The 72,089-nt window shown below is 38.1% G+C and overlaps 2 protein-coding genes and 1 non-coding gene across 3 annotated transcripts; 2 read left to right on the forward strand and 1 right to left on the reverse strand.

The window, feature by feature from the left end:
• The first annotated feature begins 2,338 nt into the window (after positions 1-2,338).
• On the forward strand, positions 2,339-3,772 carry LOC110911365 (probable galacturonosyltransferase-like 3). The gene has a single exon (XM_022155974.2). The coding sequence runs from the start codon at positions 2,425-2,427 to the stop codon at positions 3,511-3,513; it is 1,089 nt and encodes a 362-aa protein (XP_022011666.1). The 5' UTR covers positions 2,339-2,424; the 3' UTR covers positions 3,514-3,772.
• A 12,198-nt stretch (positions 3,773-15,970) lies between these two features.
• On the forward strand, positions 15,971-19,199 carry LOC110911364 (50S ribosomal protein L15, chloroplastic). The gene is made up of 4 exons (XM_022155973.2): positions 15,971-16,124; positions 16,604-16,952; positions 17,948-18,099; positions 18,844-19,199. Exons 1-4 carry the CDS (start codon positions 16,059-16,061, stop codon positions 19,075-19,077), a joined length of 801 nt encoding a protein of 266 aa, XP_022011665.1. The 5' UTR covers positions 15,971-16,058; the 3' UTR covers positions 19,078-19,199.
• A 32,605-nt stretch (positions 19,200-51,804) lies between these two features.
• On the reverse strand, positions 51,805-51,911 carry LOC118487775. The gene has a single exon (XR_004882718.1). It is a non-coding gene; the product is annotated as a small nucleolar RNA R71 (small nucleolar RNA).
• Between the last annotated feature and the right edge of the window lie 20,178 nt (positions 51,912-72,089).

Genomic DNA, 72,089 nt, shown 5'->3' on the forward strand with positions numbered 1-72,089 from the left:
GACAACACTCAATTCGAAACCCTAATCTCTCACCTTATGTTCACCGGATAACATCCACCACCACATTCCACCCCCTACACCACCGCTGCCCTACCAAACCACCACCGCCGCACCACTACTGAACCACACTTACACCCACAGAACCACCACCATCTCCAACCCCCTGCACCACCGCTGCCCTACCAAACCACCACTGAACCACCCTCACCCCACCGAACAACCACCATCTCCAACCCCCTACACCATTGTTGCCCTACCAAAACACTACTACTGTTGATGTTTCATTCTCTCAAACCCACGCCAACGACCATCAAGCACCACCACACTTTCATTACCGTCGTCACCATCCCTATCCGCTCAACGATCTTCCGGTTGTGTCGACTCAGATATGAGTGGAGCAAAAAGAACTGATGAGCAAATAGTAAATCTTGAAAGAAAAGTCGATTCAGATCTAAGTAAGAAGGGTGGGGATGGTGGTGGTGCAGTGGTGGTGTTAATGGAGGGGGGAGGAGGTGGCAGTGGTGAGAAGGGGGAGAGAGTGGCAGTGGTTTGGGTGAAATGGGGAAGATGATGTGATTAAATAGGGTCAAAGATTTATTTAGGTTTATTATTTTTAATTAATAATGAGTATAATAAAACAAAAATGACTACAATACCCCTGATGATAAAGACAAAATTTAAGGGTTTAATTAGAGGAATCTGGTCTGATTTCATTTTTGGACTAAAATGGCAACAAAAGTGAAACCACAGGGACCCATATTTAAAAAGTTTGAGATTTGGACTAAAATGGTAAAAGTGCCCAAACCACAGGGACCAAAATGACAGTTTACTCTAAATAATATTTAGAAGTAGATATGTGTATTTATAGTTCATACTATTTGAATTTAAAAATTATTGATTCAAACATTAGAAGTAGATATGTGTATTTATAGTTCGTACTATTTGAATTTAAATATTATGGATTCAAACATTTTGAATAAGTTCTCCAACCACTTGCCTTAAATAATTTTGAATTTGGAAAAAGAAAAATCAACTTGCTAATGCTATCTTCCGTTTCAACCGTTAAAGTGAAGACTTTTACCTTTTCAAACTTAGACCGTCAATTATAAATGGAACATTTTATTAAAATTTGTTAATAAGGACTTTTATATGATCTTTTATCTAGTAAAACATGACAAACAAAAGTGGTTTTGTTAAATCTATATTCAATTTTTAACTTGTTTTTTTTTAATCAAGAAACCACTACTGAAAAACTAGGTATAATGACTGATTTGTGAATGATTACTCTTTTAACGTCATCGATAATTATTTTTGTAGTAGTGAGCGTCGACTATATATGATAAAAAATGAGGTATGGTGCCTTAAAATTTGACTTGGTATGGTTGAACGGGTGTTGTGCTAAAAGCGTGGCAAACTTTAGTCGCAAACGCGTAGCTTTTGTATGTTTATGTATATTGTAGTAATTAAAAGATTGTCTTGCATATATAGTTTGCTGGATTATGATCTTGTTTTGTAACATGTCAAAATAAAAGACACTATGTAGAAAGAAATATACACACACCACTCGTGTTTAAAGCTTTAAATACCATGAGATTTTGTTAAATATTTCATGATTCCTTTTTCATAATAAAATATTATTCTCCTCACCAAATAAAGACAGAAGTCATTAAATGTACAAACAAAGATGCCTACCATTTTTAACATATTATATAAAGATGAGAAAATATATATGTGTATATATACACACATGGTTCAGGTATACATAAGCAATAAACAATGTATGTATGTACATACTTTTATATGATTAGTTAAGCGATGTGTGTACTCCTTAATTCTAGCCGGTTCTAACCAGAATTGGCATAGAACCGGCATGACCAAACACATACGGTCTAGCCTCAAACTATAGGCTCCTAATATTCAAAGATGAGTTCTCATCTGGTCCAAAACCCGAAATAAGAGATGGAGCATTACTACATTAATAGCATCTCAATACAGACCAACATATAACAACACCCTAGACAAATTTCACATCAACTGTGGACACAAGCGACGTTGGGTTCATAACTAATAACGGGCCTCAAATATCACCAACACATTTTAGACGCATTAGTTGTGGATCTCATTAGAACTCCTCAGTTAAACATGTTTTTATGTCGTTTTTGGTCTTTGGCTCGGTGGTTAACACCCTTTTATATAACTATTTACACGAGTTTGTTTGTGGCACAATAAGTTTAGGATGATTGTCACCGTCGATGTTTGTCTTTACCTTTATGATTGCTAAGCCCCATTAAAAGTTTCCATGGACGTAATAACACAAGATCCATGCTCTTCACCACCCAACATTAATCACGGGACACAAAACACCAAAACCAAATTCCAGTCTGGCTCTTTATTTATTCTATTCCACTACCATATATTTCACATATGACCCCACATCTTTCCTTAACTTTTCATTTATACCCTCAACCTTCTTATCCTCCCATACACCTCCAAATTCACACCACCATGCCACCAAAACTCCACCTCCTAACCACCACCACCACTCTCCTCATCCTCATCCTCCTCCACACAGTCACCGCACTCCGCCTACCCGAGTTCCAAGAAGCACCCGCGTTTCGCAATGGAAACGAATGCAACGACACGTTGATCCACATCGCGATGACCCTGGACGCGACATACCTCCGCGGATCAATCGCGGCGGTATTCTCCATTATCCAACACTCCACATGCCCTGAAAACACGGTTTTCCACTTCCTTACCACTAACAGTCTCTCGACCGCCCTCCGACGCACCATCACTACCACTTTCCCATACCTCAACTTCCACCTCCACCACTTCAATACAGCCCGTGTCAAAAACAAAATCTCCACCTCCATCCGCCGCGCACTCGACCAACCGCTAAACTACGCGCGAATCTACCTCGCCGACCTCCTCCCCGCCACCGTCCACCGCGTGATCTACTTCGACTCCGACGTAATCATCGTGGACGACGTCATAAAGCTTTGGGAGATCGAACTCAACTCGCACGTGCTCGGCGCACCCGAATACTGCCACGCAAACTTCACAAACTACTTCACAAAAAACTTCTGGTCAAACCCGAGTTTCGCGCGTGTGTTCAAGCACGCCCGTGCAAAGCCATGCTACTTCAATACGGGCGTAATGGTGATTGATATGGTAAAATGGAGAGCTGTAAAGGTAACCGAAAAACTCGAACGATGGATGGAGATACAAAAAATATACCGAATATACGAGCTCGGTTCGCTACCGCCGTTTCTGCTTGTGTTCGCAGGGGATGTGGAGGCCGTAGAGCACCGGTGGAACCAGCACGGGCTGGGTGGGGATAATGTAAAAGGGTTGTGTAGAGATTTACATCCGGGTCGGGTCAGTTTGCTCCATTGGAGTGGGAAAGGGAAGCCGTGGTTGAGATTGGATTCAAAACGGGCGTGTCCGTTGGATGGGTTGTGGGCCCCATATGATTTGTTAAAACATGGGCCTTTGATTTCTGATCGGTGAGTGTTTGATGTGGACGAGGATCCGGATTTTACGAGGGTTTTGAGGTTGTTGCCGATGGAAGTTGTCGGTGGTGGAATGTGGTAGTGGATGGTGTTTGATTATGTGGAGTATAGAATAATAGAAATTGTGAGTAGTTTTAGTTGATGAGGAATGATTAAATAATATTTGTATTATAATTAGGGTATTTGTGTTAGGGTTTGTAATTAAATAAAAACCAAAGAGATTTTTTTTAAATTAATGAATTTAGTACTTTTTAGAATTTTAGTATGACTAGAGTATCTTCGACCTGGTCGAGGGAAGCCCGTCTATAGACCATGTGGTAACGCTCTTCCAAGGGCGGTGATGGAGTGGTGTCTACAGGTGAAATGCACGTCTCAAAGGGTGGTGAAGGGTTGGATTGGTGAGAGGGTCAGAGAGAGAGAGAGTGATGTCGTAGAAAGTAGAAGAGTAGAAAAATTGGTGTGGGTAGGATGAGGTGGAAACGAGCAAGGCGCTCTTAAAGTGTTAGGTGATGGAGACAGTCTTACGAAGAAAGAAAACGTATCTCTTAAAAATGTGAAATAGTATAATGGATGTATAGTAATTAAGTAATTACTTTATTTGGCATCAATTAGTTCATACTTCTTGATCTTCGCCATGGTTAGTCATTGTTTACAAAGGTTTTAATAGTTTCAAAAGCTCGGTTTATCAAGGGTCGATTGTTCAGTGGTGTAATATCATAATTACAAAGTTCTAAGAAATTGTCCACACCACAATTACGGCAACTAATAGTGTGTCGATTGAAGGTTAAGGTTCTGTATTCGTTTAGAATCACATGTTTTCATTGTTAAGTATTAATCGAAGGCAATTTTCCTCCTTTTGAGTTTTGAAGCCTGTATATAACAAAAAAAATGTTTGTAATATATTGGATCAATCAAGAGGTATATCAATCAAATTGAATACATTTGTCTACTTACTTTCTCTTTTCTGTAAGTGGGTCTTCTTTTATTCAATTCAATTTGAATACATTTGTCTACTTACTTTTTCTTTTCTACAAATGAGGCTTCTTTTATAAAGTAAAAATGATTGAAAACCACCATATTTGTTTTGTTTGGGAAAGGCAGTTTTTTAAAACACAAGCATTTATTTTCTTTTATTTTAGAGTTAATTACTGTTTTCGTCCCTGTGGTTTGTCAAAAATCACTATTTCAGTCCATTAGTTTAAAAATTGCGATTTCAGTCCCTGTGGTTTCACTTTCGTAACCATTTCAGTCCACCTCGTAACCATTTCAGTCCCTGTACTTACAGAATAAATGGATTGAAATGGTTATGAAAGTGAAACGACAGGGACTGAAATGGTTACGAAAGTGAAACCACAGGGACTGAAATCGCAATTTTTAAACTAATGGACTGAAATAGTGATTTTTGACAAACCACAGGGACGAAAACAGTAATTAACTCTTTATTTTATATGTACTATGGCTCGACTAGTGTAACGTACCTTTCACCTGCAACTCTTCTGTTTTCCTTAGTTAAAAAAATGGAGTTGGTTGAAATGAAAATTTAAATAAAATATATTAATATTTAATTATTATATTATCCTTTATTATTATTATTATTATTATTATTATTATTATTATTATTATTATTTTATTTTATTTTATTTTATTTTATTTTATTTTATTATTTTATCTTAAATTCCAAAGCCTTTGAACAGTAATTTATATTTTAATATTTTCGATATATATTTAGTTTTTTAATACTTTTATTATTTTGATATTATAATAATAATTACTTCCTTACTTTTTAAGTTGAATAAGTTTTGTGTCAACCGGTACTTGTCTCGGAAAATTGATGAATAATGTAAGTGATTTTATGAAATGAGTTGGTAGCTTATAATTGGTCGCTTGTTTAGTTACGGTGTTATTGGTGTCTCAGGGTTGTTCATGAATCATGAGTCGAGTCAGGTCAAGCTGGGGCTCGATTTGGATTTGAAACCGAACTGAAAATTTAAGCTTGGACTCGACTTGGTTTTAAACTGAGCTGGCTCGGCTCAGCTCGATTTTAATAAGAAAAATTAGTACATGGCCCTCAAAATTCGATAGTTTAAAATATTATTCAATAGCCCAAAAGAACATATCCAAAATAAGTTAACCTAATATATTATAAGCCAAAATCAAGTCAACACCACAAAATAAGTTTTAAATTTCAACAAAATATATTATTAGTTCATTAGCATGATATCAACCTTCAAATATGTCATAAATATCAAATTACACTTCTAAATATATGTGAATAATAATCATTTTTTGTAATATATTATAACGTTTATAAAAATAAAATATATTACAAGTAAAATAATCCGACTAAGCGAGCTAAACCAAGCCGGACCGGCTTGTTACGAGCCGAACAAGGTTCATTTTCTATCCGAGTCAGTTTCAAACATAACCATATTAAATGAGCTCTTTCCGAGCAAGCTCCGAAGCCTCCCCTACTAAACTATTTGGTAAAGGAAACACTCACAGATAAACGGTTAAAAAAACGACGTTACATTATCTGTCAACGGAAAAAATAACGAGTTAAATGTCATTTTAGTCCTTGTGGGTAGTTTAGGCCAAATGTTTCATTTTTCGCCCGTGTGTCTAAAAATATTTCACCGTTGCCATTTTAGTCCACTGGGTTAACTTTATCCATTTTTTCTGTTAACGAGAAGGGCAATTCAGTCATTTTATATGGCCGAATTTCCTTTCTAATTAACAGAATTACATATAAAATGACCGAATTGCCATTCTTATTAACTGAGAAAATGGGTGAAGTTAACCCAATAGATTAAAATGACAACGGTAAAACCTTTTTAGACCCACATACAAAAAATGAATCCTTTAACTAAATTTATAAAATGGCTCAAACCACGGGTACTAAAATTACATTATATATATATATATATATATTAATGGAAAGTGATCATGAATAGTATTTTAAAATTATTTTAATATTTTTGTTTTTAACAATTAATTATTTTATTAATATATTTTTAATTGATTTTGCATGTTCTTTTATAACTATTAAGATACAATATTTGCGACGTGTCTAAATTTTTCTACGTATTGATACATTTTTTTTTCTGAAATTGAGCTGTGAGTGGTAAAGTTGAAGTAATCGAAGTACAAACGTACATGTTATTAAACCTAACTCACATTTAGTTTTTTATATATAAATTGACATTACTTTTTTCATTATTCTAATAATACAATGTAATACTTTATAAAATTCAGAACATATGCGACATGTTTATTTTTGTCTTCGTTCCGCTAAAAGTTTTGTTCAAAATCAAACGGATCAATATAATTGATTTTTATTTGTTCTTTACCGTGATCAACCGAACAAATACCATGCGAAACTTAGATAGTGGTATATAGTATCTTTTTATATTATAAACTATAGCGAGTATGAATACCATACTGATACCTTGACGAACCGAACTTATACCATTTGTTTTTTACCATGACAAATTGAATTGATACCGTGTGAACAACTCCGATGGTAGTATAGAGTATTTTTAATCATCATAAGCTATAGCGAGTATTGTTACCACGTCAATTCCAATCGAGCATCAGTACCGGTATCTGTACCATCGGAATGAATACTGATATTCATTTCGGAAGACATTGCTCATATTCGTTTTTATGATTTTTGATTTATGTAAAATATGCGTCGATATTCTTTTGGGCATATAATGACTTTATTTTTGGGTTTTGTCTTTCGATTGTTACAACGAGAGTGAGTATCGTACCGATATGTTGTTCAAACGGTTTCAATTCAACTTAGTACGATAGCGGTACCCGCCGCAAAGCGCGGGAGAATCTCCTTAGTTTGGTTGATATGTAAAATAAAATAATTTGATTGTTATATTTGGTTGATATGTAAAATAAAATAAAATATCTAGAATAAAATATGCATAGTTAAATAAAATATTTAATTATTATGTTTGGTTGATATGTGAAATAAAATAAGCATATTTAATGTAAAAGTTTTAAATATGTTATCTAAAATTTGAAATAAATTATTTGTGGTATGGGGATACCAAAAAATTTCAAATGTAATCTTACACTTGATCATTTGCTACGTATTGGGTTATTGATTCAGGTAAACCGTGTTAAGCCGACAAAATATTGCAAGTTAAATTTTTATCGGTCTCTAAGTTTTCAAATCTGAAAATCAATCCTTTCTTAGCATCTTTCCACTTGTTAACATAATCACGTCTAATGGTAAAGTGGCTTACATGAAAATAATGGCTATGAAAATGGTGCAACGGTTATAACTAGTTCGGGGTCGAGTTCGAAAGCCAATATACTATATGCCCTACAGAAAACCGAGGGGTAGGTCACGTATAGAAGTGGATATACTAGTGGTGCACATAACCAGGGACGGATCTACACATAATAGTGGGTGGGCGACCACACCCCTTAAAAAAAAGATATTAGTCTTAATTTTCATCGAAATCCTAACCACACCCCTTAGATATCTTCAATCGCACCCCTTGAAAATTTTCAGTCGCCCTCCTTAGAAATTTTTTTTTATGAATTTATAAAAAAAAATAAATGAACAATGATTATTATTATTATGAATATATAAGTACATAACACAATATGTATAATTATTATTATTTAACCACTTATTCACTTTACTTAACCCAATCAACAATCTAATTTTATTAACCCGACAACCTAAGCCCAAACCCAACCCAAAAAAATATCTTTTTTTATTGATTGTTTTTTTTTATTGTTTTATGTGGTGATTAGGAGAAAATATTGATGTATAAGGGTTTGATCTTTTTATGTTATTTTAGTTGTTCTAGACTTGCAGTTAATGATTTTTTTGTTTTATTTTAAACTTTGTTTGTTTATATGATTACTAATCAACATTTAAAACTAGGCTTGAATGTTTGAAAATTAAAATTGAAAATTATGGACTATAGTATTGGTTGAACATGATTGTTTATTTTGTTTAAGTGTTTAGTGTTGTTTTATGAACTTATGAAGCAATTTATATGTGATAATAACCATGGGTAGAGAAGTTATGGCAGGATTTCTCAAGAGGAAGAGGGATGGACCACACTTTTTGTTGGATTCTTCTAATTAAAGAGCTAGCTATGTCTTAGATAAGTTTTTTTGTTGTTTTATTTAATGATTAGGAGAAATAGAAGTAGGTAGGATTTGAACTTTGATGGTTTTTGTTGTTACTTTACTTAGGGGTTGTTTGTTTACCTCTTAATGAGGCTCTTAATGGTTCAGACCTCTTATTGGTTCAGCACTTAATAGTTCAGACTGTTTGTTTCACAAGCTGATGTCTGAATGGTTTAGACATTTGCCTCTGAATGATTAAGATTTATACAAAGTCTGAATGGTTAAGACCTCTAATTTGAATTGGTCAAACATTTGCCTATGAACGGTTAAGCATTATACATGCTCTAAATGGTTCAGACCTCTTATTGATTCAACACTTAATGGTTCTGACATCTTACTAGTTCAGTACTTAACTATTCAGATGTTGCCAAACAGCCCCTTACTTATGATGGTTTTTTATGTTGTTTACTGTTTTACTTGAAACTTTGTTTGTTAATGTGATAGGAAGTTAGGAAATAGGTTTTGATTGTTTGAAAATTGAAATTGACCCGATCTGATCCGACCCGCGAAACTTTGTTTGCTTATGTTTACTTGTTTTACACGACCCAACCTGATCCGACCCGCTATGAACCGAATTTTTTTATATAGCTAGGGGCCTAAAATCTTTAAAGTTTTCCACACCCCCAGGAACAAATTTATGGGTCCGCCACTGCACATAACTGGGGTTTTTTGAATACCCGGGTACGGGTATGACCAGTTATTGGTTTTCTGGGTATTGGGAATACTCGGGTTGGGTTCAGTTCCGGGTATTGCCCAGGAAAACCATACCTGGTGTACCGGGTTAGGGTTTTCAATACCCGGGTTATAAAATACCCTATTTGCGGGTATAAAAAAACCTTGTTTCGGGTATAGGTGAGGTTTTTAACTTTAGTTTTTTTTTTTTTGCATTAAACACAGTGTAACGCCCTGCGTCCCTAAACTTTTAACTTTTGGCAAGTCTAGTCCTTATACTATTTGAAACTTAACTATGTTAGACTATTCGTGAAACTTTATGATACTTGAATCTTGAAACTTTGAATCTAGACTCTTCGATGCTTTGAAACTTGACTCTTGATGCTTAATATTTATTAAACGCTACGAATCTTGAAACTTAATACTTGAAACTCGACACTTGATTCTTGACTCTTGATGCTTATTGAACGAGACTCTTGATACTTCTGGAACGAGAAACTTTGAGGCTTTGTTAAACGAGAAACTTGAAACTTGACACCTACTAGCTAGCTTATGTAGACTTGAAACATGGAAACTTTTGTGTTAGTTATACAATCTCATCATGTTATGATATTACACAATATACTGTCACACCCCAACCGATGGCGGAATCATCGGGGCATGGCACTGAGCGAAACAGATTGTCCAGAAGTTTCCACAACAATCGTCAGTACTATTTAGTTTAATTAATACGTCCCATACCGTATCCCAAATAATAAAACAAATTATTACAGATAACAGCTAGTCAAATATTCTGTTCCGACAACTCAGATTTAATATAAATATAAAAATTGTTCAATTGCTTCTAGAGACTCTATCTGCAAGATCTACAGACAACTATGCTCTAGACGCTTATTCTAAGCTCGCCTTCCTAGCAGATAAGCATCCTAATTGCCTGTCACATACGTTAAAATAAAGTCAATACATAAAATGTAAAGGTGAGCATACAAGTTTGATAATAGCATATAGAGTTCGAATAGTTTACGCATAACCAGCACGTAAGCAGAGGAAAACAAAGCATGTTAATTATCGACATGGATCTATCGATACCAATGACCGCGGGTTGACTGTCCGAGACAGTTCGCAATACATGATTACCACCGTAATCCATGCAAGTAATTGTCCTTAACAACCCCCGTGTGAACGGGTGCTGAGTCCAAACTATAGTACTACGTCGTTAAGGCAGGTAGACAACATTCCACGTGTAAACATAACAACAAGCATTCATTTAGTCACGTAATACATGCAGAACGATTAGCGTTTAAATAATTGAGTAGTGTGTTCGATTGTGATTTTTGATAAGTAACGTATGTAACACCCAAAAGTGCTAAAGCAAAAAGGGTTCGAGTATACTCACAGCGATTGATTGATGGATTGAAGGGAGCGCTTGAGAGTAGGGTTAGCCTGAATAGTTCGATAGTATAACGATGAGTAACGCGTTAAATGGAAACAAGTGACGATGGGTCGAACAGCCTGGTCGATCGAACTGCAGGTTCGATCGAACGGGTTGTTCGTTCGGTTAGACAGTCCGTTCGGACAGCCTGTTCGATCGGCCGGTAGGCTCGATCGGTTGGACTGTTCGAGTGGATTGTTTCTTCCTTTGAGTAGGATGTGTTTGTGTATGATGGCTTGTCGTTTTGAGGTTTTCGTTGTAGTATTTGAGAACATTGAAGTGTTCTTACCTTTCAGGTCGATCGATCGAATGGTCTGTTCGATCGGCCGGCCTAACCGATCGGTTAGACACTTCAGTGGTGAGTCCTCAGCAGAATATCACCTGATCGAACAACATGTTCGATCGGGTGGCACTCCAATACATCGAACGAGTTGAAAATCGATTGAGTGTTGAAGCATAGTATCTCATGATCCGAAGAGTAATTCAACCCAAACCGTAGTTCGATCGAAGAGCACTTCGATCAATACTAGTCTTCATGAAATTGTTAAAGTGTGGGGCCATGTGTTAGCCGATCGGCTGGCCTGGTCGATCGGCTGACATGTCCGATCGGTTGGGCTGTTCGTTCGAACACCATGTTCGATTGGTCAGCATTCTGACCTGGTCGGCCTGTTCGTCTAACACTTGGCTGTTCTGATTGTTTGACGTTATATCGAGGTATTTTGACAATGAGCTGAACCATGGCACCTTCGTTCTTACTTGTTTCTCCTGCTCGGACAGGAATCACCCAAGTCCGGCCGGTGAACGGTTCAGAACGGTAGTTTAACGTTTAACCCAAAATCGGTGAACCTCGTAGATAGAATCCGAATCTTGAACCACACAACCATGAGAATGATTAGTGAGTTGGCTCAAGCTCCGTTTCTACCGGTTTGAAGGCATTGAGTGTAAAAGAGTTGAAAGAAAGTTGGAAATCCTTCTTTCAATCCTTCACACCATGTAAATGTTCAGATCTGTGATAGATCTTAGTTTGTTTATGTGGAAATCGGCTAGATCCGAGTGATTCTTGGTGGATTGAGGCCAAAACATGAAGTTCTTGAAGAACACCATGATGACATCATCCTAGAATACTTAGATCTTGATGATTTCACGGTTAGAAATCAAGATTTGAAAGATAGAAAGGTATAGGAGTGTGCATAGATCAAAATCGTACAAGATTTAGGATGAAATCTTACCGGGATTGAGAGAAATCTGAGAAATAGTGAACAACACGAGTTGGTCGGTCAGAAGGTTTCCAAAAGTGGAAAGAATGACAATGACAGGCCTATTTATAGGCTTCCAAAATGGGAAAGAGCTGGCCGATCGGCCAGGCACCCCGATCGGACAGCCTGCTCGATCGGACAGTCCGTCCGATCGGCTGGGCTGTTCGATCGGCTGGGAGCCTGATCGATCCACAGCCTGCTTTGAGTGTTCGGTGCGACGATTTCTAATATTTCGATTTCAATTGAAGACGATACGAGTACGATAGAGTTTCCTATTCAAATTACTTTTAGTCCCAACCACTATATCTACATACAAGCATCTATATTTCACACTATCTTTTCGCTACCATTCATCATAATTCGATTTCGATTAAGTTCGATTGAGTTTCGAGTTTCGATTCGATTGATCACCACACATAACATAAAGTAAGCATGCACAGGTAACACGTAAGGCACACACACACGTAATATAATACCAAATTTGCATAATACGAGTTTCGAGTACGATTGATGATTCGATTTACTTGATTATTGATTGATTAACTTTATCGCATTGTTACTTCCTATTGTTCACAGTCGTAAAGCGTTTCGCGTCGATTAACATTCGATTACTTCGATTCTTTGATTAATAACACTTAGTCCACATAATACAAATAACAAAACATAGAATAGACTAATTACAGTCAAAGAAGTCAAACTTGACTTGGACTTTGACTTTGACTTTGACATTCGGTAACACGGGGTGTTACAGCCTCCCCTTGTTTAGGGAATTTCGTCCCGAAATCACAACACCGTGAATGTTTTACCAATTTCTCGCTTCAGATCTTCATTTAAACAACTGCGGGTACTTAGCCTTCATGTCGCTCTCGAGTTCCCAAGTGAACTCCGCGCCTCGTTTGCCTTCCCATCGGACTTTCACGATAGGGATGCACGAGCGTCTGAGTTGCTTGGTTTGGCGATCCATGATTTCGACAGGCTTTTCCACGAAATGCAGCGTTTCGTTGACTTGAAGGTCGTCGAGAGGTACAACACTTACTCCACATAATACAAATAACAAAACATAGAATAGACTAATTACAGTCAAAGAAGTCAAACTTGACTTGGACTTTGACTTTGACATTCGGTAACACGGGGTGTTACAAATACGCAACGCAACACTTAATCTAGCTCGTGAATCGAACCGAAATCAGAAATCTAACAAATGAGACTCGGCTGTCCGAATGGACATCCGATCGGAAGTCCATTCGACTGAACAACCATCCGACCCAGCACATTTGCACCGCCTTATCCTCTCTGCACTATAAATACCCCTGTCACATCACCTGATGTGGCAGCCTCCTCTGACCAAATGCACTCACTCTCGTTCTAAGGCATTTTTCTTCCAATTTCAGGCGATTCTTGTAAGTTTTCTCCGTAATTCTTGTACAACTTTCATCTTTACACACTTTCTCACTAGATTCTTCATCAAAATCTTACTTTTTACCATGAAATCACCCGATTTGGGTACCATGAAGATGACATCATCATGGCTATTTGTACAATCAGCTGTGTGATGTCATTCCGTCAAGATTTAGTCCAGATCTGAGGGATTTCTACACGTTTTTACTACGAATCTTTACATAATCTAAACATTTTCGGATAATTTCATTCTTTCTTAACTGATCTACTCAAACACGGTGAAACCTGTAGCCAAAACAGGCTTAGGACTTGTTCCTTAGTCTAAATTCGGCTCGATAACAGATTTCTACCGAAGAGATGACCAAATTACGTATCAGACATGAAACTTCATCAAGAACAGTCGTCCGATCGAACGGGGTGATTCCCATCCGATCAGACGAGCTGAACCTTGGTGGGTTTTCCGTTGTCTTGGTACGTTACCACATCGTCTCCGTTAAACTCAAACTTAGAAATCTTACAAAGGTTTCAAAGGAACAAGATCATAACAGCCGGATGACCAACCGATCGGACAATCCTCTGATCAAACGGCCATCCGACCGAACGACCTGTTCCCCGTAGCCTTCAGCACTTAAACTATTTGAACCAGGATTTTGAACTATGAAACTTTACTCGAACAGTCATCCGATCGAACGGTCATCCGTCCGGATGACCTTTCGATCGAACGACTTGAACTTATATTACAACGAAAACTTCAAAAGTTTGGAACATTTTGCAAGTACACTAGATCAAACGACCGTCCGGTCGGATGGGTCCCACCTAGGCCGAATGGTCATCCGACCGGATGACCATCCGTCCGGATGACCATCAGATCAGGAGGCTGGTCAGACACTTTTATTCGATGTTCGCACGATTCCACATTTTGTTCGACGCTTACACTGTTATACTATAATCAGGCTAACTCCAGCGCTCCCTTCGATCCAAATAGTTGGTGTTGATACTTAGCACCCACTGTGAGTATACTCGATCCCTTTTTGTTTTAAACACTTTTGGGATGTAACATGTATTCTATAAACTTGACACTTGACACTTGTTAGAAACATACTCTGTCCGCTGTAAATATGAAACTTGATACTTGGAAACTTGAGACTTTTTATGCTATGTGAACGTTTAATCCTTGTGTGTAGTTCCGCCTTAACAATGGTAGCGCTATAGGGGTAATGCACCTCCCCGTTAGTCTTGGGGGTATCGCTAGGAGGAGACATTTCAGCTTCCCTTGAGTCTTGGGGAAGCAGTTAACACATTGGAAACTTGGGCTATCACTTGGACTGCGTTTAATAGCATGGTGAAACTTGATATATGTGTTTATGCAGGATATGAGTTTTTGGAACATTTTAAACTATTATACTATACGTACTCAAACTTGTATACTCGCCAACATTATTGTTGATAGTATTTTAATACATGTTGCAAGTTGATAGTAGCCGAGGAAATCAAGAAACTTGCTAGGATGCTGCTTAGAAACACATCTTAGTTAATTTAGAAACTTTTGAACAATATGTGGGATGTTATGTACGTGATATTTTGTGGTTGTGAAACTTTGATTGATGCTCAGACAATGCTATGGAACTTGATTAACTACTAATGAAACTATAGTGTTATGGAAACTCACGAGCAATCTGAACGCTTAGTGCCGCACCCCGATGTTTCCGCCATCGGTTGGGGTGTGACACACAGATCTAGAAACATTTTAAGAGCTTTTTTGTGATTTTTCGATGTATTTCAAGTGGTGTAACTTAACTAAAGTATGAAACTACTATGGGGCTGTTTGGCTGAGCTTTTCAAAACAGCTTATTTGCTTATTTGCTTTTCTGAAAAGCAAATAAGTCAATAAGCTCTTTTGAAAAGCTTTAAAATGGAGCTTTTCAAAACAACTTATTGATTTATTTGCTTTTCAGAAAGCAAATAAGCAAATAAGCTCTTTTGAAAAGCTCAGCCAAACAGCCCCTATGTATAGCAATTGCAGGAGACTTGGGTGGCTCAAATCAGCCCGAAATCGATGTCAAACGGCTGCATAACTGCATTATAGTCGTTAAAAAAGGCGTTGGACATCAGCTTTGTGGTGCAACAATATCAGGTATCCAAAAACCCGTTGCGGATATTATAAAAAACCCGGTCTGCGTATGATAAATATTAAAAAAAAAAACCCGGGTATCAAATGGGTTTCGGGTTCTCACATCACATCACATACCATACCTGGACCCTACCCTACCATGGGTCAGGTTCGGGTTCAGGTTTACAACACTCTGATATAAAAAAAAAAAAAAAGCCAGGCCCGGGTTTCTTTTTCCAGGTTCGAGTTTTTTATGCACCCATAGGATAAACCATATCCAATGTTTTTAATATCCGGTTTCGGATATTTATTTCATATCCGGTTTTTTTCATCATAATTTCAATAGCTTTTTAAGTCAGAAAATCTTTTTTAGCCCAAAACATGTACTAAGTAATGGGCCAAACCGTTAGCCCAAACCCGTTCTCAATACCAGCAGCCCAAAAAGAACATTATCCTCTTTAACATTATCTCTTCAACACAAAACCCACTCGCAGGAGCTCGAGCTTTCTCCAATGGCGTCTATTCTCTCTCTACCCTCATCCTCCTCATTTCTCACCCAACATTCTTCCAATTTCAAGGTACTTTCCTCCTTATTCTCTGTATTTTACTCTTAAATTTCAATATGTTAGACATAATTCTGATCAATTTATTTGAAAAGATAAAAGATGAAAACAGAATGTAATAAAGTAAAGATTTAAATAATGTGTTTAGTTTAAATGTTTAGCATGATTGTTTTGGTGAATTTTTAAGGTTTTTGATGGTTAAGAGTATGTATGCACTCCATGTGTTTGTTGAAATGTTTGTTTGAGTCAGAAAACTTGGACTAGTTTAAATCTTTAGCTTTATCGGTTAGATTTATTTAATTATTTAAATTGCATATGACTTGGGTTAGGATTAGTTTGTCTGTTATGTATTCAGTTTTAGTTGTCGAGCTGTTTTGAGTTTACAATAACAAAAGAGTTGAAACCGAGAGTTCGCATAAAAATCATTTTCCTTGTGTTTATGTTTATTGATTCTCGAGATTGATTTCCAACACAATTTCATGTGTTACAACCAGGGTAATGTGAGAAATCTCAAATCCAGCATTTGTCAATTCCCTACAATCCCGAATTACAAGAACAAAAATGGAGTTCAACCGCGGAAACTGTTGGTTGTTGCTGCTCAGATTCAGTCAGCTGTAGTGAGTTCCAATGTTCGGTTTCGCCTTGACAATTTGGGCCCTCAACCGGGCTCCAGAAAAAATGCCAAGAGAAAGGGTAGGGGGCACGCTGCGGGTCAAGGTGGGAGTTGTGGGTTTGGGATGAGGGGGCAGAAGTCGAGGTCTGGGCCTGGTGTTCGTAAGGGGTTTGAGGGTGGTCAGATGCCGCTTTACCGGCGGCTTCCTAAGTTGAGGGGTATTGCTGGAGGTAATTAATAATATCTTGTTGTTTAGTGTTTTAAAGTGATTCTTTTAATGGATTTTTGAGGTTTGATGGTTAGAGTTATGCACACCTAAGTGTTTGATGAAATGTTTGGGTGGGACTTGGGAGTTGGTTATTGTGGTCTGGATTTAGTTGAATTTGGGGCTAGAGGTGCACAAACCAGGTTTTTTTTTTTCTCAAACCAGATCAGGTTGGGTCAACTTAGTCAAATCCGGTTTTTGAAAAGGGGGGGGGGGGGGGTATGGATCGGCTCAGTTCAGGTTTGACTGGTTCCAAACTGGTTTTAAAATATAGGTTCCCAACCCGATTACAACCGCGGTTAGGGTCAGTTCCAGTCAAACCGGTTTCAATATCGGTTCCGGCTTGGTTTAAAAAAGCACGCCTAGGCGCAAGGCGACCTAAGGCGCAAACCAAATCGATTTGTGTGATATAAGGCGCAGGGTGTACAAAAGGCGCAGGTGAGGCGCGCTTTTTAGGCTAAAATTTGACCTGAGGCGCAGGTGAGGCGCGCACCTTTTGTACATGGAGTGTTTCTGTGCAGCCGAGTGTTGTACGATAGGCTTTTTATGCTGCACATTTCTGTTTTTTTCATTTTAAAACATATTTACAGCTTAATTTTAGCTAAATCAAAGGTAGGGGATGCTAAAAACCTTTGGGATGTATAAAATAATTTATATAATCACTTTGCGCCTTGTGTACGAAAAGCTCACCGCTTTTGCGCTTTGCGCCTCGGTTTTAGACCTCGTCGCTTTTGTGCGCTTCCCGCTTTTTTAAACCAAGGGTTCCAGTTCTGAGCTATCAACCGGTTGCGGTTCCCTAACCATTTTTTTTTGTTCCATTAAGGTTAATCACTTAATCATAAGTATCTGTTCCATTTTGAGTCGGTTCTAGTTAAGCCAGTTTCAATATCGGGTCCGGTTCCTGAACCAGTTTTTTTATTCCGCTGGGGCTATTCATAAGTTGTGTTCCACTGAATTAAGGTATGCATGCTGGGCTATCGAAATATGTTCCGGTGAATTTGAAAGACATAGAAGCTGCTGGATTTCAAGAGGGTGAAGAGGTTTCACTCGAGTCGCTAAAAGAGAAGGGGTTGATCAATCCGTCAGGAAGAGAAAGGAGACTTCCTCTCAAGGTACAAAATCATGTAACGCAATAACAAGTATTTACACGCGCATGGCTAAAATTTTATTACATGGCCATACACGGTCACATACAGGCTCAAATGCTTAGGTGGTCTAACTTTAGGTTGAAAGAACAAATTTGCTAACCCTCCTTGGTTACTAAACAATGCCAAAAGACCATATTTGCCACCAATGATTTAAAGAGGCTTTGGGTGCCATTATTTTTTAGTTTTTTTTTCTTGATAAAATAAATTTATACTTGATTTTTGACCGATATTTAAGATGCTTCTTTTTTTTTTCTTTCTTTGATTTTTTAAATAAAAATGCATCTTTGTATATTTATAGTCCTTAATTCTCTGTCATACATAACTTTTACATTTTTTATATTTGTATACGCATATATTTGTCTATCAGCAGTTGTTACTAAAAATGTAGTTATTCTGCTTTAAATGATAGAAAGTTTCATGATACCAAAAGGGTTATGAGAACTAAACTGACTAAAACAAGTATCTTTATAATTACTTTTAGTCATTAATAATTGTTCTTTAAAAAACTGAGATTTTTCTGTAAACTAATTTATCACAAATTCAAAATTCATACTAAAAAACTGAATACTAACATCGGTTTGGTCTCTAAAGCGAGTTCAAGTTCAGAACTTCAATCTCGTTCGATTTATATTTCGGTTTAAAATATAATCCATACTATCTCATTGTTTAAAATGCAACAAATTCAGACAACTTTTTGTTTATTTTCAGATTCTCGGTGACGGTGAAGTGAGTGTAAAGTTGAATTTCAAGGCCCGCGCCTTTTCTGCACAAGCTAAGGAGAAGCTTGAAGCTGCAGGTTGTTCATTGACCGTGTTGCCAGGCCGAAAGAAATGGGTCAAACCATCAGTCGCCAAGAATCTGGCCCGTGCTGATGAATATTTTGCCAAGAAACGAGCGGCTGCAGCTGCTAATGAGTCACCTGAACCTTCTTCTACTGCTTAGAAAGCCACACAAGTGAATCAATTCTGTATTGTTTTTGTAAACTTGAAAATAGATGTAAAGCAACACTAAGTTGTATTATGTTTGTCTGGAATCTATTCATTTTTTGTTAATGTTGTTCATAATATAAGGAAGAAACAAAGGACCTCCAAGGTGGATGATCGGTTATGTACCCGGGCCAAGGTTGGTGAAGGGTTGACCCCTATTCGTCAAGTCCAGAGCTCGCAGCTCTGGACTGGATCGTTGACTTAGGTTTCCGATCGTAATTGCATTGCAGCACTGCAGTACCCAGCCATGAAAAAGTCTTCCGGCTCAGATACTGACATCTAACGCCTCGCTTATCGCAAAGAGAGACATATTAACCGGTGGTTAGTACCTTAGACCAATGGATACTGCCTTGCGCCCAACGCCTCCACAGATCAAATGGGAGTGAAATACTGCCATACCCAGGCATGAAAGGGGGTTAAGGGCACTGGCATGGGGCGACGAGAGTGGGGCGGAGGGTAAAAGGTGAAACCATTTTGTCTTTTTTTTTTTTTTTTTTTTTTTGACAAATCACATTCAAACACTTACCGCTCATTTTTTTTATTTAATTTTTATGATAAACCATTACGTACATTTAGACCATGCATAGTGGAGGCGCCCAGGTCTCCACGTCACCCTTCACCATCGCCAAACCATTATGGGGCAAAGCTGGGGGCGGCGCCAAGGGGCTTTCCGCCATTGCAATGGCGGGCGTGAAGAGATGGGGTGCACCCCCAATCAACCAATCACATATTTTTTGAACTTTTTTTTTTATTTTTTATTTTTAGTTAAACCACTACACCCTTGTGAAATGGTGGATTAGTTTAAGTCCCACAGGATTAATCAAACCACAACTCAAGGAACGGCCAAAATATAACTTGGAAATGGATGGTTGCTTGACTTTGCCTGTTATAGGAGGTCATGTTGTCTCAACAACCAGACAGGTGGGTTTGACGAAAGATGACAGCAACATGTTCTCGGTTTCCTCAATGAAAAAAGTGCTCATACAGTCGGGCATACAAGCGCCTCACATCGGTTTCCCTGTTTGTTATGGAATGGAACACTTGGGTTCCAAAGAAAGTCAGTATTTTAGTATGGAAAGCAGAGATGGATCGTATCCCGACATTAACAGCCTTAAGTAGAAGAAATATGAAGGTTGGCTATGTGGCTTGCAGATTATGCGGCGAGTATGATGAAAGAACCGTTCACTTGTTCACCTCGTGCTACTTGGCCTCAGTTGTTTGGCACCATGTTAACGCATGGTGTGGTATTTCGCCATTTTTGCATTTACGGTTTGGGACCATAGTCACAGGAAACGCTAAAAGCCCCGTAAACCGCGTACCAGATCGTTTGTACCGAATCGCGATACAAAAACGTCCCAATCACCTCTGGTATGCGTACTATATATAAATAACAAAGATACTTGAGGTATTTACATGATCATGTACTATATATAAATAACAAAAATACAAAAAGAAATATTCATTGTGATATAATCAGTTCAAACTTAATTTTCAAAAGATATTAAAAATATTGAAAAGTTTTGAGGGGACCTCACTTATTGTGCTCATCAATTTCAGTTATGAATGTTGCTTGCATTTCAAAACACCTAATCACATGGGAATAATTTACCATAGACGTCGGTATTTATTTCGGAAAATATATAAAAAAATTTACTTAAACTAAAATTTAATTCTTTCAATAAATCATAATTTCTTAAGTTTGGATCGCCGTGAGTAATATTATAAAAAATTGAGACTAATTCGTGAATAATTTTCCAAAGTCGAGTTCGGCTCAAACTCATTTATTATACATTGAATATTTATTTATTTATATATATACATATATAATTCGCTTTTAAGTATTTACAATAATAATTTAATTTAAAATATAATATGTATTATTTGCTTATTTGTATCGTAATTATATGTGTTACGTAACGTAACATATGTATATTAGAGATAGTGTTAGAGGTGTACAAATCGGTTTTTTTCAAGAACCGGTTTCAGTTATTAACCGAACCTGTTTTTTCTACCTAAAACGAAAACCCGTTTTTTTTATAACCGATTTCGGTTACTAACCGGTTTTTCAAGTCCAAAATAATAACCGGTGTAACCGGTTATGACCGGTTTTTAACCGGTTTTTCCCAAAAAACCGGTTTTTTCTGGTTTTAACCAGTTTTTTTAAAACCAGTTTCGGTTATTAACCGGTTTTTCAGATCAAGAGTAGTAACCGGTCATAAACCGGCGGTTCGGTTATAAAACCGGTCCGGTTATAAAAAAAAAAACGGTTTCGGTTTTTTTCCCGGTTTCGGTTCTAAAACCGGTTTTTTTTTACACCTCTAGATAGTGTGATAAATAAAGCTTGTGGAGCCTTGTTTGTGGCTCTAATTCCCAAATGTTGAGACCCGTGCTCTATTGGGGATTATCGGCCAATATCTTTGGTAGGTATAGTTGCATAAAATTGTGGCCAAGGCTCTTTTGCATCGGTTAAAGTCGGTAATGGGGGAAGTGATTGATCCGATCCAGTTGACATTTATTGTAGGTAGACATATCCTTGATGGACCGCCTCTAATTGTGAATGAAGTGGCGAATTAGGCAATAAAGATTAAAAGAAACAACATGATTTTTAAAGTGGATTTTGAAAAGACATATGACTCGTTGAACTGGAAAAGTCTTCTCTTGGTCATGACACACATGGAATTTCCACTCGTATGGAAAAATTGGATTCTTGGTATCCTTTTCTCTTGTAAGGTGTCGGTTCTTGTAAACGGCTCCCCCACAAGTGAGTTCGAGCTTAATCGGAGCCTTAGATAAGGCGACCTAATATTCCCGTTTTTTTTTCTTGCTAGCAATAGAAATCCTTAACAAATTGGTGACCAAAGCTGTCGAAATTGACCTATTTAATAGGGTACAACTCCCCAATAATGGGTTTGCATTAACCCATTTATTTTATGCAGATGACGCAATCTTCTTGGGCAAGTGGAATAGACTTAATTTTCTAAACCTGTGCAAAATCCTTATAATATTTTCTCTACACACAGGCCTCAAATTGAACCTAAGGAAGAGTTGTGTTTATGGGGTTAGGTTAGCGGAACAGGAGGTGGCGAATATGGCATCATTATTCCATTGTAAAGTAGGTTCAGTGACATTTATTTATCTCGGGGTACCGATTGGGGAAAATATGAAAAACATTGGATTTTGGAAGCCTATGATTGATAAGTTTTAAGAGAAACTAACATCCTAGAAAGCACGTACATTATCATTCGTCGGGAGGTTAGTATTGGTGAAAGTGGTTTTGGGAAGTCTTCCCAATTACTAACTTTCGATCTTTGGAGCACCCAACAAGGTATTAAAAAATTGGAAGGAATTAAAAGAAGGTTGTTGTGAGGTAGAGGTGGACTCAATAATAAGATAAAGTGGATAGCGTGTGAGCGGGTTCTTGCAAAAAAAAAGGATAATGGCAGGCTGGGGGTTGGAAGTGTAACGCCCAGCTTTTTCGTACTTTCCATATTTAGAAACCGTCGCTTGTATTTCTATTTTTGGAAGGCTTGTATTCTTGTATTCGTCTTTTCGTTGTAATCGTTGTAAAATCCGAGACTTGGATCATAATAAAATTCGTATTTTTCTTCATATTCATGTTATACACATCCCATACATGTTCATACGTTCGAATTTGTTAATCATGTGACACTTTATTCACAACTTATGCGAAATACGATAAACATGCAAACATGTGACATATGTGCTTAATTTATGCGATTTCGATGTCAAATCTCGACAAACATACGTCCTTATACTTGTTTATACTTGCCTTTATGTTCTAATTTCATTACATACCTTAGCATGTGACAATTTATGCTTAAACCACCTAAAATACACTTAAAACATGCTTACATAAAAGAACAAGGACTAAACATAACAAAAATCAAACAAACACACGACCTGGCTGGGCTCGTGGCCCGCGAAGACTCCATCTGGGCGAGTCGCACCCCGCGACGGACTCAGATCCGCAGAAAACACAGCTGGTTACGGGATTGGCCAAAATGTGTGGTTTTATTGGTTTGTTTTTGTGTTTCTTGCATTAATTAAGCACCAACCAACTAACCTAATGACTGCCTATAAAAGCCAACTCATTTCCACACTTCATCCACTTTACAAACTCACAAATTCACTCTCAAATCACTCCTAAATCAGCTGAAATCAATAGCAAAAGACAGAAGATAATCAGATTCGTATCTAGTCACTAAAGTGAGCATAACTTCTTCATTTTCAACATTTTTCATTGATTCTTCTTCCTAATCACTTTGAACAACCTTAGGTATATTTCCACAGGTTTTCCATGGAAAACCAAGGCCTAGAACATCACCAAAACAGGCTTCAAAGTGAAGAAAACTTTCTGTTTTGATTTAAACACTTGTTAAACTATTTAAACTTGAGGTTTCTCATACACATTCCTATATCCTTATGCTCATAATCAAATATATGGTTAATTGGGCTTAAAAACAAGGTTGTGACATGTAAAATTAGAGGTTTAAACCTCATACACATTCTGTTTTGTTAGGGTTTTAACCCACAAGTGATGAACAAGCTTGAAGCTTGAAGTTTGTGTGATTATAAGGTTAGCTTGGGCTATCATACTTGAAAATCCACACATCACTTGATGATTTCTTAGATTAGTTGTAGTTATTTCATTCTTATTTGTATGTTCATGACCCTCCTTGTTGTCTATGACAACATGTGTAGTGGTGGACACCAAAGAGGTTCCTAAATGGAAGGCTTGTCTTTCCTACCTCATACATGACTTATGTGAAATACAAAAGAGGTTCCTAAATAGAGTATTCATCCTCCTACCTCATGCCTGTGCTTGACTTATATGACAATATGATATCTATATAATACATATATATTACCTAAGTGACCAAACCTTTGATGATAACCTAGTGGTTATTTGTCAAGGTGTTAAGTTACATCATCTAAAACCATGATACTTGTTACGATTCTAATGGGCATTATTGACCCATGAAAACATTCTAACTTTTTTGAGTTTCATAGTGTCAAGAACAAGTATTATGTGTGCTAGGTGATTACTTTCTCATATGTATACTTTCATGTAATTTGAACTCCGAATCTTTAATCTTCCATTAACTCCCCAAACTCACACACCTATGTTTTTTCGTGTAGAAGGACACGGTGTTCCACTCTAATCAACCAACAAACACTCATGGGATATCAAGTGGAAAGCTTGCAAAACCGTGAGTATACTCGATCCCGTTTTACTTTTAACACTTTGGGTGCAACATGTATGCTATACAAATCACACGACACTTAAACTATTTTAATCTCTATCCATGCTTTACATGAAACGATATGATGCTTGTTAGATTTGTATGCTATGTAAACTATTTGTGTTGATATATGCTCATTAACTTTGCTAGCCTACCTTAACAATTATAGCGTTATAGGATTAACGCACCGCCCACGAAACTTGAGGTATTTATAAGTTAAACATGTTAACCTCCCATTATTCTTTGGGATAGGCAAAATTAACGCGTTGTATACTTGGGTTTGAACATATAGTACACCGTTTCAGCATATTAGTAACTTGCATATTATTGTTCATGTTGGATATGAGTTTGTGAAACTTTTTATTCTATATTATGCTATGTAACAAAACTTGTATACTCGCCAACTTTTGTTGATATATTTTAATACATGTTGCAGGTTGATAGACGAGATGATGATATGAGAAGAAACGCAATTTAGGTGGACCTAGATACACACCTAGATTAATTTATCATTTTCATGTTATATTTTGAAACAATGTTGTTTTTATTTGAATCTTTGTATGACAATGTAGTATTGCAATGAAATTTGAATTTAAATTATGTTTTCACATAGTGTTATGAAGTTTTGAGCAATTTGTTCGTCTCATCCCGATGTTTCCGCCATCGGTTGGGGTGTGACAGGAAGCATCAAAGAACTCAACATGGCACTATTGTGTAAAAGGCGGTGGAGGATGAAGCATAGTGAGAATCAGATTTGGGCTAATATAATTCAGGCTCTACATGGTTCAACAAAGTTTTATAAAGTCATCTAGGTCAAAAAAGGGTTGTCAGATGTATGGAGAAAAACCTACAGCATCGAGAAGGACTTCTTAACATGGGGACTGAATATAATGCATCTTTTTAGAGGAAAGTTGGGAAAAGGGAACAAAATGTTATTTTGGGGAGATAATTGGACTGGGTTGGGACCGCTCAGTGATGTGTTGCCAAACTTGTTCAAGATAGAATGCAATAAAAAAAGTGAAAGTAATCGATTATTGTGAAACAATAGGAGCTGAAACTGATTAGAAGTTTAGATGGAAAACACAACTCAATGCTATGGCGGAAGAGAATGAATACGCTCAACCGGTGACTACCACAAACCAGATGAAGATAACGGATCAAATTCTGAATTTTCTATCAAAGACATCAGGGTGACCATAACTCAGGGCGGAAACATCATGTTTGATAACTTATCCTTTGAATGGTTACACACGGCTCCACCAAAGATAAACCATTTCATCTGGAGAGCTAGGGAGAGAAAAACTAGTAAGGATGCATTAGCAAAAGAGAGGCATGCCCGTACCCGACCTAAATTGCTCCGTATGTCATAGTTTCACTGGAAAACGCATCTCACGTTTTAGTATTATACCCATCCGCAAAAGTAATCTGGTTCGAGATTAAGAGGTGGGTTGTCCTAGCCCCAAGTCGACGCATTGAAGGTGTGGACTCCCTATTAAAGTTCATAAATGTTAGGTTCACTATAAAAGAGAAAACGAAAGGTAGTGAGAACAATTATGTCTCCTTGTGGTGCATGTGGTTAAACCGGAATGACAAGACCTTCAATAATAAAAGTGTAACACTCTAACCCATGTTATTAATAATTTAATCATTTGGGTATTTAGGTCCTAGATTTTTTTTACACGTCTGGGTTAACCGACAACCCAGACGAACTGACATGATAGGTTAACGATTTATTACACCTAAATTACAATCGACAATAATAATGTTTTTAATACATAAAACTTTGTTACGCGTGATCATGCTTAAGCTTTCCCGAAAGAATGCTCCTGCGGAATTGGCGGTTTATGAGTGTTTGGTTTTTCGCGTGCTTGGTCATCCTTATGTTCGGTTCCTGCCTTAGAGAAAACCTGATGCGGGCCCAAGTGTGGAAGAGCGGGCTATTTTGTATTTGGAGGCCCAAGATCGTGTAACAAAAGGGGCTTCACTAAAATGGCTCTAACTTGGGCTACGAGGGTCCGTTTTGGGCGTGCGACCAGGCGAAACGAACGTGTGAACGAGCTCCATCTTGCTGCAAATGGCCTACAGTGGTTTGGGTCATCGTTCGGGCCAAAAAACGCTTATTTTTATTAGTTATTTGCATTTTTATGTTTTTTAAACTATTTTGGGCATTTTGTTTTAGGCCGTGTGTTTGGCCCGTTATCTTTTTTAGGCCCATTTCGAATTTCAGTTTCTATTTATATGTCCCTCTAGTAATATGAATGGGCAGACATAAATTTTGACATAATTGATTTTTCACTTCAAATTCCGTGCCTTTTGGGTGGAATCTTGGGGGTTGGGGAAGAACAAACGGGTATTCTTTGAATCAACGTGTTTGATCTTTGTTTCCGTATCACGCGCTACATCAGTTGGTATCAGAGCCGAATTCCTGGCTCAAAATGCCTCCGAGGAGAAACAACAACAGGCCTCTCGATGAAGTGTATGAACGAGAGTTGGAGCAACGACTCATGGCGAGAGTGGATCAACGGTTGGATCAGGTGGTTGATCAGTTGACTGACCGAATGGCCGACTTGATTAATCGTAGGAGGCAGGGACCCAATGACGGGTTTGGTTCTGATTTCAGTAACCCATTTGGTGATGGTTCGACTTCTGAAGACGAACAGGAAGGGCGACCAAGGGGTGAACGTGGAGGGGGTAACAGGCGTTGGGATTCTGGGATAAGGATTGATATTCCAGAATTTGATGGGTCTAGTTTGAATCCGGAGGGGTTCATCGATTGGTTGGCTACCGTGGAGGAAGTGTTTGAGTACAAGGAGATGCCTGAAAATAAGCGGGTGGCTGATCGCTACCAGGTTACATGGTAGGGCCTCTGCGCGGTGGCAACAATTGAAGTTAACACGGAATAGGCTCGGAAAGTAAAGGATCGTGACATGGACCAAGATGAAGAAGTGCTTGCGGTCCAACTTTTTGCCTCATAATTTTCAATGGTTGATGTACCAACGTCTGCAAAATTTAAAACAGGGGGCTAATTCGGTTGATGATTATACCACAGAGTTTTACCAGTTGATTGTTAGGAATAATATTCAAGAACCGGAGGAACAACTTGTTTCTCGGTATATTGGGGGTCTGAGGGTTCAAATCATGGAGTCTGTGAATCTTTTTGACCCGTTAACCATTCCAGAGGCACACCAACGGGCGTTGGCCTTTGAGAAGCAAAACCGTCGGGTATGCGGTTCATTTACCCCTGCTGGAGGAAACGTTGGGCCGGGCAGTGGGGCACCTTGTGGCGGGCCTAGTCATTAAAGGCCGGGGGTTAACAATACCGGGCCTACTTCTAAGGGGGCTAGTAGTAGTGGTCCGAGATGTTTCAATTGTGGTGAAACGGGCCATCGTCAAGCTGGGTGTAAGAGGGCTGGTAAGAGACACTTATTTGCTGAGTCTGAAGATGATCAGTATGAAGAGTATGAGAATAACCCAGTGTACGACGAATAAACTGAATATGAAGAAGAGGTTGTGACCGGTGATGTTGGGGTAAACTTGGTGGTCAGACGCTCTTGCTATACACCAAAGGCGGATGGGGATGACTGGCTGAAGCATAACATTTTCCACTCAACATGTACCATTTTGGTAAAGGTATGCACATTTGTTATTGATTCGGGAAGTTGTGATAATTTGATATCTGAAGAGGCGGTCCAGAAGTTGGCTTTGAAAACAGAAAGTCACCCCAAGCCTTGTAAGCTTCAATGGCTTAAAAAGGGTGGTGAAGTAACGGTATCTAAAAGAGCCCTTGTTTCTATTTCTATTGGGTCTACATACAAAGATGACGTTGTGTGTGATGTGGTTCATATGGACGCGTGTCACTTACTGTTGGGTAGACCTTGGGAGTATGAACGTAATATAGAGCATAACGGGCGGTCCAATACTTATAGCTTTCTGTTTGGTGGTGTGAAGATAACTCTTGTTCCTAGCAAGCCTAAGCAGTTAGCCACAAAACAGTCGGGTACTTTGTTGACCATCAGTCAGTTTCAAGATGAGTTGGAGGACACAGACAATGTTTTTATTTTGATAGGGAAGGCAGTGCCCGAGGAAGTCAAAATTCCTGATGCTATGGTTCCGTTGCTTGAGGAATTTTCTGATGTTTTTCCTGTTGAGTTGCCTGATGGATTACCACCTTTGCGTGACATCCAACATCATATTGATTTGGAGCCTGGGTCACAGTTACCCAATAGACCACATTACAGGATGAGCCCTGCTGAGCATGAAGAGTTGCGAAGACAGGTTGAGGAGTTGATTTCTAAGGGCCACGTTCGTGAAAGTATGAGCCCTTGTGCTGTTCCGGCTTTATTGACTCCAAAAAAAGATGGCACTTGGCATATGTGTGTTGACAGCCGAGCAATCAACAAGATTACTGTGAGGTACAGGTTTCCTATTCCTCGACTTGATGATTTGCTTGATCAAATTAGTGGTGCTACTATTTTTACGAAGTTAGATTTGAAGAGTGGTTATTACCAGATTCGTCTTAGACCGGGTGACGAGTGGAACACTGCCTTCAAGACTCGTGAAGGGTTGTATGAGTGGTTGGTGATGCCATTTGGTTTATCAAACGCACCTAGTACTTTTATGCGTGTGATGAATCAGTTGCTTAGACCTTTTATTGGGAAGTTCATGGTTGTGTATTTTGATGACATTCTCATATAGTGCTTCTTTCAGCGACCATGTTGTGCATGTGAGGCAGGTTTTGGCCTTACTTCGCAGGGACCGTTTTTATGCAGCCACCAAGAAGTGTGTGTTCATGACCCCTAAAGTGTTATTCTTGGGGTATGTTATTTCTGGTGATGGGATACAAGTTGATGAATCCAAGGTGGCGGCTGTTCAAAATTGGCCAACTCCTACTACCATTACTGAAGTTCGTAGTTTCCATGGGCTTGCTTCTTTTTACAGACGGTTTATTCCACACTTCAGTTCTATTATGGCCCCAGTGACAGATTGTATGAGGGGGAAGACGTTTGTATGGACAGATGAGGCAGAGTTGGCTTTTCAAGTTGTGAAAGAGAAGCTCACTACAGCACCAATTCTGGTATTGCCTGATTTTTCTCAAGTTTTTGAACTTCATATTGATGCCTCAAAGGTTGGAATTGGTGGGGTTCTTAGTCAGGGTGGTCGACCTGCTGCTTATTTTAGTGAGAAGTTAACTGGGCCTAAGTTGAGGTACAATACTTATGATCTAGAGTTTTATGCAGTGGTCCAAGCTGTAAAGCATTGGCGTCATTACTTGTTTCAAAAGGAGTTTGTTTTATTCACTGATCATGATTCCCTAAGGCATATTCGTACTCAAGACAAGGTATCTCATAAGCATGGGCGATGGTTGGCCTTTCTTGAGAAGTTTACTTTTGTAGTCAAACACAAGACTGGTGTTTCAAATAGGGTTGCTGATGCCTTAAGCAGGAGGAGTAATCTGCTTGTATCTATGAGGGTTGATGTGCCGGGTCTGGAGGTCATTCGTGAACAGTTAGCCATTGACCCTTATTTCTTAGTTATTTTGCAGGATGTGGAAACTGGGTAGAAGTCAGACTTTCTTTTGCATGATGGTTTTCTGTTCAAGGGGAATCAGCTATGTATTCCCGATTCTAGTCTTCGCTTACAGATTATTAAGGAGTTACATGGTGAAGGGCATGTTGGTCGTGACCGTACTTTACAGCTGGTTCAAGCTTCTTATTATTGGCCTACTATGAGGAAAGAGGTGGATCGTTATGTGAAGAGGTGCCGTATTTGTCAGGTTTCAAAGGGGACGGCTACCAATGCAGGTCTGTATATGCCTTTGCCAATTCCCTCACAGCCCTAGGTTGATATTAGTATGGATTTCGTGTTAGGGTTACCTCGTACTCAGAGAGGTAATGATTCCATCTTTGTTGTGGTCGATCGGTTTTCTAAGATGGTCCATTTTACTCCCTGCAAGAAGATGACTGATGCTGTTAATGTAGCCCAACTCTTTTTTCGTGATGTGTACCGTTTGCATGGGCTACCTTCTTCTATTGTGTCTGATCGGGATACCCGATTTCTAAGTCATTTTTGGCGTAGCTTGTGGAAGATGGTGAATACTCAACTTTAGTAGTGCTTATCACCCACAAACTGATGGGCAAACTGAAGTTGTTAATCAGTCACTTGGGAATTTGCTGAGGTGTTTGGTTGGTGATCATGTGAAGGAATGGGATCAAAAGTTATGCCAAGTTGAGTTTGCTCATAATCATGCTGTTAATCGGAGCACCAGATATAGCCCATTTCAGATAGTGTACTCATCTCAGCCCCGGGGACCACTTGATTTGATGTCTCTCCCTCTTTCTGGATCTGTTCTTAAGAAAGTTCAAGATTTTATGGAGGGCTTACATGAAGTTCATAATGCTGTGTATGATCATTTAACCCGAGCTAATCTGAAGTATAAGCAAGTTGCTGATCAGAAGCGTAGGCATGTTGAGTTCGAGGAAGGTGATTTTGTTTGGGCTGTTTTGATTAAAGATCGTTTTACAGTTGGGGAGTACAACAAGTTATCAGCAAAGAAGATTGGCCCAGTTGAAATCGTGGAGAAGATCAATCCGAATGCATATCGTCTGAAGCTGCCTAGTCACATTCGTTGTTCTGATGTGTTTATCGCGAAGCATCTGTTGCCTTATTATGGAGATTCTTCTGATGATGAACCTGTTGGTAATTCGAGAGCGAATTTTGTCTATCCAGGGGGGGAATGATGCGGGCCCAAGTGTGGAAGAGCGGGCTATTTTGTATTTGGAGGCCCAAGATCGTGTAACAAAAGGGGCTTCACTAAAATGGCTCTAACTTGGGCTACGGGGGTCCGTTTTGGGCGTGCGACCAAGCGAAACGAACGTGTGAACGAGCTCCATCTTGCTGCAAACGGCCTACGGCGGTTTGGGTCATTGTCCAGGCCAAAAAACGTTTATTTTTATTAGTTATTTGCATTTTTATGTTTTTTGAACTATTTTGGGCATTTTGTTTTAGGCCGTGTGTTTGGCCCGTTATCTTTTTTAGGCCTATTTCGAATTTCGGTTTCTATTTATATGTCCCTCTAGTAATATGAATGGGCAGACTTGAATTTTGACATAATTGATTTTTCACTTCAAATTTCGTGCCTTTTGGGTGGAATCTTGGGGGTTGGGGAAGAACACACGGGTATTCTTTGAATCAACGTGTTTGATCTTCGTTTACGTATCACGCGCTACATCAAAACCTATCATAAACACTAAAAACCATTAGTGTTTAAGTTGAATAATCAACGCGATTTAATCTAACGAAGAAAAACAAGTTTGTTGAAACAGGGCTTCTTCGCACCATGTGACGGAGCACAATTGTCCCTTCGCGTGGCGCGAAAAGGCCTTGTTTCCAGTATATTTTCAGAACTGGCAGTTTTTACCCCTGCGCAGGACCTAGCTAAAATTTCGAAGTCTTTGCAGCGAACTTGACCCAACTTCAAGTTTATCATTTTTTGAACCTTCCCCCACATTTGTAGAGTTCAAACCTTTGATCCGAACCCAAATCCTCTAGCATTTAAATCACTTTTCAGTTCGAATTTAATTACCCAACCGACCCGTTAGGAGACATTAAGCCAAAAAGCTTACGTCTCCCACTTTTATGCTACCGGAAGGATCAACCCAATTCTAGTACTCATTTTTTAGTCTACCCTTATGGGTAGTTTGCCCAATTTGTCATCCGGGGGCGTTTTGGTCAATTTTAATCCTTTAACGACCGGAGGACTTTTAAAAGCTTATTTTAACACTAATGGGCACTTTTAACCCGTTACCCTTCTAGAAATATTATGTCCCTAAGAACATAGAAAACATAATCTAGTATTTTAAAACTCATTTAGTCGTATTTTCGCATCATGAACATGTCTTCGACTCTAATGGCCATTTTACCAAAATACTAGACATACCTCACTCGAGGTGGTCTAGTGTCCACCCTTGACTCAACCGGCTCTGTTCAGACCATAAGCCCTCATCAAGAGTTTAACTCATTCACATACATGGCGTTGGTCAAAGCAATGACCCGTTAGCAATACCTTGCGAGGTTATATTCTAATTCATAACAATGCATGCCTAAACCTTATGCTTTCCTGTAAGTATGAAACTCTACAAGCAAAGCATTAAATACTATATTCAATGGTGCTAACATCACCTTTTGACCCGTTTAACCGGTTTCTTGGCTCACCCTTTTTGCATAATGGTATAACCAAGCATTGTTTATTGCAAAACGGTATTACTTACCATTTTATTCATTTGACACATTGTGGTTCGCATAATAGGGTCCCGTTTCTAAAATTCATGAAGTTAATAACCAATATATGATTATTCGCCATTTTTCTTGTTTGACCCTTTTGGTTCGCGTCAGCAAGTGTTTACTACCAAAAACTTATTTTTACTTGTTTGGCCCGTTTTTGTTCGCGTCAGCAAGTGTTTTTCACCAAAAACTTATTTTTACTTGTTTAACCCGTCTTGATTCGCGTCAGTAAGCGCTTTTCACCAAAAACTTATTCTTACTGGCTTGACCCGTTTTGGTTCGTGCCAACAAGCGTGTAGTGCCAAAAACTTATTTTTACTTGTTTGACACGTTTTGGTTCGCATCAGCAAGGGCTTTTCACCAAAAACTTATTTTTACTACTTTGACCCGTTTTGGTTTGCGTCAGCAAGTGTTTACTACCAAAAACTAATTTTCACTTGTTTGACCTGTTTTGTTTCACGTCAGCAAGTGCTTACTACCAAAAACTTATTTTAAATTGTTTGGCCGTTTTGGTTCGTGTCAGCAAGCACTTTTTACCAAAAACTTATTTTTACTTGTTTGACCAGTTTTGGTTCGTGCCAGCAAGCGTTTTTCACCAAAAACTTATTTTTACTTGTTTGACCCATAATGGCTTACACCATAAAGTATCCTGTTGAGACAACAAATAATAGACCAAACGTAGTAGCGAGGGTGGTTAGGCAGAAGGGTTAAAGGGTTTAACCTTGCCTAACGCAGGTCGTGGGGTCTCCCCACGTTTGCAAGACGTGGAAGGAGGTTCACTAGTTGGTTTTTGTTGTTTGAAGATCCTATTCTGAAGCGTGTTCAGAAAAGGATGAAGAAACAAAGAGAATAAGCGTGAGTGAGATGTGAATGAGAGCGACTTGCATGAAGCAAGTACACGAGGTGAAAGACCAGAGTTTAAGGAAACAAGTCTGATCCGAATGTCCCAACTCAGTAAATGAAGTGTCATTTATATAGGAGAAGACATCTCCCAAAGAGGCATTCATTTGACTAGTGAACTAGCTTGCAGCGAGGGGCTTACCCTTTCGGGGGTTGAAGCCTTTTGACCCCTGGATAATAGCGTGTGCTCTGTGGACCTGCGTTGCTTTTACGGCTGTGGTTGGTGAGACTGTTTGGGGATGTGACTTGTTTACTGTTCCCGTATTTCTTTACTCTATCTCCTCAGCTTTTCCAACCATTGAACCCTTTAACCTTTTGGGCGTTTACATATTTAGTTATTTTATTTAGTCTTGGGCTACCCCCGTCATCAGCCCCCCAAGTCAGAGTTTTTGGGAATATCTCAAAGACTTCTGACTTTTATACATCTATTTTATTGCCTGAGGGTTTTAAGGGTTCAGTGCTTGAAGGCTTGAAAGGTTGTCAGCAGTTAATGTTTGAATTTTGAATGTCTGACAACTGATTTGATTGATGTATGGCAGTTCGTAGGGTGGCGGTTTTTTCAGGATTTATTGTTTTACCATTATTACCCCTATATTGGGTTATTACATTTTCATTTTCTCATTTGCTTTCCACATAATTCCATCAAGTTTCACTCTGCAACTCCCTTTCTTCAAGGTTAGTTTCGGTTCCCTTTATTTCGTTACTTTCTTCATATTTTCTTTGCAAAAATGGGTGCTCTTAAGGATTTAGCAAAATCCTTTTTCCCGATTAACCCAGGAAGAAGTAGAGTTGTTTTGTATGGAATATGGTATTGGGACTAAATTTAAACCTACGGCTCCTGCGTGTGATGCTTCGATTGACAAATGTCCGGTTGGTTTTGTTGCTCTTTATTGTCATCATTTCGAGTTTTCAAACCTTTGTTATCCGTTTTCCTTGTTTGTGTTGAACTTATTGGAGTATTATCGAGTCTCCTTCGGTCAGATTCATCCGAAGGGCATGGCTAGGGTTTTACATTTTGAGGTTTTGTGTCGTGCCCTCGGATATGATCCTTCGTTATTGCTTTTTCGCCGTTTTTTCCGTTTGGCCAAAAATGGCGATTGGTTTACCTTTGAAACATCCAAGGTTGATTCTTGCTTTATTTCGTCTATGGTTACAACACTTGGGACTTGGAAGAATCGTTTTTTCTGGGTTTCCGATACTATTGTTCCATTTAAAATGGTGTGGAGGCACCCGGATACTGTTCTCAATGAACCGGAACCCCTTGAATCTGACTTGAATGATGCTTTTCTGAAAGCCATCCGGGAATGCCCTTCAAGGGTTCGTCCCTTTCCTGAGCATTTGCTAGTCTTGTTAGGGGTTAGTAACTTATGGGAAAAAGCTAATCGCGATCCGGTTCTGATGAGGGATGGCACGGGTATGCATTTTCTTTTCCACTTTTCTTGTATTTTTCTTAATTTATGTCTTATGTTCTGTCTGTTTGTTGCTTGCAATTATGTCTGCCTTGGATTTCATTAAGAGTGACGACACTTCTGATGTGGTTTTTGGGGATGTTTCTGTTATCCCTGATGAGAATGTTGTGGTTAAAGGTGCTGAACAAAGGTTTGAGGGTATTGGGTATGTTAGTGTTTCCAACGTGAAAGGTTTTTCTAAACCTCTTGTCCCCAAGACTTCGACCCGGCGATCTACTCGTCGTTTAAAAGGTGTTCCTCAATCCACCTCTACTGAACCGGTGGAGTTGAGTGATGATGTCGAAGTGTCTGGGGATCAAGGTGTTGAAGCGGGTTCTAAGAAAGAGAAGAAACTGGTTGTTCATGGCAAAAAGGCTTCAGCCAAGAAGGTTGTTGTTACTCCTGTTCAGGGTTCTTCAAGCATGGATGTTGAAGGGTTGGATCCGGATGCGGTTTATGTGCCAGGTTGGGTAGTGAAAATTGACGACTGTTTTAAAGACGCTGCTGTTTGTGAAGATGCCTTGAGTCATATTGCTCCTCCTTCGGTTCATAATACTATCTCTGAAATGGATGATGATGTGATGTTGTCTCGTATGATTCTAAGCCCATGCTTCCTCAGGGCGTTGCCCGTTTTCGTCAGAGGATGCAAGAGTACGAAGAATTTTCTAAGAAGAAAGACAAAATGAAGTCTTCGATGGCAGCGATGAAGAAGGAGATAAGTGGTTTTGCTGAGAAGGAGGAAGCTTGGTCGAAAAAGGTTGAAGGCTTGTCCAAGCAGCATGAGATTGAGATGAGTGATTTGAAGAAGAGTTTTGAGGCCGATCGATTGAAGCTAAAGGCAGACAAGGAGGCTTTGTTTGTTGCTCAGAAAGCCTTTGATGAGGAAAAGGAGAGCTTGAAGGCTTTAGTTTCCCGGGCAACTAGTGATAACCAGTGGTTGATTGAGCAGGGCTTTCAACAAGTTGTCACTTATCTGCTTCATTCTGCTGAATTTAACTCCGCTCTTGGTGAGGTTTATACAAAGTTGCTCAATTTGGGAAAACACCAAGGCCTCATTGCTGGTTATAAGTTGCATGAAGCTGGACATCCTTTGGAAAAGTCCCCCTTGTTTCGTCCCGAAGCTTCTGATGTTTTTAAAGGCTCAGTTGAACAGATGGAAAAGGCTGACCTATCCTTATGTTCATCAGGTTTCCTCTTGTTTTGGTAAGCCTTTATCTGTTTTACAAGACTTGAAACCGGAGGGCCTTAATGAAAAGGTTTGTGCGGAAGTTTTGGGCTCACTTTCGAAGAAAAGATCCTATTCCGGAGATAGTGATGATACTTTCTCAAGTGTGCCGGATGTTTCGAAGGATGCGGGCTTGGAGGCTTCAGCGGTGGGTGGTGATGGTGGTGCAAAGGCTAAGAAGTCCAAGAAGGCGAAGAAGGCCAAAGCTGAAGGTTCTGGGGTCTCTAAGCCTTCTGCCGCTGTTTAATGGTTATTCGTAGCTTTCTTAGCATAACAATTTATGATTTGTAATGTTACTTTGAACAATATTAGGTTTCCAGGAACCCTTAAGGTTCCTGTTGGTTGTGTGTTAGGCCTGTATGGCCTTTTGAACAATGGTTGAACTTGCAAGTTACTAGGACTTGCCTTCAGTTTTATTTGAAAGTCTTTTATGACTTTCTTTGCTATGGTATGATGGTTAATTATGCTACTTTTGTTATGTTTTTATACTTATGCCTGTTTTGTTGAGTTAGTTTGATTGGCTTTAACCCTTCAAGCCTTTTGGCTAGTCGTAGGTGGGTTGAAACCTTCAAGGTTTCGAGCTTGTCACGTAGGTGGCTTGAAGCTTTGCGGGCTCTTTATGACTTGATTTGGTTTGTATTTTTGCTAAAGGATTTTCTTTTTGCTTGTATTTTTCCTTGGATAATTTTCATTCTCTTGTAACTTTGTCTTTGTTGAGTTCGTGTTGTCTTTATGTTTTTTACACCTTAAAGGGTTCAGTGCTGCAGACACTTGGCCTTGGTGTTTTTTGACAATAAGACATAGCACCTATCCTCTTTATTATCTCTTTGTGATTTATTCGACTTCGTAAGCCTGTTTGTTGGTTATATTTCTAAGGCTTAAGGAACGATTGGTGTAGGTTGTTCAGACCTGTCTATGAGACAATTTTGTTTTGGCTTAGTAAGTCTCATGGAGTTGTATTGATTTAGGAACTCACCCCTTATATAGGTTCATTCAACCCTTGAACCTATTGAGCGATGTGGCCTGGGAGCTCATCCCCTTACATGGCCCTTGCCATGGAGTTTTTTGCTAGGTTCTCAACCTGACCTTAGGATAGAAAGACAAGTTTGATAAAACAACTTCATTCATTCAAGCAATACTTGCTTTTTACAAAAGGTTTTGATAGTGTTGTTCGAGATACATTTTGATACAACCCAAACTTTCCTGTCTAAATATGGAATCTTCTCAGGGTTTTGCCGTTCCAATGCCTTGGAAGCCTTTTGCCTTCTGAATCTGCTAGCTTATAGGATCCACCCTTGTGTGCTTCGAGGATGGTGTATGGACCTTCCCATTTTGGGCCAAGCTTTCCTTGATTTTCTTTTTTGCTAGCTTCATTGTTTCTAAGGACTAGGTCCCCTGGCTTGAATCGTTCATTCTTGACTTTCTTGTTGTAGTAGGCTTCCATTTGTTGCTTATACTTGGCTTCTTGAATTGCGGCCTGGTCTCGGGCTTCCTCTAGGAGTTGTAAATTCAACATGGTCTCTTTTTGGTTTGTTTCGGGATCCATGTTGACAATTCGTTGGGTTACAACCCCTATTTCAGCGGGGATTACAGCATCGGATCCAAATACCAAGCTATAAGGTGTTTTCTTGTGGCTTGTTTTTTCAGTTGTTCTAATTGCCCATAGAACACTAGGCAATTCTTCGAGCCAGTTGCTTTCATATCTTCCTAATCTTGTCTTGATACCTTCCACTATGCTTCAATTTGCCCTTTCAACCTGGCCATTTGATTGTGGGCAAGCCACTGAGCTGAAGATCTGGTTGATCCTGTACTCTTTGCACCAAACGCTGAAAGGCTTTTCAGCAAATTGCTTCCCGTTGTCGGTGACAATCACTCCCGACAATCCATAACGGTAGATGATGTTCTCCCAAACGAAGTCGATGACCTGTTTGCCTGTGATCTTTGTGAGGGGTTTAACCTCGGGCCATTTGGTGAAATAATCTATTGCCACTAGCAAGAATTTTACTCCTCCTTTGCTTGGAGGGAATGGTCCAACAATGTCCATTCCCCACTTATGGAATGGCCATGCCGAGGTTATTGGGACAAGATCATTCTTGGGATTCTTTGGGATTGGTGCATGAATCTGACAAGCATCACATTTCTTCAATTGCTCGGTGGTGTCACGATGCATCGAGGGCCAAAAATATTCGAGGTTCATGAGTTTTGCAACCACCGACCTAGCTCCGAAATGGGCTCCACATACGCCTTCGTGAATTTCTCTGATCAAATACTTACTTTGCTCGGGACCGACACATCTCAGCAAGGGGGCAAGGTAACCCTTTTTGTAGAGGGTTTCTCCTTGTAACACATATTTCCTTACTTTGATTTTAACCCTTTCAGCTTCTACTTGATCATTGGGTAGTTCACCATTTTGAAGGAATTTTTTGATGGGAGTCATCCAATTTGGATCTTCCTCGGTGACTACATCTTGAACTTCCAATTCATCAATCGATGGAGCCTTCAACACTTCTACCAACACCTTCTTGGTGAGGTGGGCGAAGGTGGGGGATGCTAGCTTACTTAAGGCATCAGCCTTTTTGTTTTGGGATCTGGGAATTTGTTTGATACTGCATGCTTGGAAGGTATTCATCAACTCCTTGGATTTTTCTTTATATCTTCTCATATTGGGTTCTTTGGCTACGTAGCTATCGTTGACTTGGCTTGAGACTAGTAATGAATCTGTGAACACTTCAAGCTTTTGGACTTTCATCTCTTTGGCCAGCCTTAAACCGGCGATCAGTGCCTCGTATTCAGCCTCATTATTGGTGGTCTGAAAATCAAAACGAAGGGCATACGTGAATTCCAACCCTTCGGGGTTGATCAAAACTAGCCCAGCCCCTGACCCTTCAACGCTTGAAGCTCCGTCGGTGAAGAGCTTCCAAGCTTCAGGGTTGAAGGGTTCAGCGGTGGTAGTGTTTACTTTGTTAATTATTTGGTTTGGGACTTCCACAATGAAGTCGGCCAAGACCTGTGCTTTAATAGCTTTTCGTGGGACATAGGTGATGTTGTGTTCACCTAGCTCCACCGCCCATTTTGCCAATCTTCCAGAGTTCTCAGGTTTTTCAAGCACATTTTTAACAGGTTGGTCAGTGACCACTTGTATAGGATGTGCTTGGAAATACCTCCTAAGCCTTCTAGCTGTTTGAACTAGGGCTAGGGCAAGTTTTTCAAGGGGAGGATATTTGGTCTCAGCCAATTTTAAAGTTTTGCTGAAGAAGTAAACAGGTACCTGAGCCGTGTTTCGTTCGATTGTAAGGACTACACTTATAGCCTCTTCAGCAACCGATAGATAGACTGAAATTAACTCTCCCGTTTCTGGAGCTGCAATGTCTGGCAAAGAAGCAAGATGTTGTTTCATCTGGTTGAAGGCTTCCTCAGCTTCATCAGTCCACTTGAAATCCTTCTTATCAGAACAATTTTTTAGTGTTTTGTAGAAGGGTAGGGACCTTTCGGCCAGCCTGGAGGTGAAACGCTTCAAGGCAGCAAGTTTCCCGTTTAAGCTTTCAACCTTTTTTTTGGTTTTTGGCGGCTTGGCTTCGAGGACAGCTTTTACTTTGTTTGGGTTGGCCTTGATGCTTTGTTTCCCGACAATGTGACCCAGGAATTTTCCTTCTTCGAATCCAAATGAGCATTTTTCAGGGTTAAGTTTCATGTTAACCTTTCTGAGATTTTTGAAAGTTTCTTGGATGTCATCAAGCATTTGATACTCCGTCTTGCTTTTGATTACCAAGTCATCGTCGTAAGCTTCCATGTTTTTACCTATTTGGCTTGCAAAAGCTTTGTCTACCAGACGTTGGTAGGTTGCTCCAGCGTTCTTGAGTCCAAAGGGCATCTTCTTGTAGCAGAAGATTCTCTTGTCAGTGTGGAACGCCGTTTTTTCTTCGTCTTCTTCTTTCATAAGTATTTGATGATACCCTTTGTAAGCATCAAGAAAGCATTTGAAAAGGTAACCGGTGAGCGAGTCAACCTTGAGGTCGATTTCCGATAGCGGATAGCAGTCCTTAGGACAAGCTTTGTTGAAATCTTTGAAGTCTATGCACATTCTCCAAGAGTTGTCCGGTTTCTTGACCATAACTGGGTTTGCAACCCATGATTGGTACTTGACTTCTCGGAGAATGTCAGTCGATACGAGTTTCTCTACCTCCTGACAAGCAGCCAGGCTTCTTTCGGGTGCTAAGCTTCTTTTCTTTTGGACCATGGGTTTAACATCGGGTGGTATTCTTAACTCGTGCTTAGCAATGTTTCGTGTCACACCCCGACCACGTAGGACAACAAACCGTGGCGGAAACGTCGGGGAGTGTTGCAACAGAAGCTATTGTTTCACAACCATGGATACAAAATAGTTTTGTTTTATTGATAAAACTAATCATTTCATTTGTCTTAACACATAGAACAAACTAGTTTTATATCATCTATCATAGTTGTTATGTCACTAAGGCCTTGTCCAGATCCTATGTGACGCATGCATCCTAGAAATCAATCAAGCATCAACACCTGAAACATATGTAAAAACTTAGTCAGCAAAGAAATGCTGGCGAGTACATAGGTTTTATAAGAGTATCAGAATCATGGCTCGTTTATATGTTGCAGTACTTTATTAGACTACAAGAGTCAAAATACAAACCTTGTTTTGAAAAGTGTATTGCAACATAGTTAACCAACTCAAATCAAGTGGGTTATAGTTTGTAAAATCACATAGCCATGCTTCTTAACCCAAAAACATTTGTTTTAGAAAACCAACTTGTAAAACATCTTGTAAAAAATCGTTAAAAACTCGTATGGTATATAACCTTTAGAAAACATCGTTTGTGTGACATCGTTTCAAAATCGTTTACCCAAGTGAACTAAATAACGCCACGGTATGTAATATATTGAAAACACTTATATATAAGAAGTACCAGCGGCGTATCTACCATGCTTTCACCATATTACACCCGTCCCGTTATCTATACACTAACTAAAAACCAATCGTTTATCCAATTCGTATAACTTGTTCAAATCGTTTCCAAATCGTTAACTCGTTTAAATCGTTTAAAATCATCCTCGTTTTAATTGTGAAAACTTATTTATGGTCGTCTCGCTAACAACATTCAAACCTTCGTGACTCGATCACCTCGCTTCTCGCTTCTCGAATTAACAAACCACCAAAGGGTAAGTTAACAAACATCAGATTCAGTCGCTACCCACAACCCCCACACATAACCATGGGTGTAGTAAAGTAACGGGATTTGTCAGATCCTATGGTACCATAACCTAATACTGGTCGGCTTGATCAATGCTAATGAAAGTCATTTGTTATGTAACTACAACCATCAAGTTTCATTCACATTATTGAAATCGTTATTAGTTTAGTAAAAATCGTTTTAATCGTTTCTGAAATCATCGTTATAATATCGAAAATCGTTTTGAAAACCATCGTTAAATCCTTGAAAACATTTAGCACATATGAATCACCCCAAAACAATTGAAAGCAGTAAAATAGGGGAACTATGTACTCACATGGAGTGCAAAGTATCTTCAATCAATAGAACTCAAGCAAACTCAAGTAAACCAGAGCAATCAAACAGCACCTAGTAATCGAACCACTAGTCAAACAATAGACGCCTAAATCGGAAGATCGGATAGAATGAGGTCTTGTAAACCAAATGAGTGTTGGAACTCATGTGATATGGTTTAACAAAGCTTACATTCTAAAATTGAAACCTAACCTAAGTGCTTTCGACCCATTGCGACCCATTAAGGTAGCTCACGCTACTTTAACACGTCGTGCGCGCAAAAGCGCGTTCGAGACGTCTAACTAGTCCTATGACAAGTATTATATTCCAAAACATGTTTAATGATGTTACATAATCAGTTACGTGACAAAAGTTTAGGTTACATATGCTTAATTACCAATTATGCATAAAAAGGGTATTTTGGTAATTTACCTAAGGCATATAAACTACTTATCATACAACTACCTAAACTAGGTGACCATAAGGTATAACCTCGGAAGGTTATTCCCTATGATACTATGGTCACTAAACATGTTTGGTCGGATCCTAAAGATTGATCAAACGGGTCGTGTTCGAAAGTCTAAGCGGGTGTTTAGTCCGCTTGACTTACGACTCTACATAAGCACTAATCTAAAAAGTGACGAGCTAAACATGCTAGAACATGTTTAGTTAAGTTAGAAAACAGGTTTTGATATCAAACCAAACGGTTTTGATATCCTAGAGTAGTTTGGTTACAAAATACGCGAGAAAACGCATTTTGGCCGAAACTACGACTCGTCACTGAGTCTAGATAACGTGGTAATCAGTAGGTATAGTCACTAGGGACTATGACCATCGTGATTACGCTCACGTTATGAAGTTCAAACGAACTTCGCATTGACCATAGACTGGTTAATGCAGAAAGTCAAACGCAGTTTGACTTTAATGATAGAAACGAACGAAAAACGCGAAAGAATACTTACAGAGGGTCCCCGCAAGATTGAATTCCAAGTATTTCTCATGTATGAAGTGATAGTCACTCCAACTTAGAGAAAATCTCAGAATTCAAGTGAGGAATGAATGAAATGAAGGTGGGTATTTATAGGAGAGCTAGAACCGTTAGGATCGTTTATCGGGAAGCGAGCTTCGATCTAGACCCTCCACTTGGGCCCATGGTATTGCTAAACAATGGGGCACAAGAAAACCATCAAATTTAGCCCATGGTATTGCAAAAATTGCATTAAAACCCCTGAATTTGACCCAGATTGCAAAATCTGAAGTTTCTGTCTGACAGGCTCTCGCGCCCCGCGTAAGAATTAAGCTTGGCTTACGCGGGCCGCCTGGCCAACTTTGGCAGATTGTCAAAACAGGTCCCTGTACATCAAAAACTTGCATTTCGGCTCATTTTTGACACGTTTAAGCCCCGTTAACCTCATTTAAAGGCTCTAAAATGAAGTTAAAGTATAGGGAACTCAAAACATGCTCAAAAATATCTCGGATGTCGGTTCGTTTGGTTGTACGGTTGCGTTGTTCGGTTAATTACGACGGAAGTCGTAATGAACGCAAAAACGATCCAAATTAAGCGACGAATGAAATTTTATCATGCAAAACACTAAAAAATAATATTTTAATGATTACATGAATTTTTGGATGTCCGGATATATTCAGAACGCAAAATATGCGCGAAAATGCAAACTTGTGCACTTTTTGACGCTTTTAGTCCCTATTGATCAATAAAGTTTATTTTAGCATACCGAACTCCTCAAAGCCTATTTCTAAGCTATGTAAAGGATATTTAGGGTATGTTTAACTTATGATCAAGTTCCGGATTGTTCGTTACTACACAAATCGGTATAGTTTCGCAGTTTGACACAAATAGTCCCTGCGATCGAACAAAGTTGATTTTAACACACCAAACCATCCAAAACTTATTTCTAAGTTATGTGGAGGTTATTTAAGGTACGTTAAGCCTATTTCACTATTCCAGAGTGTTTGTTGCATTAAACTGGTTATATTTACGCATCCGTGCGCATATAACCTTCCAGAAAGCGATTTAGAGCTTGAAATCGGAATCGAATTGAATTGAAAACTTACCAAACACAAACACACACGTAATAACACAAAAACACATATAATAGCACAAAAACACATATAATAACACCAAGGCACATTGTTTTGTTGATAACCAACATTGTTTTATATCGAACCACGACTACATAACACAGTTGTCACATTTCGGGGGATTCCTGTCATGTCTTCTGGACACCAAGCGAAGACATCACTGTAATGTGTCAACAATTTTTCCAGATAAGAGAGAGTCTCTTGTGAAAGGCTTGGATTGACCCTTATTCTTTGTTCAGGGTACTTAGGATTTATGATAAGCCTTTGCTTGTCTTCTTCACTTCTGGGACTTTCGCCTTCAACCATGTAGGCCTCCTGAGAGGGTTGAAGGGTTGCTATCCCCCTCTTGGTTGGGAATTTCACCGTGCCATGTCCAACGGACACGTCTATGTAGAAGGCACATTGTCCCGGTCTTCCTATGATCACATCATAGTTTGAAGGTATGTTGATAACCACGAAGGTGAGTGGTTGGATTCTTTCCTTCTGTCCTTCGTTAAAACAGACATTTAGTGTCAGCTATCCTAAAGGCTTGAGGGGGATATCAGCAATGCCTTTTATGGAGGTTCCAGAGGGTTGAAGCCTTGAATGTTCTTCATTACTCAAGCGGTTAAAGAACTTCTCGAACATGATTTCAGTGGCCGCCCCAGTGTCTATGTATGCCCTATATGTTTTCAACGTCCCCACAGTAGCTTCTACAACAAGAGGGCTTGAAAGAGGGTCTTTTTCTGTTGGGGGAAAGCAAACACACTGAAGCTCCCAAGCTTCCAACCGCTGTCTTTTATGAGGAACCCTTTCATCAGAGTTCACCATATTGACTTCCTTTCCCTTTCCCTCAGCCATTTTGTCCCGAACCCCTTTCACCAAATGAGCGAGTTCCCCGGACTTAACAGCTTCTTCAATTCTTTTCTTGAGCTGGAAGCAGTCGTTGGTGTGGTGACCCTTATCTTCATGAAACTCACAGAACTGTGTGGAGTTCTCATTTTTCCTGCTTTTGGGGAGAGGCCTAGGAGGCCTAAAGTTCTGCTTGACTTCTTCTGCTGCAAGGATTTCTTGAGGAGTCTTTGTGAGGGGTGTGAAGCTCATGCCTTTTTCCCTGGTTGGAGGGTTCCGGCCTTCAGACCTTCGATGGTCTGAACCCTTCTGTCGTCTGTCATAGGAGTTGTAGTTCCTTCTTTTTCTGACTGGGCTATTAGTTCGCCAGCTAGACCCTCTCTTCCTTTGTTCTTTGATGTCAACTGCCTCCTCTCCCCGAATGTGGGCTTCCGCCCTCTCGAGGGCTTCTTCCAAGGTCTTAGGCAGGGATTTGTTGAAATCTCTTGTGAGATATTTCGAAGTGATAGCGTTCATGAAACCGGCTACCCTCATTTTTTCATCTGCCCCTACATAGGTTAGACCTTCCTTCTTGTATCGTTCAATAAACTCACGAAGACTTTCATTGTCACGTTGTTTTATTTGAAAAATCACTGTTGCATCTTTGACATATCGTCTCTGCTGGGAGAAGTTGGCCAGAAAACCCTTGCTAAGGTCATCGAAGCTTTGAATGCTTCGAGCAGGTAAATCGTTGAACCAGATCCTGGCAGATCCGATAAGGGTTTGCATGAACATTAGACAACATTCAGCATTTGACAATTCTCGATCCTTGCTGCACCGGTAAAGATCTGAAGGTGGTCCTCTGGGTCCTCAGACCCATCATACGTCCTGATGTGGGACAACATCTTGATCTTTGTTTGAAAATCATAATCGGCTATTTGCTGTGAGAAGCATGAAAGGTTACTTGGCTTATAGGGTTTGGCCAAGTCTTCTTCGACCCTTGTACCTATATTGTTATTACCATCGTTGTTCCCTTGGGTGGCTAGCACTTGATTGATAAAATGTTGCCACGGGAAGCTGGCCATCATCTGAGTCATCATCTAGGTCATAGGGTTGAAGCCTTGGAGGCTTCCGGATGTGGCTGGGCAGCTAACTCCAAGAGGGGTGCTCATTACTGCACTTCGTGCCAATGGAAGCACAGACAGAGCCTGTTCCCACGAATTGGCTGTAGAAGCTGGAAAGCTTGATATTGGGGAATGTAGGATCTGATCCAAAGTCAGCTCATGGCCCAAAGGAGCACCACTCGTAACTGGCTGAGATGAAAAGAGGGGATATGTTGTAGGGTTTGTCACGGTAGACAAATATGGAACAGGGTTTGGAGGATTACATGGGCCGGCTTTGATGCGTGTGTAGTGTAATATATTTTAGATGTATATTTTAAGCCCTTTTTACACTTTTAGCCAAGTTTTAAATTTATAAAACACGATATTTACTAACACTAAACACACATATGGGCAAGTGCACCCATCATGGACGTAGTATAGTGTTGGTAAGATACCGAGGTCGTCCAAGGACACAAGAGCTTTTAGTACCGGTTTATCCTCAACGTCTAATCAAATCAAAATGTTAGAAAAGGTTTTTAAAGTAAGAAAATAAAACTAACTAAATGCTGAAAAATAAAAATAAAATAAAAAAAACAGATAGACAAGATGAATCACTTGGATCCGACTCGTGTATTAGTATAACCTTTGATTATTTTCACACTTTTGCACTTGTTTAAGAGATTATCTTAGTTATTGTAGTAGGCCCATCTTTTGAAGGCGACGTTGCCCTCAACCTAGTAGTTTGAGTCAGCAAGGATACAATCCTAAAGGGTTGGATTATTGGAAGATAATGAATTAAGTTATTAATGCAAATTATGGTAGGCCCCGCTTTTGGCGGTGACGTTACCCTCGACTAAGTAGTCTAAGTCAGCAGGGATACAATCCTAAATAGCCGGGTTATAGTATTAATAGTAGTTAACTTATGAGGGGGTCAAAGAGTTTGGGTCCCCGCCATCCAATACCTATGGGTATTGAAGGAGATCCTACTAAATTTGACCCAGGTCCCTTGCAGGACCTCTAAACGCTAAACAAGGGCAAGACCCTTACCAAACCGTTCCCTTAACCCCCGACCAGGTAGCCAACATACCTCCATATAGACCGTGGAGATATGAATGGTGAAAATCTTTTATTTTATATAAACAGTAAAATAATGCCAAGACACCACGGACAAACGATAAGGAAAGATCACCTTCAACATAAGCAACTAGTTATTAAAGTCATTAACACAAAACCAAATAAAAAGTGCAAAAGATTAAAAATAAAAAGTATTATACTAAACACTTGTCTTCACCAAGTGATGTAAGAGACTTAGGCAAACATGGCCTTGATTGTCAAGAACTCTTACGATCAATCTTGGATCCCGAGACGACTCACACACTCTATGATGGACAATGGATGATGGTGGTGGATGATGGTGTTATGGTGGTGGTGGGTGGTGGATGAAGTGTGAGAGAGGTGGTGTGCCAAGGGATGAGTTGAAATGAAACCAAGCACTCCTATTTATAGGCTGAACAGAAGGCTGGGCACGGCCCCGTGTCCGCTGGACACGCCCCCGTGCCTGTCTGACACTCTCTCTCCTCATTAATTGTAATTCACAATTACAATTAATGCGCCTGCTGTACTTTCGCCACGCCCCCGTGTTCACTGGACACGGCCCCATGGTGGGCAATAGAAGCTTCTATAGGTTTGTCTTTTCTGCTGCTTCTTGGGCATGGCCCCGTGCTGGCTGAGCACGGGGCGTGTTCAGTCTTCTGTCTTCTCTATTTTGCTTGGGAGGATGCTGTTGAGGGGTCGGGCAATCCACTTATGTTCCTTTTCTTGTATTTATGTTAGATTTAGCTGTCTTTTTGCTTCTTTTGTGAATTTGAGCTCATTTAATCCTGAAAATACAAAAGGAAGACAAAAGCACTCTTTTTCCAACATTAGTACTTAAAAAGGGTTAGTTTTATGCCTTATTTGATGTATTTTATATGTTGCATTTTACACACATCAAATACCCCCACACTTGAACTTTTGCTTGTCCTCAAGCAAAACTCTTTAATATGTGGCTTACACTCCCAAATGGAATGGGTAGAAGAGAAGGTTTTGGCTTGTCATAGAGTGTCGGGAATCCAAGATCCTTTTGGGTTTTATTTTTATTTACAATCCTATTCGTTATGATTTATTTAGAACGTTTCATAGGAGAAATTACTTATTTGGGCATAACATGCCTTTTTAAAATTCCATTTATATACAAGTTCACATACCTTACGGGAGAAATCACTCACACTCGGCCGAAGGTATATTTTTAGTGAATCACTCGAGAGCGGCATGGAACTTATTCCTACCATAAACTTGCCAAGCAATCAATCCTCCTCCTTTTTAACTTGTTACCTTTGTAAATATCAAGGGGACTTTTTTGGGTAAAGGCTTGGGCTAAAGGTGGGTGAATGGGTTAGTGGTTAGTAGAAAAGGGCGAAAAGCGTAAAAAACATCGGTTTTCGTAAAACATTTTATTTTAGTGACTTTTTATTCTTAATGAAGTATTTCTTCAAACAAGCTTTTTGTTTTAAGAGCTTTGTTTGTTTATTTCTAACTTCATCTTCATATATATATATATATATATATATGTATATATATATATATATATATATTTTGTAGTCACACGAAAACCGAGCTTGTTACTAAAATAAAGGGTAAAAATAAAAGGGGTTTTGGTGGGTAAAAAGGTTTTAAGGTAAAGAAATGAAAGGTTTAGGCTCAAAGGGGTTAACTAGGGGGATTTTGGGTAGGTGGTAAAAAAAATTGAAAAATAATGGTGTAGAAAGAAAAAGGGTTAGTCCTAATGCCTCCATCATTTACTTACTTGGGTTTAAGTTGGTAAGGACCGGGAATGAATCGCCGTGGCAAGTTCTAGAGTCGTAAGAACCAAGCGGCTATTCACACAAGAAACGAAAAATGAGCATTTAGTCTAAAGATGTAATTTTGTATGCTCAATAAAGGCTCAAAACTCACTTTTTGTGGGAATGGGTTTTTCTATGTGATCTAGTATATATAATCAAATTTTAACTAAGCTTGTCATGCCGTTTCATAATTTTCTTATGTTGGTTCTTTTTATCACGACGCTCTCGGTTGTAAATTTGTAAAAATATAACCTTATTAATCTTAGGATTCCTAACTTAAACTTTAGACAAGTAAAAAAAATGAGAATTTTTTGAAAAAATTTGGGGTGTTTAGCGGTTCCAATAGAGTTTTGTGTAAGTCTTATTATTAGGACTTGCAAAATTTCAAGGTTTTAGCATCCCCCCCCCCCCACACTTAAATTACACATTGTCCTCAATGTGTCCCAAAAATAAAATTTTAGGCTGATTAGATGTGTAATATAGTGTTAAAAGCAAAGATTTTATGTTACTGGCAGTCTGGACACGGCCCCGTGGGGACCGGACACGGCCCCGTGTTCAGGTGCCAGTAACGAAAATTAAAGAAAAGAAACAGAAGCCTGGACACGGGGGCGTGTCTGGTGAACACGGCCCGTGTCCAGTTACCTGAACTGGGCGTTTTTCTGCAAGGGGTTCATGATGTGTGTAAAATGCAACATATAAATCACATCAATTAAGGCATAAAACTAACCCTTTTTAAGTACTAATGTTGGAAAAAGAGTGTTTTTGTCTTCCTTTTGTATTTTCAGGATGAAATGAGCTCAAAATCACAAAAGAAGCAAAAAGACAACTAATTCTACCATAAAATACAAGAAAAGGAACAAAAGTGGACTGCCCGGACCCTCAACGGCACCTCCCAAGGCAAAGGAGAAGAAACAGAGTCTGAACACGCCCCGTGTCCAGCGAACACGGGGGCGTGCCCAGGAAGCAGCAGAAAAGACAAACCAGTAGAAGCTTCCATTGTCCACCACGAGGCCGTGTCCAGCCTTCTGTTCAGCCTATAAATAGAGGAGCTTGGCTTCATTCTCTCTCATCCCTTGGCACACCACCTCTCCCACACCTCATCCACCACCCACCACCACCATAACACCATCATCCACCACCATCATCCATTATCCATCGTAGAGTGTGTGTGTCGTCTCGGGATCCAAGATTGATCGTAAGAGTTCTTGACAATCAAGGCCATGTTTACCTAAGTCTCTTACATCACTTGGTGAAGACAAGTGTTTAGTATAATACTTTTTATTTTTAATCTTTTGCACTTTTTATTTGGTTTTGTATTAATGACTTTAATAACTAGTTACTTATGTTGAAGGTGATCTTTCCTTATCGTTTGTCCGTGGTGTCTTGGCATTATTTTACTGTCTATATAAAATAAAAGATTTTCACCATTCATATCTCCACGGTCTATATGGAGGTATGTTGGCTACCTGGTCGGGGGTTAAGGGAACGGTTTGGTAAGGGTCTTGCCCTTGTTCAGCGTTTAGAGGTCCTGCTTGGGACCTGGGTCAATTTTAGTAGGATCTCCTTCAATGCCCATAGGTATTGGATGGCGGGGATCCAAACTCTTTGACCCCCTCATAAGTTAACTACTATTAATACTATAACCCGGCTATTTAGGACTGTATCCCTGCTGACTCAGACTACTTAGCCGAGGGTAACGTCACCGCCAAAAGCGGGGCCTACCATAATTTGCATTAATAACTTAATTCATTATCTTTCAATAATCCGACCCTTTAGGATTGTATCCTTGCTGACTCAAACTACTGGGTTGAGGGTAACGTCGCCTTCAAAAGAGGGGCCTACTACAATAACTAAGATAATCTCTTAAACAAGTGCAAAAGTGCGAAAATAATCAAAGGTTATACTAATACACGTGTCGGATCCAAGTGATTCATCTTGTCTATCTGTTTTTTATTTTATTTTTATTTTTCAGCATTTAGTTAGTTTTTATTTTTCTTAGTTTAAAACATTTTTTTAACCTTTTGATTTGATTAGACGTTGAGGATAAACCGGTATTAAAAGCTCTTGTGTCCTTGGACGACCTCGGTATCTTACCAACACTATACTACGTCCACGATGGGTGCACTTGCCCATATGTGTGTTTAGTGTTAGTGAATATCGTGTTTTATAAATTTAAAACTTGGCTAAAAGTGTAAAAAGGGCTTAAATATATATCAAAATTATAACACACTTCACGTACATCAAGTTTTTGGCGCCGTTGCCGGGGACACAAGGATTTTAAGAAAGTTAGGAATCAACGGCCTAATCATATTTTTATTTTTCTTTAATTTTTTAGGATTTTTCTTAGATTTTCAGCTTCTGCAGAGCTCAGCACGGGGCCGTGCCTGGTCGGACACGGGCCGTGCTCAGCAACGTTACTGGCAGTTTTTTGTTTTTTTAAGTTACAGAAGGCTGACCACGGGGCCGTGCCGGTGCAACACGGGGCCGTGTCCAACTTCCAGTAACTGGGATCTGAAAAACAATCACTGTAATTCCGACCACGGGGCTGTGTTCGCTCAACACGGGGCCGTGGTGAACCTTCTGACCAACATTCTTTTCTGTTTTTATTGCAGGACTTGGAACCCGACGCCATCCTCACATAGTGTATGAGCTCCAGTTCCAATAAAGACATAAAGGAACCGCTAGAAGAACCCGAACGCTTTCTTAGAAAAAGGTTAAAAGCCAAAAACCAAGAGAAGGTTTCGGGTGATCCACCCCCAATGGCGGACCAACGTACCCTTATGGATTATCTACGGCCCACCATAGGTAATCTAGGCGCCGCTATCAATGCTCCAAATGTCGAAGCCAATAACTTCGAACTTCGACCGCATTTGATACAAATGCTCCAAAACTCCGCAACCTTCCACGGGCTTGCGGACGAGGATCCTCATCTACATATAACTAATTTCTTAGAAATATGTGATACCTTTCGGATCAATGGAGCATCAAACGACGCCATCCGCCTCCGTATGTTTCCATTCTCACTAAAAGACCGAGCGAAAGCTTGGCTCAACACCCTCCCAGCTGGATCGGTAAACACCTGGGATGAACTAGCCCAAAAGTTTCTATATAAGTATTTCCCTCCTTCTAAAACTGCTAAATTAATGGCTGAAATTAATACATACTCACAAGAGGACGGGGAATCCTTATATGAAACATGGGAAAGGTTCAAGGAGCTATTACGCAAGTGTCCCCATCACGGCCTCGCAATATGGCAACAAGTATCCACTTTCTACAATGGATTGTTGCCACACACTAGGCAGACACTTGATTCTAGCTCCGGGGGACTTTTAGGTAATCGACGCCCACACGAAATATATAATCAGATTGAGGAAATTGCTCAAACCAATTTTCAATGGCACACTCCCCGGGGAAATAAGTCTATCGCCCCGGGCGCCCATAAGGTCGACGAAAGCACCTCTTTACAAGCCCAAATCGAGGCCCTTTCTTCAAAAATAAAAAAATTAGAAATGACAAAAACAGTCTCGGTTATGGCTTGTGAAGGGTGTGGTGGGTCACATGAAAATTGGAGTTGCATGAAAGAAACGGACGATCAGCAAGAAATGGTAAACTACATTGATAATAGACCTAGGCCGTCGGGTCCTCCAACGGGAACTTACAACCAAGGATGGCGAAACCACCCAAACCTTGGTTGGAGGGAAACCGGCAATAGTAGTAACCAACAAACCCAACGAACAAACTTTCAGCAATCAAGAAATGAGTCACAAAATTTCACTCAACAACAAGGTGGACGAGAAAGGCTCGAAGATACTATATCTCGCCTCGTCTCCGACACTGATAAGAAAAACTCGGAGAGATTTCTACAATTAGAATCTAATTTTAGGAATCAACAAGCTAGCATTCAAAACATAGAAAAACAAATAAATCAACTAGCACAAAATTTTTCCGAGAGACCGCAAGGCGCATTACCTAGCAATACCGAAACAAACCCAAAGGCGCAAGTTCACCTCATCACACTACGAAACCGCACCGTGGGGCCTGCAGAAGTACCTCCACCAACGGAAGAAACAATGCCAACACATCTGCAAGAAAAGAACTCTCCCCCATCACCAGAGCCTACCAAGGCTCCTCGAGTTCCGTACCCCGGTAGGTTAATTCGTCAAAAGACCAATGAGCAGTTCGCAAAATTCGAAAGTCTGTTAAAACAGTTGCATGTCAATATTCCTTTTATCGAAGTCCTAACCCAAATGCCCAAATATTCTAAATTTATGAGGGACTTCCTTACACATAAAAAGAAATTTGAAAATTTGCAATTAGTTAATTTAGGCGAAGAATGCTCTGCCCTCGTACTCAATAAACTACCCCAAAAGAAAATTGATCCCGGAAGTTTCACGATTCCATGCTCAATAGGGGAATCACCCGTTCGCAATGCCTTGGCCGACTTAGGGGCTAGCATTAACCTCATGCCCTCATCGATGTTCAAAAGGCTTGGCTTGGGAACCACGAGCCCTACAAAAATAAGCATACAACTCGCTGATCGATCAGTCAAGTTCCCACAAGGTGTCATCGAGAATGTCTTGGTAAGGGTAAGCAGATTCGTTTATCCAGTTGACTTTGTCATACTCGACATGGAGGAAGACGCCGAGGTCCCCCTTATCCTAGGGAGACCCTTCCTTGCCACAGCACAAGCAGTGGTAGACATGAATGACGGGACACTGACTTTGAGGTATGGGGACGATGAGGTGAAGTTCGGAGTTGGGAAGAAAATAGAGGACGACGACCCAGTCAATTACATGAAGGTTATTGATTCAAGCTTGGATGCCGCTCTCCGACGGTGTAACTTGGGAAGCAAGGCACTCCACTCAGAAGATATATAACCGGGAATCGGGTTTAGCCAAGGACCCTTATAAACGTGGCGCACCACGGAGGCATTCCGCGGATCTATCCTTAGTTTAGTTTAGTTTAATCTTTTAGTTTTTGCAGAATAAAACACACTCATGGTGGTAATGGATGAAAAAGGGAACAAGAAAAATGGAACCATGCACGAAGAACAGAGCAACCCGACAAAAATCTCCATCACAGAAGGCTCAACACGGGCCGTGCCCAACCAACACGGCCCCGTGCTGAGCCCCTGCAGAAAATCACCCAGTTCAGGTAACTGGACACGGGCCGTGTTCAGCGGACACGCCCCCGTGTCCAGGCTTCTGTTTCAATTCTGTAATTTTTGTTACTGGCACTTGACCACGGGGCCGTGCCCGGTGAACACGGGGTCGTGTCCAGGATGCCAGTAACATAAATCTTTGCTTTTTAACCCACTTTTATACATTCTAATCAAACAAAAACATTATTTTTGGACACATTGAGGACAATGTGTAATTTAAGTGTGGGGGGGATGCTAAAACCTTGAAATTTTGCAAAATCCTAAACACAAGCCTTACACAAAACTCTATTGGAACCGCTAAACACCCCAAATTTTTTTTCAAAAACTTTTTCATTTTTTTATTTACTTGTCTTAGTTTAAGTTGGGAATAACAAGTTCTAAAAAGGTTATATTTTTACAAGTTTACAACCGATAGCGTCGTGATAAAAAAGGAACCAACATAAGAAAATTATGACACGGTATAACAAGTCTAGTTTAAAATTCGATTATATATGCTTGGTCACATTAAAAAACCCATTCCCACAAAAGTGAGTTTTGAGCCTTTATTGAGCATAAAAATACACATATTTAGATTAAATGCTCATTTTTCGTTTCTTGTGTGAATAGCCGCTCGGTCCTTACAAATCTAGAACTTGCCACGACGATACATTCCCGGTCCTTACCAACTTAAACCCAAGTAAGTAAATGATGGAGGCATTAGGACTAACCATTTTTTTTTCAAAACCATTATTTTTCATTTTTTTTTACCTACCCAAAATCCCCCTAGATAGCCCCTTTGAGCCTAAACCTTTCATTTCATTACCCCAAAACCCTTTTTACCCACCAAAAACCTTTTTATTTATTTTTTTTAGTAACAAGTTCGCTTTTTCGTAAACTCACCTTTTTATGTGACGATTGAAAAAAAAAAATGATGATGATGAAGTCAAAAACAAACAAAAGCTATAAGAGCTTGTTTGGAGAAATACTTCAAAATAAAAAGTCACTAAAAACAAGGTACTTCACGAAAACCGACGCTTGTTACGATTTTCGCCCTTTTTACTAACCACTAACCAACCACCCACCTTTAAACCCAAGCTTTCACCCAAAAAGTCCTCTTGATACTTACAAAGGTAAAAAGTTAAAAAGGAGGAGGATTGATTGCTTGGCAAGCCTATGGAAGACGTAAGTTCCGTGCCGCTCTCGAGTGATTCACTAAAATATACACCTTCGGCCGAGTGTTGAGTGATCTCCCGTGAGGTATGTGAACTTGTATATAAATGGAATTTTAATAAGGCATGCTATGCCCAAATAAGTAATTCATCTTATGAAACGTTCAAAATAAATCATAACGAATAGGATTGTAAATAAATAAAAATAAAACCTATAAAAACCTTGGATTCCCGACACTCTAGGACAAGCTAAAAAACTTCTCTTCTACCTATTCCATTTGGGAGTGTAAGCCACATTTAAAGAGTTTTGCTTGAGGACAAGCAAAAGTTCAAGTGTGGGGGTATTTGATGTGTGTAAAATGCAACATATAAATCACATCAATTAAGGCATAAAACTAACCCTTTTTAAGTACTAATGTTGGAAAAAGAGTGTTTTTGTCTTCCTTTTGTATTTTCAGGATGAAATGAGCTCAAAATCACAAAAGAAGCAAAAAGACAACTAATTCTACCATAAAATACAAGAAAAGGAACAAAAGTGGACTGCCCGGACCCTCAACGGCACCTCCCAAGGCAAAGGAGAAGAAACAGAGTCTGAACACGCCCCGTGTCCAGCGAACACGGGGGCGTGCCCAGGAAGCAGCAGAAAAGACAAACCAGTAGAAGCTTCCATTGCCCACCACGGGGCCGTGTCCAGCCTTCTGTTCAGCCTATAAATAGAGGAGCTTGGCTTCATTCTCTCTCATCCCTTGGCACACCACCTCTCCCACACCTCATCCACCACCCACCACCACCATAACACCATCATCCACCACCATCATCCATTATCCATCGTAGAGTGTGTGAGTCGTCTCGGGATCCAAGATTGATCGTAAGAGTTCTTGACAATCAAGGCCATGTTTGCCTAAGTCTCTTACATCACTTGGTGAAGACAAATGTTTAGTATAATACTTTTTATTTTTAATCTTTTGCACTTTTTATTTGGTTTTGTATTAATGACTTTAATAACTAGTTACTTATGTTGAAGGTGATCTTTCCTTATCGTTTGTCCGTGGTGTCTTGGCATTATTTTACTGTCTATATAAAATAAAAGATTTTCACCATTCATATCTCCACGGTCTATATGGAGGTATGTTGGCTACCTGGTCGGGGGTTAAGGGAACGGTTTGGTAAGGGTCTTGCCCTTGTTCAGCGTTTAGAGGTCCTGCTTGGGACCTGGGTCAATTTTAGTAGGATCTCCTTCAATGCCCATAGGTATTGGATGGCGGGGATCCAAACTCTTTGACCCCCTCATAAGTTAACTACTATTAATACTATAACCCGGCTATTTAGGACTGTATCCCTGCTGACTCAGACTACTTAGCCGAGGGTAACGTCACCGCCAAAAGCGGGGCCTACCATAATTTGCATTAATAACTTAATTCATTATCTTTCAATAATCCGACCCTTTAGGATTGTATCCTTGCTGACTCAAACTACTGGGTTGAGGGTAACGTCGCCTTCAAAAGAGGGGCCTACTACAATAACTAAGATAATCTCTTAAACAAGTGCAAAAGTGCGAAAATAATCAAAGGTTATACTAATACACGTGTCGGATCCAAGTGATTCATCTTGTCTATCTGTTTTTTATTTTATTTTTATTTTTCAGCATTTAGTTAGTTTTTATTTTTCTTAGTTTAAAACATTTTTTTAACCTTTTGATTTGATTAGACGTTGAGGATAAACCGGTATTAAAAGCTCTTGTGTCCTTGGACGACCTCGGTATCTTACCAACACTATACTACGTCCACGATGGGTGCACTTGCCCATATGTGTGTTTAGTGTTAGTGAATATCGTGTTTTATAAATTTAAAACTTGGCTAAAAGTGTAAAAAGGGCTTAAATATATATCAAAATTATAACACACTTCACGCACATCAGTTCAGCACGGGGCCGTGTTGGTTGGACACGGCCCGTGTTGAACCTTCTGTATTGGAGAAATTGATGTCGGGTTGCCTTGTTCTTGTGCATGGGTCCATGTTTTTCGTTTCCCTTTTCATCCTTTACCACCATGAGTGTGTTTTATTCCTGCAATTTAAAACTAAAAGATTAAACTAGACTAAGGATAGTTCCGCGGAATGCCTCCATGGTGCGCCACGTTTATAAGGGTCCTTGGCTAGACCCAATGTGAGGTTATATATTTTCTGAGTGGGAGGTTTGGCATCCCATGTTGCACCGTCGGAGAGCAGCATCCAAACTCGAATCAATAACCTTCATGTAGTTGACCGGGTTGTCGTCCTCTATTCTCTTCCCAACCCCGAATTTTACTTCATCATCCCCTGTACTTTCGCCACGCCCCCGTGTTCACTGGACACGGCCCCGTGGTGGGCAATAGAAGCTTCTATAGGTTTGTCTTTTCTGCTGCTTCTTGGGCACGGCCCCGTGCTGGCTGAGCACGGGGCGTGTTCAGTCTTCTGTCTTCTCTATTTTGCTTGGGAGGATGCTGTTGAGGGGTCGGGCAATCCACTTATGTTCCTTTTCTTGTATTTATGTTAGATTTAGCTGTCTTTTTGCTTCTTTTGTGAATTTGAGCTCATTTAATCCTGAAAATACAAAAGGAAGACAAAAGCACTCTTTTTCCAACATTAGTACTTAAAAAGGGTTAGTTTTATGTCTTATTTGATGTATTTTATATGTTGCATTTTACACACATCAGCTTCATTCCTGGTTGTAAAAGGTGGAATGGGAGGCCCGGGAGACAGCGTTGGTTCAGGTTCGTCATAGTCTAGACGAATCCTCACTCCCTTATCCTTCTCTTTGTTCACATACTGGTTGAGGAGAGTCCTCAACTCAAGAAAATTGTTGGCAACTCCCTCGGGAGTAAGTTCAATACGTGTTGGAGTGTCAGTGACGCCAACATTAGGGGAAGGAACTCCGGATCTAGAAGGAGTTGGAGTGTTAAAGGTAAGAAACTCGGGTGTGCTCCCCGGAGTTGAGAAAGAGGTTGGAATAGCCACGTGAGCTTGGCTGCTACCCGGAGTTGAAGTGTTTGGTACCTGATTCACTTCACCCAGGGATCCACTTTCAGACATGGCGATTTCAAGAGAGAAGAGCTACACTACTAGGTCTTTTTGAGGAGAAATAGCGGCGTAGCCCCACGGTGGGCGCCAACTTGTTGAGACAACAAATAATAGACCAAACGTAGCAGCGAGGGTGGTTAGGCCGAAGGGTTAAAGGGTTTAACCTTGCCTAACGCAGGTCGTGGGGTCCCCCCACGTTTGCAAGATGTGGAAGGAGGTTCACTAGTTGGTTTTTGTTGTTTGAAGATCCTATTCTGAAGCGTGTTCAGAAAAGGATGAAGAAACAAAAAGAATAAGCGTGAGTGAGATGTGAATGAGAGTGACTTGCATGAAGCAAGTACACGATGTGAAAGACCAGAGTTTAAGGAAACAAGTCTGATCCGAATGTCCCAACTCAGTAAATGAAGTGTCATTTATATAGGAGAAGACATCTCCCAAAGAGGCATTCATTTGACTAGTGAACTAGCTTGCAGCGAGGGGCTTACCCTTTCGGGGGTTGAAGCCTTTTGACCCCTGGATAATAACGTGTGCTTTGTGGACCTGCGTTGCTTTTACGGCTGTGGTTGGTGAGACTCTTTGGGGATGTGACTTGTTTACTGTTCCCGTATTGCTTTACTCTATCTTCTCAGCTTTTCCAACCATTGAACCCTTTAACCTTTTGGGCGTTTACATATTTAGTTATTTTATTTAGTCTTGGGCTACCCCCGTCATCATATCCTTTTCAAAACTCATTGTTTACCATCAATATATGGTTTCTTCCCATTTTATGTCGTTCGACCCGCATCGGCTCGCGCTAGAACAACTTATTTCAAAAATTCATCTGATTCTTTGATCATTTTATTCTTAACCAATTACATAAGTAGAGATTTTATTTAAGAGGTGTAAGCTTTACTTACCTTGCGTCCATTCATGCTTTCTCGTGCCTTTGTCCCGCTTGACCCATTCCATTACAAGCTTCCACCTAGCTTGTCAAGAGTCAAACTATAATACAATATTCACAAAATGGTTAGATTAGTCATCAATACCATGAATATCACCCTTATAGACTTTTTATACCATATTTCGCATTTGATTCTATTATAGGTCAATTTGCCTTTTGAAAAGTCAAACTACCAATTGACATATATATGCACTAACAAAATCAATAAAACCCATTTAAGCACTTTATCAAACATTTGGAGGGTATCATATTTAGACCACCATTTTAACTAAATTCCTCAACCAAATTCATCTCATTTCTTTCGATTCAACAAGTTCATATGATTTATTAACATCATGTTAACACGGTTTCTAGTCATCGTATACTAATTCATCAAACAATCATACTAGAATTTTGGGTTTTCATATCTTATGCAAAAACCCATTTCATCAATTGGACATTCATCCTTAGATCCAAACTATTCATGCTTCTCACATAACTAGTAAACATGATTATCAAGCCACTATCATAACATCAATTTCATCATGGCATCAAAACTTATTTCATGACATATATGAGCATTTACTCGAATCTTTAATTGTTTCAAGTATCTTACACATACAAGCAAATATGATAATCATGAACATCATAACAACATCAATTTCATCATATCACAAAAAAACCCACTTTATGACATGTATGAATATATACTTAAACCTCTAAACAGTCTAAGTATTTCACATATTCTAACAAGTATGATGATTATAAACATACCAACAACTTCAATTTCATCATTTGATTAAAACCTAATTAACATAAAAACTCATACACAAAATCATCACATACCTTGTGATTTGTAGGTTTAAATGATGTTAGAGAGCTAGAACCTTCAAACATGCAATCAAAATCCACTTGATTCCTAAATTTGTGCTTGAAAGTTGTTAGGGCTCTTCCCTTTTCCCTCCCTCTAACTCACGACTTGTGTGTAATTTTTGTGTTTTCATCAATTAAATACCCATGTCTTTTGTTCATGGCCCCTTTTAGCCCCTGTAGTTTGATTGTATTTGGTTTGTTTATAACTCACCTCCACAACCGACAACGTTAACTAGGTTTATGTTTTTAGTTATGTACCTCATGGCAATTATAAAATGAACATGATAATTCTATTTACTAAGTTTGGGGATGCCACTACTCGACTTAAATTATGTCTTGGTAGCTCGGGCCTTTTATAAACTTTTATCTTATAAAAATTTATTCATTTTTATTTAAAATTAGGTTTATATAATTAGAATCCTAATTTTTATCGGATTAACTTTTACCACTAACTATAATTACCCGCTCGTCACAATTAACTTGGTTTAAATTACCAACCCCATTTTTGGGATGTTACAAAAAGTTCACCAGCTTACAAATTACTTGGGGACATAAAGGAGTTGGCATTTTTGTGGCAGAAAAATAGATCGAAAATATCAGAATTGGAATGGAGACGGTGGGTATTATCTTAGTCGCTGGATGGATACATGTTTGTTTTGAGTTCTGTTTTGTTTCCTTTCTAACTTATGTAACTCATAAAGTATTGTTATGTGTTGGGTCTTGTGACTGAATAAAGTACTGTTTTGTCAAAAAAAATTGTTCAATACCGAGCTCGTTTAAACTCAACTTAGGTCGAGATTTTAGTAAGATAAACTTGATCCGCTTAAGAAAAACAATAAACATTACATCCGACTTTTTTTTGTCTTTTCAGCCGTTTTTAGTTTTCCTATTGTTTACAAATTCACCGACGTCATACTCTGAACCAAAGTTAGATCAACGACTCAAATCACTCGCTTTGCTGCTCATGAATTTTTTTTATTTGATCCGAACTATTATTATGTATATAATATGTGTGTGTGATTACAAAATTATTGTTAACATTGTTTTTGTTATTAGATAATATATTATAAAGTATTATATTTCATACTAAAAATCTAGAAATAAAATAATAATAATAATAATAATAATAATAATAATAATAATAATAATAATAATAATAATAATAATAATAATAATAATAATAATAATAATAATAATAATGTATCTCCACTCATAAGATATAAGATATACATGTATCTAGGGACAGACCCGTAGATCGCTCCCCCCCACATGGTTGCTCTATTACTTTTCCGTACGGGGAAACACGAGACAGCACAAAACATGCCAACCACCCTTGCAAGTTGTTATCTTTTATTTATGTTATTATTAACCTATAAATAAGTAACTAACTTGTGCTTAAGGTTGTTGTAACTTTAGCTTTGGGAGTTTTTCAAAAAAAAAATTTGAATTTTCCTTTTTAACCTTGAAGTTTTAATCCTTGACACTTTAAGTTTAAAGTTTTAATCTTTATTTCTTTTTTAATCCTAAAGTTTTAATCTTTGACAATTTAAGTTTAAAGTTTTATCTTTGGTAATTTAACCCCTTTGATTAATTTGATTTTTCACTTCTAATTCAAAAGTTTCCATCTTTTGCGATTTAACCACTTTGATTTTTTTTACTTATGTATTGTAATCTTGGCTTTTGGGGGGGTTTCAAAGAAAAAATGGTTATTCATATGGTTGTTTCGTTGTTGTAACCTTGGCTTTGGGGATTTTTCAATTTTTTTCGCTTTATGGTTCATTCGATATTTTGTGACTTAACACATCGCAACGTGCGTCTTTGGTTTAACGTTTTTACGTTTCGTTCTAACGCGAGTTAACACGACGCAACATGCGTGTGTGGGTGAACGTTTTTACATCGTCTATTTTTCCTGTTTGACAGGTTCAACATAACGTGCGCGTTCTAAATCGACTTAGTTATAACTAAAGAATACCCCCCGCATTACGACGGGTCGTAATTCTAGTTATATATAAAAGAATATTGATTTCGAATTTTCTTTTTTTAACTATTAGAGTAGGCTTTGGTTATTTACACATCCCTGTTGGCTTTGAATATCATGGTATTTAGAGCATTCACAATACTTTCATTAAATTTTGTGACACTTTTTTATTATTATAAATAGTATTTGTAAGTGAAGTAGAGAGAAAATGTTACTGTTTATTTGTATATTTGAGTAGAAATTGTTTACCTAAAATAATTTTTGATATATTTTAGAAGTGTTGTGAGTGAAAGAGAGATAAACGTAATGATAAAGGTATAAAAAATTATTATTAATTGAAAAAAGAAAGCAAATATAGTTATTTTTAATATAAGTTGTTATCTTTTATTTATGTTATTATATATAAAAGAATATTGATTTCGAATTTTCTTTTTTTAACTATTAGAGTAGGCTTTGGTTATTTACATATCCCTGTTGGCTTTGAATATCATTGTACTTAGAGCATTCACAATACTTTCATTAAATTTTGTGACAGTTTTTTATTATTATAAATAGTATTTGTAAGTGAAGTAGAGAGAAAATGTTACTGTTTATTTGTATATTTGAGTAGACATTGTTTACCTAAAATAATTTTTGATATATTTTAAAAGTGTTGTGAGTGAAAGAGAGATAAACGTAATGATAAAGGTATAAAAAATTATTATTAATTGAAAAAAGAAAGCAAATATAGTTATTTTTAATATAATTACAAGGTAAAAATGGTGAAAAAGATGTGAATGCTCTTAGTTTCAAAATATAAAGTGGATGGTAATTGCCAACTATTAATATTTTTATACTTATAAACTAGGTTACAAACTCGTGTATTATATGAATTTCGAAATAAAAATATTATAATTTAATACTATACTTCACATTATTTAGAATTGTTTATTAGAAGTTGGATTTATAAATAATAAATTTTTATTTCTAAAACACTAGTTACGATAATATTAAAGCAAATCATTATAATTTAAAGGAAAAATAAAACATCTTAACAAGTTAATTAAGAACATATATAACATGATGAGCATCTCCATGTGTTCAATAATTTTATTTAAAACCCACAAATTATATAGAAAGAGATAATATTAGGCAAGATAATAAAAACCGCTTAAATTATAGCTTTTTTAATTTTAATATTATGCACCTTTGAAGCAAATATATATGTATGGAAGTAGTAGATAGAATTGAACTTTGAAGCAAATATACAAGTATGGAAGTAGTAGATAGAATTGAAGCAAATATATAAGTATGGAAGTAGTAGATAGAATAATGATGGAAAGATATGGTACACACAATATTTTAGCCTTTTCGGCTACTCAAAGTACAAATTCACAATTGGATGTCATTCGCTCTTTACAACTTGCATATACAACTTTGGCTGTTTAAGACAAGGTTTCTTTTTTTTATTTTTATTATTTATTATTATTATTATTTTTTGAAAGGCGGGGTTTATAATGGAAGGATGTACCACATGTAATCAGATTAGTATAACTCAAAACATAAACTTCGATTTTGGTAAGAATAGTAAATATACGGGTTTGTATTATATCACACGATACAACATGATATGTTGATATATTACACAATATGATGATGTGCGGTAATATGATATGATATCATGCGTATCATATGTGAAATGAATTTTGAAGTTATGACAATATAACATAATAAGAGGTTATATTCAGTGTTATGATATGTTATATTATTGTGTGTTATGCTTAATATGCTATGTTATATGATATCCTGCTACACTACTTTATGTCAATTTACGTAATTGCCTTACATTATATCATTTTAGTATAGCATATTATTATAATAATATATAATACCAATTTTTTCATGCTTCCATATTATATCAAATACATCACAATTCAACAATGTAATATATTATACTACGTTATATGTATCTCATACTATCGTTTAATGCATTTAGATTGATAAAATTTGTAAATTCATAGTCATGTTAAAACTAATTTAATAGAAGGCATTCAATTGAAATTTAATGAAGTTTGTCTATTACTTACTTATATCTATAATGAAGTTTGTCTATTACTTTTTTTTAAGTTATCTATATTATTATTATTATTATTATTATTATTATTATTATTATTATTTATACTATATAAAATACAGTTTTTTGGGATAAAAATATAATTGCCACACAATATTAAGACGATATTAAGATGATACGATATATTGGGTTATTAAGTGAAAGCATAAAATTTATTACGTTAAATACTAAGACGCGATATATATTAAGACGATACGATATATTAGTTATATAATGAAAGTCTGAAATTTAATCCTCCATCATTCTAACATAAAGACCGATTACCTCCTTGCTTTCAATGTAGCAGTTGTTTAGCCTCCTGATAACCGACACCTTCATTTTATCTTATTATTTTTTGAACCTTTAGTTAACTTTTATTATTGTAGTGAAATTGACCACTCCATCGCATCGCGCGAGTGCTCTTTAGTATTATAAAATCGTGTTATATTATACTGCATCATGTCATGTTATTTTAAGTTATGTTATCTTAGTTACTGCATATGAATATATATGTTATGTTATGTTACGTTATGTTATTTTATATTATATTATATTATATCATATTATATTATATTAGAGGGTAGGGATATGGTAAAAAGTGTCTAAAATGTAAGAAGGGTAAGAAGTGTTTTAAACCATTGGATATTTGATCTAATGGTTGAGATCAATAGGGTATAAAAATGTAAATTGTGTTTTAATTAGAGGGACCTTATGTAAAATTGAAGGGCAATAGTGTCTTTTTCAATGTTTGAAATATGGTAACCATATCATACACGACCAAAAAACTCCTACATTTGCTCCTTTTTCCTTAAATATCGGAATTAATGATTCACCTTAATTGTAGGAGGTCTTTGGTTGCATATTCGTCATACATTATCATAACGAGAACTGTAATCAGATTCATGACATGGTGTTTTAAAACAACTGGATAAATTGACTATGATTCAAGTCATGGTGTTTTATCTGGAGACATTGTTCATGGCGTGGTGTTTTAAACATCTATGATTCAAGTCATGGTGTTTTATCAGGAGACATTGTATAAAAATCGTAAACACCATGACTATGATTCAAGTCATGGTGTTTTATCTGGAGACATTGTTCATGGCGTGGTGTTTTAAACATCTATGATTCAAGTCATGGTGTTTTATCTGGAAACATTGTTCATGGCATGGTGTTTTAAACATCTATGATTCAAGGCATGGTGTTTTATCAATACAAAACATTCCCAGATTTTAAAACACCATGACTATGATTCAAGTAATGGTGTTTTATTTGGAGACATTTTGCGTGGTGTTTTAAACATCTATGATTCAAGTCATGGTGTTTTATCAATACAAAACATTCCCAGATTTTAAAACACCATGACTATGATTCAAGTCATGGTGTTTTATCTGGAATCCAAAAAACATTGTATTGTGATTACATCCATGGTGTATTAACATCTGGAGAATCAATACAAAACATTCCCAGAATTTAAAACACCATGAGTATGATTTAAGTCATGGTGTTTTCTCTGTAGACATTGTTCATGGCGTGGTGTTTTAAAACATCTGGATACATTTTGGAGATATTGACTATGATTTAAGTCATGGTGTTTATTCTGGAATCCAAAAAACATTGTATTGCAATTTAAAGATGATGAAAAGAAGATATGAACAATATACGATTAAAAGATGTTGCGATTAACATGATGAAGAAATGATACGTAGATGAAAATGGAATTGGATCTTGCAAAAAAATAGGACGACAGTTTTTTTTCAGTTATCTTGAAACTCATTTAATTGATAAGAAAGGTAAATTACTAATATACCCTTTTGAATTAATTAAGATAGAGGACACTTGTCATCACCAAATTATTTCTCATACTTCTTACAAAAGTATGACTTTGTACAGGATCATTTACCTTATATTAGAATATAATATAATAAGAACTATGATTATAGTTGTAGTTTAATATAACTAGTAAAGTTTCTTGCGCATTGCGGCGAGTATTTGGGTGGTATCGGTTATATTCATTACGGTATAACAAAAAAATAAAGTTATAATATGACCAAAATAACATTGACACATGTTTTGCATCGGTCGAAAACCATAAAAAACTAATACCGGTAACAGTCCTAATAGTACCGATGTTATTCAGTCGAAATCGGCAGGGTATCGATGTTGCTAGAACGGTATCAATTTGGTTCGTCATGGTACCGGTACAATACCGATACTCTCTGTAAATTACTATATATAAAATATTATCTATGTTGCTTCGTCATAATAAAGAACCAAAAAATCAATTACATTTGACTCGTCTGATTTTGAGCAAAACTTTTATTGAAACGTAGATAGTAGTAATAATAATAATAATAATAATAATAATAATAATAATAAACACGTTATAACACTATATTCAAAGATTTATAATACATTACACTATATTATTAGAATAACGAAAAGGTAAACGACGTTGGTTATAAAAAAATATATGTGAGTTAGCTTTGATAACATGTATTTTTTTACTTCGATTACTTGTACATTACCACTCACAACTCAAATTCAATTTTTTTCTTATCAAAACATAGATAAAAATAAATACCTCACAAGGATATACTTTAAATTTTATTAAAGTTAAAGCTATAAAAATATAATAATAATAATAATAATAATAATAATAATAATAATAATAAAATTTGTAAAAAGATTTCCATCTAATTTTGTAAGAAAAATAAATTTCTTCATTTGATAGAATTGGGATCAAAACCAAGCCAAAATTAACCAATATCTAATTGAAGAGACACCAAACTAATCTGGTGATTAGTTTCTGGTTTGTGTCTCGTCCAAACAAGGTTAATCTTCTTCCGTTCTCGTCTAAACAGCGATGATGATCCTGTAAAACAATCAACACACCGAAGCTCGTTAAAAGGTGGAGAATAAGGGGTTCTTCTTGTAACCACCCTCCGACGTGAGAATGAGTAATTGTTTTGAGGATGCTAATGTGTGTGTTAAGTGAGAGAGCAAAAGAGTGATCCTTAAACCTGGAGGTGAAGTTCGCTATTTATAGTTGAGGTGGTTTGCGAAGGAGATGGGTTGATGGGCCTTGGGCCTGAGGACGACAACAAGGAATATCAATTCTGCTCCCTCTGTCATGACTGTTAGTGATTCCAGGTGAGAGGGTAGTTGGTGCATGTTGAATGGACCCACGTGTCCTGACGATTGTCCTTGTTGTCTGGTTTGTCATCAGCAGTTAAGTGGAGATCGTGGAGCAGTGGTCGGCGCACACTGATTGATGCCACGTGTGCGTCCTTGTGTACCATTTGTCTCATGTACGATTGTCCATCGTGCAGCACGATCAGATACAACATGTTGAACGCTTATTTGCCCACTGCTCTGCCACTTGTACCTTTTGTCTCCTGTACGATGTTAACCTTTTGCTTCTTGCCTCCGCGCGACTCGGGTATGTCCCGTGCAGTTGGCGCAAGGTCAAGGAAACCAGGTCTTTTATCTAAGGAGCTTAGTGTCAGAATTGATTTTGTTTTGGTGTTGACCCTGCGCGCGACTTGGAACACATGTGTGTAGTCGGCGCAAGGTCGGGGAAGTAATCAATTTGGTTTATCTTGGGTATGGTCTCGCACCGACCTAAGATTGGCTCATATAATCGGTACAAAATTTAAGACCATACCTCTTCACTAACAGAAATTAAAAGCCAATAAATACTAATAGTACGATAATTTCACTAAAAACTTCCTTCAGACGTGTCAAATAAAAAGTCCTAAGTGAAAATAGTAATCATAATACCAAAAGAAACTTTAGAGTTGGATTGCATAGACCAAAGACATGTCAGAATGTGTAAATGCCAAAATGGTTTGTTTTTTAATAGTAAATTTGAATCACTGACGAACCACTAAAGTATCATGATGTCACTATCCGATTATATCCATTTCCAGTAGGCTATAATGTCTATATACCAATTCAGGAGGAAACCCAATAAATTTAAAAAAAAAATCCCTTATGGGAATCTATCTCAGGACCTAATGGTCTCTAAGTTTTTTATTCCACCCTTAAAATGTCACTAAGCTATAATGTTATGGACGCCAAAATGGTTTATTAAAAAAACATAATATATGTAACTCACATATCTTGTTGTTCTCTTGAGATAACTACCATGACATAGGAGCTGTTTGGCAACTTGTGAATGGTTAAGTCATGAACAAGTAAGAGGTCTGAACCATTAAGTGCTAAAGCAGTAAGAGGTCTAAACCATTAAGAGCTAGTATAATGCTTAACCGTTCAAAGGCAAATGTCTGACCAATTCAGATTAGAGGTCTTAACCATTCAGACTCAGTATAATGCTTAACCATTCAGAAGCAAATGTCTGAACCATTCAGACATCTGCTCGTGAAACAAACAGTCTGAACCATTAAGTATTGAACCAGTAAGAGGTCTGAACCATTAAAGGCCTCATTAAAAGGTAAAGAAACAGCCCCATAGTCTTTATTTTTTGGATTCATCGGCTTCATATTCATGACATGATTTCTTGGTGTGTTTTGCTTTGAGGGCAATAAACTTTAGCTTCTTTTTCTTGAGCTTGGTTACATCTTTTTCCATGAACCTCATACACTTTGTGGTTTCCTACAATATTCATCCATATTTAAGGAGCTTTAGTATTCAAGTCTTTCATTGATGGCCACAAATGGCTCTCCACTTGATATGAAGTACCCTCTAACTATTCATCCATATTTAAAAAGGGTATTTATTCAAGTCTTTCATTGATGGTCCCAAATGGCTCTCCACTTGATATGAAGTACCCTCTAACTACAATATTCATCCATATTTAAGAAGGCTATGTATTCAAGTCTTTCATTGATGGTACCAAATGGCTCTCAATTTGATATGAAGTACCCTCTAAGATTCCTTACATAAGTTACTTGGTGTAAAAGATATAATATGTGTAACAACTAGTATTAAGCATCCCATGCGTTGCGGCGGGGCCATCAACACTAAACTTGTTGCGTGTTAATGCGAATAACTTAGACCGAAACGTAAAATATAGAAAAGAATAACTAAGTTGACCTAGGACTCGTGCCTTGCAACGAACCTATCAAACTGGAAAAAATAGACAACATAAAAATGTTGAAGCGCACACACGTTGCGCCATATTAACTCGCAGAATTTAAAACGGAACGTAAAACGAAAAATTTGCGTAAGATGTAAAATATAAGGGACCAAAGTTGAAAGTAAAAAAATTGTGAGGTTAAGTTGCAAAAGACGAAAACTTTTGGGTTAAAAGTAAAAAAATCAAATAAGTTTGGGTTAAAAGTGAGAAATCAAGTTTTTTTTTTTTTTTTTTTTTTGAAATCCCCCTAAGCATTGGGTACACCGTACACCCGCTCTATGCATACAACTGTTGAAAATTTATAGTATGGAAACGTATTGAACTCTAGATATCGAAAAATATGTTTTTAGTGAACTACTCTAATATTGAATGTACGAAACCAAGAGGAGTGAATAGGTTATTTTCTATTTTAAACTTGATTTTATTAATCTCTTGTAAATATGAAGGTTGCAAGTAATAAATGTGTATGGTAAGAAAGATAACACCATGTATAAAGTGACTTAGATGGATATTACGAAAACCATCTTACGTCCGTTTCTCGATTTTCAACAGAGTTTATTCTTCAATGTATCAATGTTTGTATTGATCATCGATAATGTTTTCATTAGTTGTATCCATAAGATTATATCTCGTCTTTGCTAAGATGGTAGTGATTATCGAATCTCGTCTCACCAATATGTAATAGTTATGATTATCAAGTATTGTCTAGTAAAGATCACCATATGAGTGTTTTATGGAAATTTTTAATTAATCTCACACAGCCTCTTCTCTTGATTTCTTAATCTTATATAAAAAATATGGAGAATGAAAGATAATCAAGATCACTCAAACAATATGTGTATAAATTAGTTTAGTTGTGCAAAGGTGCCAAGACTGTATTAGTGCTTTCTTTGCCCATGAATTAATGCAAATTTTTGGTACACTTATTTTCTAGCTTATATAACATTCCTAACCGAAACTTGGGAATTAAATTCAAACAATTTGGGAATTTTTACATATATGGAATGATGTGTAAATTTCCGTCTTAGGTAAGATGCAAAAAAGCACGTTGCTTGCATTCCATGCAAGTAGCTATGTTGGAAATACTCTTGATATAGAAGATTTCTAAAGATTTTGACAAACTTGGATAATTTTATACAAGTATTATAAAATCTAAGAATTAATTATTTCTATTTTTTTTGGTTTTGGATTTTTAAAAGTTGTTTTTAAGTGAACATGACTCTTAGAACAACCCTAATATGACCGGTTCTGAGAAGGGTAAAAAGTGCTCTTATGATACCTACCTAAACAACATCTTCATGTCCTTCTCACACCATTTTCTCACATACTGAAACCAACTTTCTCTATTCCTTCCCTGTCACATTGCCTAGTTAATTACGTTTTTTTGTCTTTGTGGTTTGTTGAATATAACCAGTGCAGTCCATTAGTTTAAAAACTGCTAAAACTCTCTGTACTTTCGCTTTTGTAACAATTACAGTCAACCCTCATTAACGCCATCTAGTTATTCTGTTAGTTTTATTTGAAATGACCATAATGTCTTCGCTATTAAAATTAAAATAAATAGAGAGTTAGTTACATTTTTCGTCCATGTGGTTTGTTGAAAATAACTATTACAGTCCATTAGTTTAAAAATTGCCAAAACAGTACCAATATCATTCACTTTACTTTTCGCTTTCCCCATTTCTTCAGATCTTGCCAGAACATCAACTGCTTCGACTCCACAACTCTGTTCCAACGACTCAGTTTCCTCACCGCTCCCTTTCCGACGTACCACCGTCAACCGGATATCCACCGTCACCTCCACCGATGTCAGATCATCCCCCGTCAACCGGTTACACCAGAATCAAAATCGCTGACCATCTAACTTTCCCCATCACAATCGAAATCATCAGCTGCCTAATTTTCCCTATCACAATCATCACTGGTAGGAAAACTTGAGGCCAACACGAAAAACTTGAGAGGAGGAGATGAACTGATGAAGTCTGGGCAGTGCCCTATGCAGTGGCCGGAATTGGTAGTATTCATCGGTAGAAAAAGGACTTGGCCGATGATTTATTTGAAGAGAATGGTCATGGGGTGTGGTGCGGTGTGGAGGTAGGGTGGGTGGTAGTTTGATGACGGTGGTGGACAGAATGGGTGGTAGAGGTGGTCATTATTTAGGGGTGTGTGTGTGGTGGTGGGAGATGTTGAAGATGGATGAAGTGGAGAGGGTGTGTAGCTAGAGTAGGTGATCTTCCGGCTGGATCTAAAAAAACAGAGAGTGTGAATAGTAGAGTGAAGGATGGTAGTAGATGAAGTTGTTAACCGCCATTATTGGTGAGTTGATGGTGGAAGTTGTGAAAAGTATTGATACTGTTTTAACAATTTTTAAACTAATGAACTGTAATAGTTATTTTCAACAAACCACATGTACGAAAAGCGTAATTAAGTCTTCATTTATTTATATTGTAGGTTTAACTGGGGTATTATGGTCATTTCAAATAAACTAATAGAATAACTGGATGACGTTAGTAAGGGTGGACTGTAATTGTTACAAAAGTGAAAGTACAGAGACTGTTTTAGCAATTTTTAAACTAATATAATGGTTATTTTCAACAAACCACAGAGACGAAAAACGTAATTAACTCTTTCTAATAAACTAACAGAATAACTTGTTGCATTTGTGGGTGGACTGTAATTGTTACAAAAGTGAAAGTACGTGGAATGTTTTAGCAATTTTTAAATTAATGGATTGTAATAGTTATTTTCAACAAATCATAGAGACAAAAACATAATTAATTCATCATTATTTTTCACCAAAACCTTCGACACCCTCTCTCATCCAGCTCACTCTTTTTTTTTTCTCAAAAACACCCAAAACCGGCCTTATTGGGGCTGCTCTTACTAATTTCCAAAGTCTTGTTTTAATTTACCCTTGACTTGATTGTATGTATAACTTCTCATTATGATTAAAATTATATATACATTATCGATATTTTAGCATTATTCCAATAACAGACATGTAATAGAAAAATGTCGTTGTAAGAACACAGTTTCTTTGTTTTATGTTATATCTTGCTTCTCTTTTTACATTTGAGCTACAAGTATATGAAGC

The sequence above is a fragment of the Helianthus annuus genome, chromosome 15 (genome assembly GCF_002127325.2).
Source record: "Helianthus annuus cultivar XRQ/B chromosome 15, HanXRQr2.0-SUNRISE, whole genome shotgun sequence".
Classification (NCBI taxonomy): Eukaryota; Viridiplantae; Streptophyta; class Magnoliopsida; order Asterales; family Asteraceae; genus Helianthus; species Helianthus annuus.

Bases quoted from the DNA above. Each gene is read 5' to 3' on its own strand.
- LOC110911365 (XM_022155974.2), top strand. From the start codon at position 2,425: ATGACCCCACATCTTTCCTTAACTTTTCATTTATACCCTCAACCTTCT.
- LOC110911364 (XM_022155973.2), top strand. From the start codon at position 16,059: ATGGCGTCTATTCTCTCTCTACCCTCATCCTCCTCATTTCTCACCCAA. The intron at 16,125-16,603 runs GTACTTTCCTCC...TGTTACAACCAG, and splicing joins AACATTCTTCCAATTTCAAG to GGTAATGTGAGAAATCTCAA. The intron at 18,100-18,843 runs GTACAAAATCAT...GTTTATTTTCAG, and splicing joins AAAGGAGACTTCCTCTCAAG to ATTCTCGGTGACGGTGAAGT.